The sequence below is a fragment of the Podarcis liolepis genome (assembly GCF_965112155.1).
Source record: "Podarcis liolepis genome assembly, chromosome: Z".
Classification (NCBI taxonomy): Eukaryota; Metazoa; Chordata; class Lepidosauria; order Squamata; family Lacertidae; genus Podarcis; species Podarcis liolepis.
Window position 1 is genome coordinate 46,247,422 of NC_139570.1, and position 72,089 is coordinate 46,319,510.

Sequence of the window (72,089 nt, forward strand, 5' to 3'; positions counted from 1 at the left end):
ATTAGGTGTGTTTTTACACACAAGCAAGAGGTCTTAAGCTTGGGACGCAGGTGGTGCTGTGGTTTAAACCACAGAGCCTATGACTTGACAATCAGAAGGTCAGCGGTTGGAATCCCTGCGACAGGGTGAGCTCCTGTTGCTTGGTCCCTGCTCCTGCCAACCTAGCAGTTCGAAAGCGTGTCAAAGTGCAAGTAGATAAATAGGTACCACTCCGGCAGGTAGGTAAACAGCATTTCCATGCGCTGCTCTGGTTCGCCAGAAGCGACTTAGTCATGCTGACCACATGACCCAGAAGCTGTATGCCGGCTCCCTTGGCCAGTAAAGCGAGATGAGCGCCGCAACAACAGTCGTCCGCGACTGGACCTAATGGTCAGGGTCCCTTTACCTTTACCTCAAGAGGTCTTAAAAGAGTTCATGGACATGTTGCAACCAGGCAAAAATGCTGAATGAAGGTACAAAGCAGGGCTGACTAGTGGTGCTTCCTGGAGAGAGGGAAGGTGGCCAGGGATGATGTGGGGCCTGTGGAGAACCCAGATAGTCAGACAGAGAAGACTGGAGGGCCACATTTGGTTCCCCAGGGCCTGAAGTTCCCCACCTCATCTACACTCATCTCTTTTCCTGTACTTGCTCCCTCTCTCTCTCCCTTCACAGCTCCTGACACCCCACCACTTCCTCCATTGTATGTGTTGATGCAATGAGGATAAAAATGGCATTGTTAAATGATACTGAGGCTTCTTTTAAATCCATATGCTAAGTGACATGGATGCATTCATGATCTGAAAGCCCCTTTTCAACCAGCATTTGCTGGTAGTGGGGGTTGCAGTGGTGATGGTGGAAATATAAAGCATTACAACTACAAGCTGTTCCAGCTAAGCTTCCCTAAACAGATAATTGGATCTGCATAATTGGCCGCTGCTGGGACTTAAATAATTCAGCGACATAGCAGCCCATTTGTAAGAGGCAGAGTGAGCCATTTACTGTGTCAACACATTGCTTGCTGTACCACTGCTATGGCCACAGACCCCAGAAACCTGCTCTGCCCCATCCCACCAGAGGAGGGCTCCAACGATTTGGAGGGCTATACAGACTATACTCCTGAACTGCTGAAATTTGCTAGAGAAGGAATTATCTTCTTATTCATCTGACATAAACAGCTCAGGAGTGCATACTTCAAGGACTGCCTGTCCCCATATGAACTGACCCAGACCCTGCGACCATCATCTTTGTGTGCCCCCCTCTGAAGGCAACAGGAGAACAGGCCTTTTCTGCAGTGGCTTCCTACTTGTGAGGTGTTCTATCCAGGGAGGCTGGCACCATCATTTTATACCTTTGGGTGCCAGGCAAAAACATTCTTCTTTTCCCATGCCTTTGACTGATTAAACAATCAATTGCCTTTTCAATGTGTTTGTGAGAGCAGGATTATTGAAGGTTTTAGTTTGCTTGTTTTGTTATTGTGTTGTGTATTTTGTGTTTCCATTTTGTATTGTTATGTTTAAACCACCCTGTGATCTTTGGATGAAGGGTGATATATAACTTTAATTAAGTAATAATAATAACAACAACAACAACAACAATTGTATACAACACTTCACAGATAAGGCCCTAGGGTCTGATAAATCAATAAAAATATAAAATCAACAGGTTCAAATAAAGGTAAAACATAATAACAAACATTTTCATCAGTCTTAACACACAATAGGAAAAGGCAGCATTTAATTATTCGTCATTTCTGTATAAATGCAACAACAACCACAACATCAATATAACACCTCAAACCTTGCTTGAAACAACAATAAAATCTTCTCAGTGGCAGCAGCTCCCATACTTTGGAACTCTTTCCCCAAAGAAACTGGACTGGCTCCCTCCTTGTCCTTCCTCTGGCAGGCCTTTGGAAACTATTTTTTTAAGGAAAACTTTATTATATGTATTTTGATAGATTTGTTTTTAGTTCTATTACATGTTCATTACTCTCTAATGATTTTTTTTTTAATGTTTTGAGCCTGTTGCATTTTATCCAAGTTGTCTTAATTTGTGTAAGCTGCCTTGCTTTCCGGTCTGGGGAAAAGGCAGGATATAAATAAATATAATAATAAATGCTGTGTGCAAAGGATTATGACTCAAGGCTGATGTTGATTTATTACCTGCCTTCACCAAAAGGTCTCAGGGCAGGTAAAAGCCATGTAGTAGAAACACAATATTAACATCGGTTAAAATATTTTACAAGCAAAATAATTGGGTGGGTTCTAAAATATATTATGTTTCAATGGTCAAAGGGAAGGATAAAGAGGCGGGTCTTTAGGATATGATGAAATCTATACAATGAAGGTTCCAGGCAGACCTTTGTGGAAAGGGAATTCCACAACTTGGGGGCTGCCACTGAGAAGGCCCTTTCCTAGGCCACCACCCTCTCAACGACCAGAGGTGGCAGAGGCCCCTTTACTGATCTCAACACTCAAGAGGGTTTAAAGGGAAGGAGGTGGTTGACAATATTGAGCTAGATAAACCAGTTGCAAGCAAAGTGTGTGCTCTTCTGCCGAGCTATGGTCTTTCTGCTCTATTTTAGAAATAGTAAGCCAGTTGCATTGCATAGCTTGTGGCTGTCACTCAAACATTCCCTGTGAGTACGGTCTTTGGAGCCAGACACACATTGACCTGGGATTTAGTTTCTCAACATCCTGCGCTACCATCCAGAAATCTTGTCAACTGGTGTTGACACACATACACACAGTTTTATCTGTTTGACTTTTTATCTCTGTGAAATTTCAGCTCCTTTGCTCATAGCCTAAGGCTGTTCACTGGGTAAAAGAAAACATACTTTCCGTCTTAAAAAACACACACACAAAATACAGTAAGATTATAAGAACAGAGAATGGAGGAAATCAAAAGGCAAAGAGGATGGATTTAGAGAGATCTTTTTGATCCCTAAGGTGCTTCTACAGGCCCATCATTAAGGGCTGAATCACACAACCTTGTACAGCATTTGATTTCTCTCAGCATTCAACATCTTGTAGCTGAATGTGTGACTTATAGATTCACTTATGACCTGCACCCCAGAATTCTAGATTACCTGATCATGTTTCTCTCCAGGTTATTGGAAAATATTGGGAATACTCCACCAGGTTGTATCCAGCTAAATTCTATTCAGAGTAGGACCCACTGAAATTAATAGATTTAAGTTAGTCACGCTCATTACTTTCAGCAGGTCTACTTTAACAAGCATTGGAAACAGCCCATTTTGTTCCTTATTTCCAGATCTTAGGTAAAGGTAAAGGGACCCCTGACCATTAGGTCCAGTCATGGCCAACTCTGGGGTTGTGGCACTCATCTCGCTTTATTGGCCGAGGGAGCCGGCGTACAGCTTCCGGGTCACGTAGCCAGCGTGACTAAGCTGCTTCTGGCGAACCAGACCAGCGCATGGAAACGCCGTTTACCTTCCCACCGGAGCGGTACCTATTTATCTACTTGCACTTTGATGTGCTTTCGAACTGCTAGGTTGGCAGGAGCAGGGACTGAACAACGGGAACTCACCCCATTGCGGGGATTCAAACCGCCAACCTTTCTACTAGCAGAACTAGCAAAAAACAAAAACCACTCACTTCTCAACTTGACCAGATCAAGGAGAAAGACTAGAATTAGAAAAAGATAATATGTAATATGGCTGGATAAGCATGAGAAAATGTGGCATTTAATTTTTTCAGAAAAAATATTTTATTCATTTTTATTTCACACATTCATATGTCACTCAATAATCAGAATCAGCTATAAGTTCCTTAATATATTTCTTTCCCACATACACACAAGAACCACTGTCATATTGCAGGGTCTCAAATTTCAGTGGCACCCTGTGCAATACCAGAATTTGGTACCCCTGACACCCACTTCTCACTCTCCATTCTAAATTATAGTTGTGGCGTCCCTCACGGCACCCCAAGGCTCGGTACCCAGTGCGACTGAACCAGTCACACTCCCCTAAATATGCATCTGCAAGCACTGTGTTGAAATGAAATGAATTTCAATAGGAACAAATGCAAGGTTCTACACGTAGGCAGGAATAACCAGATAGAATTGTAGAAATAAGAGTGACACTGAGAGGCATCTAGTCCAGCCCCCTCCAACGTAGTCTCCCATTCAATTTGAAACCATATTGGACCCTGCTCAGCTTTGCAAATGTGCTGTTGTTGTTGTTTAGTCGTGTCCAACTCTTCGTGACCCCATGGACCAGAGCGGACCAGGCACGCCTGTCTTCCACTGCCTCCCACAGTTTGGTCAAACTCATGTTCGTAGCTTCAAGAACACTGTTCAGCCATCTCATCCTCTGTCCTCCCCTTCTCCTTGCGCCCTCCATCTTTCCCAACATCAGGGTTTTTTCCAGGGAGTCTTCTATTCGCATGAGGTGGCTTCAGGATCTGTCCTTTCAGTGAGCACTCAAGGCTGATTTCCTTCAGAATGGATAGGTTTGATCTTCTTGCAGTCCATGAGACTCTCAAGAGTCTCTTCCAGCACCATAATTCAAAAGCATCAATTCTTCGGCGATCAGCCTTCTTTATGGTCCAGCTCTCACTTCCATACATCACTACTGGGAAAACCATAGCTTGAACTATACGGACCTTTGTTGGCAAGGTGATGTCTCTGCTTTTTAAGATGCTATCTAGGTTTGTCATTGCTTGCAAATATTGCTGTTCCAGTAGGACGCACAACTATAGGGTGGAGGACACCTGGCTTGACAGTAGTACATGTGAAAAGCATCTAGTATTGACTGGTGCTGCTTGGGAAGAGCAGGACTGGCCTGGGAAGAGACACAGAGACTAGAGAGGCCCAGAGGACTGCACTGGCCCATAGGCCTATGAGTCTCCATCCCTGAATTAAAGAATGGAAAGAGAGAGCCAAGCTTGACCCAAACTGGAAACATTGTATGTGAGGTACTGCTATGTACACATGACCTGTTAAAAGCATTTGTGGGCAAAGCAATTGTGTGGGTGCTGAGGGGGGCAATTTCACTTCCAAATTAGAGACCCATTTCCCTTCCTCTCTTCCCTTCTCATCTTCTAAGGCTACAGAGAAGAGACATAAGGAGGCTCTGGTGCAAAACTATCCTTTTCATCTCAGACAGTGATTCCACACAAAACAGCTTGGAAGTATACTAAATTGAATTCAGTAAGAGTAAATCTAAATCTGGGGTGCTGTTCATCATTTACTAGTTTGAGGAAGGTGCCGTGATGCTTCCTAGCAGCTCTTAGGTGCCATGACGCTCCCTAGCAACCTTCCCTAACCTGGTGTCCTCCAGATATTTTGCATTACAGCTCCCATTGTCTCTGACCATTAACCATGCTGGCTGGGGCTTAAACATGAATGCCTACGTAGTCAGCATTCTGTTCCCACAGCAGCCAACCAGATACCTCTGGGGAACCCACAAGCAGGCCATGAGTGCAGTAGCACTCTCCCACTCAAGATCCCTACAACCTGGTATTCAGAGGCATACTAATACAGGAAGCAGTATACAGCCATCCAGCCTTATCCTTCTCAATGTATTTAATCCCGCTTTGAAGCCACTCAAGCCAGCTCCCATCTCTACACCTTGTAGCAAATGCTTAACTATGACCTGTGGGAGTTGCAGTTCATCTCAGAAAGTTAGGGCACCAGGTTAGAGAAGGATGCTCTGTTGAAATTATTGTAACAGTTCCCCATTCCTCTGTGTGGTGTCTGCAGTGCTGTTTTACATTCGAATCACAGCTCGATTTCCTGCTTTCTACCCCACCCTGTCATTCCGTAATCCCAACTCCATATTATTTTCTGAGAAGGCCAACCAGGTTGTGTCTGCAATTTTTCTCTGACCAAACAGAAACTGTTCACTTCCAGATGTTTAATATGGATGGAAGGGAATTAAAGGCTTTGGAATCCCAAGAAAACAAAGTGATTGCCAAGCTGGGTACTTAGTCACATTTCCTGGTTTACCTTGTGGGCTTTGAATCTGAGAGAGGGAAAGAAAAATTATGCAAGCATCTGTTTCCAAGGGGGAAAGTCCTGTCAAATCTCTTGTGCTGGAAATAGTCTTGAAAGGAGAGAGGACCCTGAAGTATTATCAAATGCATTTACATACATCTCTCTCTCTCTCTCTCTCTCTCTCTCTCTCTCTTTCTCTGACAATAGAGCAACATCTCTGAATCTAATGATTTTTCATATCTCATGATACAATTCCACCCACCCACCCAAATGTTCCTTTCCACTCTTCACCGTGCCCATAAATGTATTGTTCTATCCTGGTTATGTGCTGGAGCCAAGCATGGCATAACAGAACCTCATTAGATCTTATGAGACTTGGAGCTCATCTGAAGCCTATTGTCCTCCTTAGGAATATAGAAAACAGAAACTTACCCTGTTTCAACTCAGTCCGTTGGTCCATCTAGCTCAACATTATCAACAATGATGGCCAGCAGGGCTTCTGCTTCTGCTGCAGCCATGGCGGCTGATTTCCTATGATCAGGATAGGCTGACAGACAGGAGGGGGGCAACTAGGACTGAGATGTCCCCTGAAACTCCCTGAGACAATTCAGGGGGACTTGAGAACCCGTGGTCACCGTGGATCCCAATCCTGCCGCTGCTGAAGCAAGAAGGCTCCGAAGTGGGCTGGAAGAGAATGGCACTGGGTCTTCAAGCTCTCTGCCCGTGAGCCAGCCTCCATATCTGCCATGGCAGGTGCAGATTCCCTTCTCAGTTTGGCTAACTGGAACTAAGTTAAAGATGTGGAGAAGAAGCTGCTGACAAATTTGGCTTCTGGAACCAAGGTTGGTGATGAAGTTGAGAATTGGAAGAGGAGAAGGGTAGCTCTCTATGTTTTTAAGGTTCCTTGTTTTTGTGGTTACCCTCCGGCCTTACTGGAATAAATGCTTACAAAAGAGGACCCTAGAGTTTAAACTAACCTTAGCTTGATATAACTGGCTGTATTTAAATAAAAGAGAAACTTGTGAAGTGAAGGAGGAAGGGGAGAGACTTTGTTTATTTTTCTCTTCGTGTAATTGAGTTTGGAATGCTAGAATTCTGCACTCCCAGAGACAGAATAAATTTGGAACTGTGTTGGAAAGGTGTGTGTGAAACTGTTAAAGCAAGGGGAGAGGAAAAGGGACACTGTTTATACATACATATATATATATATATATATATATATATATATATATATATATATATATATATATATATGCAGGTTTTGGTGTCTTCGGGTGTCTTCCCGTGTAAGAGTTGGGGTGTCTAGGCGACGTTTCGACGAGGTCTCACTCGTCATCTTCAGGCTGGTGCTTTCGGCTTCTTGTTACTGGAACAGAGCAGGATCTCAGTGTTTGAGTTCCTATAAATACTGTTGAGGGGGTGGGCAGAGAGGAAGTTCCCAGGTTAGTGTGCCTTTTCTTCTTTTGTTCCTTAATTACTTGAGGGATATCTTGAGTGATTACTTGAGTGATATTCTGAGTACCACTTAGGTGGGTCATTAGGTGTGGATTAGTTGCTAAAGCTTTCGTGTCTTGACCTCTTGAGCTTGTGAAGAGTTTTTCTGAGAAGATGGCTGTACTGCATTTAGTTGTGCTCTGGCTTGGCTTCGTGTATAGGGGCGAGCTGTGGTTTTGTGCCCTGTGCCAGCCAGATCTGTGTAGGGATTGCAGGGGGGTGCAGCAGATCTGGCTGGCACAGGGCACAAAACCACAGCTCGCCCCTATACACGAAGCCAAGCCAGAGCACAACTAAATGCAGTACAGCCATCTTCTCAGAAAAACTCTTCACAAGCTCAAGAGGTCAAGACACGAAAGCTTTAGCAACTAATCCACACCTAATGACCCACCTAAGTGGTACTCAGAATATCACTCAAGTAATCACTCAAGATATCCCTCAAGTAATTAAGGAACAAAAGAAGAAAAGGCACACTAACCTGGGAACTTCCTCTCTGCCCACCCCCTCAACAGTATTTATAGGAACTCAAACACTGAGATCCTGCTCTGTTCCAGTAACAAGAAGCCGAAAGCACCAGCCTGAAGATGACGAGTGAGACCTCGTCGAAACGTCGCCTAGACACCCCAACTCTTACACGGGAAGACACCCGAAGACACCAAAACCTGCATTCCTGTACCCGTGAAAATCTACGAAAGCATATATATATATATATATATATATATATATTATCAAGAGATATTACCCACCCTCTCCCAGACTGGGGGGGGGGGGGACAGAAACTGGAAATAAAGACCACAGGTTGAGTTGTTGGAGATGATAGCATATATATTTTTTAAAAGAAACAAGAGAGACTTGTAATTCTGTTTGGAAACATGGTGGATGCAAATCTGGCAGAGCAATGGCAGAGGGGAGGGACCTTCTTAGTATTTAAAAGTCTTTGAGGAATGATGGTCTTCCTTGCCAATGGACTTTGTGGGCTGGTCTCTGCGACAATGTTTGTTAGAATGCACAAAGAGAGCCCTTCTTGTTTAGAGTTAATGCCAGACAGCTGTCCTTGAGAAAGAACCTTACAACAGATAATAGAGTGTAAATGTTGTGGAGACAACTTGAATTGCAAAATAATATGGCGCTAGACAGGAGATGGACACTGGCTGTGAGGAGTGTAGACTGGAAAAGTGAAGATGGGCAACTACTGAAAAGTTAAAGATGGTGGAGATGATAGATACAGATGGAAGCACATGTAAGATGAAAAGAAAGAAAAAATTAATATAGAAATAATAAGTCATGATTTAAAGTGGATAGGCAGGGGTATGTATAATCTCTTGTCTTCTAAGGGAATATGATATTGTTATGTAAATATACGAGCGGGAATTGATAAATCAACAGCTGGTGGATAAGGAGTAAGGAAAAAATTAATTTGTAAATTGAATATAAGGAATGAAAGGTGAATTAGAGAGAAATATGTAATATCAAGCAGCAACAAGGAAAAGTAGGGATGCATCTAGGATGATTTATTAATTGATTGATATGCTGTTTTTGTTTTAAACTTTTTATATATGCAAATGTTTTAACAGTTTTTATATAGTTAACTTTTATATATTCATTATAAATCACTTTTGGGTGCTTCATGGGAAGCATAAAGGACATTATTTCTTATTTATTTTTTGTTGCTTTTTACCAAGTGTCTCTAAAAATGCTAATGGTTCTCATGTATTATGTGTAATGCCATACACATTTCTGTACATATAATATTATATGTATTATTTTATGTGTGGTGCACTCCAGGTTTCCTCAAATAACCAGGACATAAACAGGTTCATAAAACAATGCATAAAGCTGTATAAAACCACTTAGGTTAATTCTTATAAAATCATGTTGCAGAAATATGGGGCGTTATTCATTTCATACATATTATAAGCATGATATGTATTCCTGGCATATAATTTTGCATATAATTATTAAGCTTTTTTTTAAAAAAAAAAAAGTGAGAATGGGCAAGCAGTTCAGTCATGAGCAGGTGCTCAGTGCAAGATGCAGTCCAGTACAGGCTCAGAACTGCCAGATTACATGCATAAATCCATATAAAATGCACTCCACCTGCACCCTTCTGCAGGAACAGCTGATACAGAGGTAGAAAAGCCATAACTCTGTGGTAGAGCATTTTCTTTGCATGCAAAAAGGTCCAGGTTCAATCCTTGACGTCTTCCTGTAGGGCTGGTAATGTCCCCTGTCTAAAATCCTGCAGAGTCATCACCAGCCAATGTAGACAATACCAGGAGAGATGAACCAATTATCTGACTCGATCAAATAAAGAAAAAACAGCCAAAATCAGCTGTTGGAAAACAAACCATAAAATTCAGAGGAACAGATAAAACCTATAGCCAGTTTGCAGGTACAAGGGCCAAGCAAATAAATTTTAAAAAGTATTCATCATAAAGTAGAATCACAGTTGGCTCTCTCCTCTGGGAAAGCATCCCACTATGATTAATTAGATTAATGTGCAAATCAGATGGTAATTAACCTTCAGATCTCTCTCCAAATTTTGAGACATGTGTCCAATCCACACCATACATTTGAACCACTATTATACCACTTTAGCAGTCATGGAGAAACCCAGTAACTGCAATTTGTTGAAGGGGCTGACCTTTCAGAGCTACAGTTCGCAGCACCTACAGTTCCCAGAATACCCTTTCCTGGACCACCACCCTCCCAAATTCTGTGAGTGGTAGAACTCACAAGAGGTCCCCTCTACTGATCTTAACTTGAGATCTTAACTGTATGGAAGGAAGCATCCTTGGTCCCTAAGTTGTCTTGAGAGCACTTTGAATTGGGTGTGGAAATGAGCTGGTGATCAGTACAGCTGTTTCAAAATGGATTCTAAAGGGAACCCCAGCAAAGTAATCCAGCTGCTGCATTTTGGACCAGTTGAAAATTCTGAGTCTTATTCAAAGGCATCCCCATGTAGAGTTGTATCACGGTAATCCAGTTAGCAGAGCATGGAGCACCATCACCTAGTTATCACTGTTCAAAGCGGGTCATAACTGGTGAACCAGCCATATATGGAAATGGACACTTCTAACCGCTGAGGTCACCTGAGTCTCCAGTGACAATGTAGGGTCTCAAGCTACAAACCTGCTTCTTCCAGCGGAGTGCATCCAGAACAGGCTATTTCTCCACCTCTTGGACACAACACCTCTGTCTTATCAGGATTCAGCTTCCTTGGCTGGCCCTCAAATTTTCCACTGTACAGTACAATCACATATTACATGCAATTAACTTGCATGATTTCAACCTTGCACAGTTGAAAGCTTTGACCAGATTCTATATAGATTTTGTTCTTTTGAGCGGGACTAGGTCTCTTTAAATTGCCACACAGCAAGTCCAACCAAATTTACCAATCACCTGTCCTTTTCCTTGTCTTCTTAACATCACTTTCAAGGTCAGCCCTTTCAGACTCCCCTCTTCACTGCCCTTAATTTAAAAACAGCAGCACATTGGGGAAGGGGAGGGTAACACCTCTTTACTGCTGTTCCAGAGCTCTTTAAATTGTACAATGTAAATCTTGGCAGAGCTAACCAAGAAAGCAAAAGGAAAACAATACAAAGTAGCTGGGGTTTTTTTAATAATAATAATTATGCTCCCAAATGTTCTGCGGAAAAATTTTCATAATTTACCCAACCAAGCCCTCACTCTTAAGAACTTTTGGAGGTTTCTACGGAGGGAAAGGAAAAATATATATTCAAGACTCTTTAAAATAGAACCAAAATCCACTTTGGCCTTTATGTGTCAGCTCTATACCAAAGTTATGGTTTCCTTTCAGGGACAAACTACATATGACACTCAGCTACTCGTGGTTTCTCACTCGCTGGATCATCACCTTGTCGTGGTGAGTGGGCTTGCACATTCCTATGACCCTTGTGAGCGAAGCCGCCGGGAGTCTCGTACTCCAAGCAGGGTCACCCAAGGCTGTAAGGTCAGAAGGGAGGAGCTAGACAAAGATTGCACACGTACAAATGTGCAGAGCGGGGAAAATTGCGCTGAAATGCTGATACATTTTCATATATAAATTTTCACAAACTGATGCAGAAATATGGAGATCTGAACTTAAGACTGGAAAAATGAGAAACTGGGAGAATCCGGAATTGTTAAAGTCACTCACATATTCTCCAATTGCCACGAAACCGCCAGGACCTTCACCAAAACACTTAAGCCACCACAGCTTCTCACTTTGTCATGAAGAGTCCCGAATTCCCAACGGCAACCTCAACAAAACTCAAATCTTTCTCCACCTTTTCATTCATTTCTCCTTCCACCTCCTGGCCAGGGAAAGAGAAAATGACACTCAGAGCCCCAACATCAGAAAAGGTAGGAACGATTGCTAGGTGGGACTGCCATGTTAAGAGGCAGCCCATCTTTGTCTTACCAGCTGTAGGGAAGACATAGAGTTGTGGAAGGGCCATTGAGCTCATGCTCTGCTTGTGAGCTTCCCAGAGGCATCCGATTGGCCATTGGGATACTAGACTAGATGGGCCTGTTGCCTGATACAGCAGGCTTCTTTTTATGTTCCTGTACAAATCATGAGCTTATGGCGCATGTAACCTGTGTGACACAGCACCATGGCAACTAAATGGAACTTTATATGCTTTACTTTTGTTTACTTGCACATTTATATCCCGTCTTTCAATGAGAATAACTATAAAATATATAGATATAGCTACAGATAGACATCATAACAAAGTTAATATATGCATATGATACTATTTTATTCTCTTGCTAATTATCTTGTTTCAAATGTGCATTTTATATTTGACTTCCCATAGTAATTATTTCTTTTGAAAAGTTTGAGATAATTTTGGTTAACCTTGCTGCATTAAATGTGCATTCTGCAGCTGACCTTCTTTGTAATGTTTCGTTTCAAATTCTTTAAAATAATAATACAGTTCCCTGTTAATTACTTTGCTTTGAATGTGTACTTTAGTAATGTTTTATTACAGATTGCTTCACTTGATGTTTTAATGTAAGTTGTAAACTGCTTCGAGATTCCAGCCCCCCCCCCCCCGAATATAAAGCGGTATAGAAAGAAAACCAACAACAACGTTCAAAGCAAGCCCACCAATAAAACAAGCACAGGTAAAACCAGCATTGCCAACACACGTGCCCCAACTTATGCATCATAAATGCTTATACAGTGGTACCTCGGGTTAAGTACTTAATTCATTCCGGAGGTCCGTACTTAACCTGAAACTATTCTTAACCTGAAGCACCACTTCAGCTAATGGGGCCTCCTGCTGCCGCGTCGCCAGAGCACGATTTCTGTTCTCATCCTGAAGCAAAGTTCTTAACCTGAAGCACTATTTCTGGGTTAGTGGGGTCTGTAACCTGAAGCGTAGGTAACCTGAAGCGTAGGTAACCTGAAGCGTAGGTAACCCGAGGTACCACTGTATTTAGTAAATATACCGGTAACCATTTAGAAGATCTGCAACCTATTAAAAAAATTAACCGAATTGCAGGATTCTGGTCAGGTGAGGTTAAGTGATGAGGAAAGCTTAAATCCTTTCCCTCTTCTCTCCTAGGTATAGCTGCGGTCTGTGGCCATGCAGCAAATAATTAGAAGTAGATTCTCCCTCCATGCTAACTTTGGGTATGTGAATCCACATAACTTTGGGTATGTGAACCTGAACGGTGCACTCTGGCCCTGCTGTACAGCATTTGTGAAGGTGTACGTGCCAAACCTAAGGAAGAAGATAGAGGAAGAAGTTGAGGTGAAACTAGGTTAAAAAGCCTGGCGACCTGCCAACACCTATTGTACGTGTGAGTCTGGTACGTCCTTTGCAGGGATAAACCAAATGAGGCTTCATGTTCCAAAACAGTTTGTGCATGGCAATTCACCTCCAGTCTAGAATGGAAGTGGCACCCCAGCAACAGCAGCAGGGGGCAGGGGGAGAGGAAGATGCTATATATATATATATATATATATTTGCTTTCGTAGATTTTCACGGGTACAGGAATGCAGGTTTTGGTGTCTTCGGGTGTCTTCCCGTGTAAGAGTTGGGGTGTCTAGGCGACGTTTCGACGAGGTCTCACTCGTCATCTTCAGGCTGGTGCTTTCGGCTTCTTGTTACTGGAACAGAGCAGGATCTCAGTGTTTGAGTTCCTATAAATACTGTTGAGGGGGTGTGGTGTATAGCCTCCAACGTTCTGGGCAGAGAGGAAGTTCCCAGGTTAGTGTGCCTTTTCTTCTTTTGTTCCTTAATTACTTGAGGGATATCTTGAGTGATTTCTTGAGTGATATTCTGAGTACCACTTAGGTGGGTCATTAAGTGTGGATTAGTTGCTAAAGCTTTCGTGTCTTGACCTCTTGAGCTTGTGAAGAGTTTTTCTGAGAAGATGGCTGTACTGCACTTAGTTGTGCTCTGGCTTGGCTTCGTGTATAGGGGCGAGCTGTGGTTTTGTGCCCTGTGCCAGCCAGATCTGTGTAGGGATTGCAGGGGGGTGCAGCATCCGGAGGTGCCACTATGGTTTGGCTACTGGATGGTGTCTGTAATTTATCTGTGGAGAGGGTCTGGGTTTGGGTCTGGTGTGGTTGATTGGTGATGGCGTTCTGTGTGCCTCTGGTTCTGGTGTCGGTTTTTGTGGGGAGGGCTAATTTCCAGATGTCTGGCAGGCAGGACGTGTCGTCACGCTTGTTCATGTTGTGAGGGTGTTTCTCTATCTCGATGGCTTCCATGATTATTCTCTTGTGGTGATGTTCCATGTTAAAGAGCAATTTGGAATCTGCAAAATTAATTTCGTGTCCTGTTTCTTTCATGTGTTGGAAAAGAGAGGAAGTTTTTTCTTCTTTTTTGACGGCATTCTTGTGTTCTGCGATACGTGCATTTATTCGTCTGTTTGTTTGTCCAATGTACGTGGCTGGGCAGACTTTGCAGGGTATTTCATAGACCCCTTGGTTTTCCAACTGGATTTTATCTTTGGGGTTTCTGAGGATATTGGCTATTTTTTGGTTGGTGCAAAAGGCTGTTTTGATATTGTGTTTATGGAGGATTTTGCTAATTTTATCTGTAGTGCCCTTGATATAAGGAAGGAGGGCCATGCCATTGTTTTCTTCTGTGTCTTGGTTTTTGGGGGGTGTTTCTTTTTGGATTAGCTTCGTAACCCTGTTTTGCTGGTATCCATTGGCGATTAACACATTTGAGAGATTCTGTAACTCAGTTGTCAAGTGGTCTTTGTCAGCCAGGCCTTGACAGCCATTCAAAACAAATACAATCCCCCCGAATACATCCTGGACCTGACCAACCACTGCCTAACCAACACGTACTTCATCCACAATGGACAAAGATACAAACAGATAGAAGGAGCACCTATGGGATCACCCCTCTCACCGGTCATCGCAAATTTGTACATGGAACACTTTGAAACCAATGCTTTAGACAAGTCAGAACACAAACCCAAACTTTGGCTCAGATATGTTGACGACACCTTTGTAATTTGGCCACACGGGAAAGAAAAACTAGATAGCTTCCTCACACATCTCAACAGCCTACACCCCAAAATACAATTCACTATGGAAATAGAAGCCAACAACCAACTTCCCTTCCTTGACGTCCTAATCTACAAAAAACCTGATGGCTCCCTAGGACACACTATCTACCGGAAAAAAACACACACCAACCGCTACTTACATGCACAATCACACCACCACCCTGCACAAATAAACTCCGTAGCCAAGACTCTCATCTCCAGAACCAAACGCCTGGCTGACAAAGACCACTTGACAACTGAGTTACAGAATCTCTCAAATGTGTTAATCGCCAATGGATACCAGCAAAACAGGGTTACGAAGCTAATCCAAAAAGAAACACCCCCCAAAAACCAAGACACAGAAGAAAACAATGGCATGGCCCTCCTTCCTTATATCAAGGGCACTACAGATAAAATTAGCAAAATCCTCCATAAACACAATATCAAAACAGCCTTTTGCACCAACCAAAAAATAGCCAATATCCTCAGAAACCCCAAAGATAAAATCCAGTTGGAAAACCAAGGGGTCTATGAAATACCCTGCAAAGTCTGCCCAGCCACGTACATTGGACAAACAAACAGACGAATAAATGCACGTATCGCAGAACACAAGAATGCCGTCAAAAAAGAAGAAAAAACTTCCTCTCTTTTCCAACACATGAAAGAAACAGGACACGAAATTAATTTTGCAGATTCCAAATTGCTCTTTAACATGGAACATCACCACAAGAGAATAATCATGGAAGCCATCGAGATAGAGAAACACCCTCACAACATGAACAAGCGTGACGACACGTCCCGCCTGCCAGACATCTGGAAATTAGCCCTCCCCACAAAAACCGACACCAGAACCAGAGGCACACAGAACGCCATCACCAATCAACCACACCAGACCCAAACCCAGACCCTCTCCACAGATAAATTACAGACACCATCCAGTAGCCAAACCATAGTGGCACCTCCGGATGCTGCACCCCCCTGCAATCCCTACACAGATCTGGCTGGCACAGGGCACAAAACCACAGCTCGCCCCTATACACGAAGCCAAGCCAGAGCACAACTAAGTGCAGTACAGCCATCTTCTCAGAAAAACTCTTCACAAGCTCAAGAGGTCAAGACACGAAAGCTTTAGCAACTAATCCACACTTAATGACCCACCTAAGTGGTACTCAGAATATCACTCAAGAAATCACTCAAGATATCCCTCAAGTAATTAAGGAACAAAAGAAGAAAAGGCACACTAACCTGGGAACTTCCTCTCTGCCCAGAACGTTGGAGGCTATACACCACACCCCCTCAACAGTATTTATAGGAACTCAAACACTGAGATCCTGCTCTGTTCCAGTAACAAGAAGCCGAAAGCACCAGCCTGAAGATGACGAGTGAGACCTCGTCGAAACGTCGCCTAGACACCCCAACTCTTACACGGGAAGACACCCGAAGACACCAAAACCTGCATTCCTGTACCCGTGAAAATCTACGAAAGCATATATATATATATATATATATATATATATATATATATATATATATATATATGAGAAGTAACTCTTCTCACGGTCCTTCTTTGGATCAGAAAGTGGGTGCAGCTGTCAAGGACATAGGGGGTGGGATAAATGCTTAGTTAGAACAACACACACATACTTTTTGCCACCTTGGCCATCCGGCAACCACCCAAATCATACCCTAGACCTTGCTTGTGTCTGATGCAGGAAAATGGAAGGCCTCTTTCATAGAAGCGAGGAAACTTTTAAGAAGTTGAGAAGACGGATTTCTGAATGGGACTGATAGAAATAAATAACAAATATATTCCACATCTCCCTTCCTTCCTCTCCACCCCATGCCACCCCAATCCATTGCCCCAATCTGACGACTGAGCCTGAGTCCCCTGTCAGTGTCCACAAAAGCGCTGAAAGTTCACCGCATTGAATACATTGTCCTCACCTTCCTGCCTATTCATTTGACAAGTGCTGTCAGAAGAGGTTTCCATCCGTTTCCGAGGTCTGTGTAACGGGTTCATTATAGAAGTCAATGTGACAGGTGTGGGAAACAGGACAAGCACCTTTTTTCTTAACTGCTGAACTTATGTGACAAGAAATCAATCTTCCTCAATGGGGAGGAATATCGTCACGCAGCCCCCAAAGTCCCTGGAGAAACAGAAGAGACCAGAATGCTTTAACGGGGGGAAAAACAAAACAAAAAAGTTTGGGTTAAGTTCAGTTTACTTCTGGCTGCAGCAGCCGCACACAGAAGGATCATGGGGTGGGGTGGGGTGGGGTGGGGACCTGCCTCCCCACACAGAGAATCTTCCTTTGTAAGAAGAGAGGAACAAAAGCAGAGTATGTTGCTGGATCTGGCCAAAGGCACATCTAGTCCAACATTCCGTTCTCTCCATGGCCAACCAGATGCCCCAATGGGAATCTTGGAAGCAGCACATGAGTGCAACTGCACTCTCTGCACATATAATTCCTAGCAAATGATATTCAGAGGCCTCTTACAGTGACTGATAGCTTTATTAATTTGTCTAACCCCCTTTTAAAGCCATCCAAGCTGGTGGCCAGCACTACTATGGATAGGCAAATCACATTTTTGCAAAGCACTATTCATAATGCAATGCATTTTTATGTCATTTTCACTAATATATACATTTATAGGCAGACTTTAACCCAGTATATGCATTTTTGTATATATGATTTTACTGGAAAATTCAGGAAAGTGTGAGGGGGGAAGCTTTACAATATCCATTCTGAGATAAGGTGACCAGAATTATGTACAATATTCCAAGGGTGGCCTTTCCATAAATTTGTAGAATGGAGGCACTACCCCAGGCTCTTAAATGGAGCTGAAGGTCTTTGTGCACTTCAAGGAGTGTTATCAGAGAACTCTTTTTCCCTGACTGGGCAGAGAAGGCACACTAGAAGTGGGAACAAGAGCTGCATGCCAGAACAGGGGAATAGGATGAGTTCACTAAATTCACTAAATAAACTTGTTTCTAAGAACTGTCTGCTTATTTCCTCCTCCATCCCTATCCATTTCCCTTTCATGTAGTTTTTCTTGCAAGCCTCTTGAAGTGTATTTGCTACCTCCTCGCATAAGGTGCCAGAGGATTCCCAAGGAGGTCTTTAGACCCATCAGCAAGTTAAAATACCAGCTAGAACGTAAGCCGGCAGGGAGCTTCACATTTCAGTAAGGCCATTGCAATCTACTGGACAGCCGTCCAATTGTTTATAACTAAAAATGACACTTTTTTATTGGGTCTAAGTAGCATCATAAAAACAATAAAATCAGCCCTGACATTTCTTCTCTCCCCCCACCTGTCTTAGCTTCTGACACCTTGACCTTCTGCATGCAGCAGCATGCTGCATGTTTCAAAAGCAAGGACCATTAAAGCAGGAGAAATTTGCTTCTGGAAATATTATTGAGGACTCCTGTAAAAGCTCATCAGGTAAGAGTATAGGAAGTTGCCTTATTTTGAGCCAGTCCATCTAGACCAGCATTACCTGCACTTACTGGCAGTGGTTCTCTGTTCAGGTAGGGGTCTCTCTCAAGCCTACCTAGAGATGGCAGGTCTGAACCAGAGGTCTTCTGCATGCAAAGCAGATGTTCTATCACTGAGCTTTGGCACTTCCCCAAAGACTGCTCTGAAACATGATTTATGCTTGAGGATAAATCTTTTGTGTATAAAGGGATGGGATAAGAAGTGTCTCCTAGTCAAACCTAGTTTGCAAATTAGTCTGGATCTGGCATACTATAATTTGCAATCATAGACTTTATAGAGGCTATGTTGTAGCGTACATAAATAGTTTCTTCCACTCTTTTGGCAGGTCTTGGCCTATAATGCCTAGCAAAAAGGCTTCTGGTCTTTTAACAAAGGTTATCCTAAACATTTTTTTCATTTCATTATAAATCATTTCCCAATAGCTTTTGGTTACTTTACAGTTCCACCACATGTGATAAAATGTGCCTTCTTTCTCTTTATACTTCCAACACTTATTGGAACTTTTCTATACATTTTTGCCAATTTAACTGAAGTAATATACCCTCGATATATCATTTTCATATAATTTTCTTTCAAAATTACCGTATACAATCAGTAAATTTTAAATTCCCATTCTATAATTTTCCCCAATCTTCCATTTTTATATTATGTCCTAAATCTTGTGCCCATTTAATCATTGCACATTTAACCTCTTCATCTTTGGTTTCCCACTCTTAACAGTAAACTGTACATCTTCTTCAATGTTTTAGTGTTATCATCTATAATTTCTCTTTGAAATCTGGATAAAGTATAACTGAATCCTTTCTTATTATCTTCTTTAAATCTCTCATTTAATTGATAATACTGCAGCCACTCATTTACATGTTCTCAAATCTCTTTGAGCGCTTTCAATTTTAATTTCCCTTCTTCTGTTTCTATTAAAATATCTCTATATGTAAACCATTTTTCTTTCCTATTTATTGATTTTATTGATATTGCTTCCAGTGGTGACAACCACCATGGAGTTTTTTGTTCCAATAAATCTTTATATCTTTCCCAAACTTTTAAAAGTGATCTCCTAATTATATGGTTATAAAATCCTTTATGTACTTTTCCTTTATCATACCACAAATACACATGCCATCCAAATCTGTTATAATGTCCTTCAAATCTAACATATCCATATTGTCTAATTTGATTCAGTCCCAGATCCAAGTGACACATGCAGCTTCATAGTATAGTTTAAGATCCAGAAGGGCGAAGCCTCCTCTGTCTCTGATATCTGTAAGTAATTTGTATTTTATTCTTGGCTTCTTCCCTTTCCATATAAATTTTGAAATATCTTTTTGCCATTTTTTGAAACATGCTAGGTCACTTATTACTGGCACTCACTGAAACAAAAATAACATTTTTGGCAATGTGTTCATCTTAATTGCTACAATTCTCCCTAATAATGATAGGTTAATTCTTCCCCATATTTCTAAATTCCTTTTTTTTTATTCCAATTTTTTTCATAATTGTCTTTAAAGATATTGATATTCTTGGTTGTAAGCCAGATTCCTAAGTATTTAACTTTTTTATGAATTTCTATTTCTATACTCTGATGTAATTCTTTTTTATCCATTTCTGATAAAAAATTTACTAACATCTGTGTCTTCTTTTTATTTAATTTGAAGCCTGCCACTTGCCCAAATTCCTGTATTTTTTCTAAGACTTTCGGAAGAATTCTTAGGATCTTCCACTGTAATTACAAGGTCATCAGCATATGCTTTTAATTTATATGTCTTTTTCCCTACCATAATTTCTCTGATACTTTCATCTGCCCTAATATTTCTCGCCAGGACTTCTTGAACCAAAATGAATAATAAAGGTGATAAAGGACACCCCTGTCTTGTTCCTTTCTGTATCTTACATTCATCTGTTACCACCTGATTTACAATTAATTTTGCTTTTTGATCCGAATATATTGCTTGAATTCCTTTCCTAAGGTTTTCTCCAAAGCCCATATCTTCCAGCACTTTTTTTCATAAATTCCCAAGAGGCATTATCGAAGGCTTTTTCAGCATCTATAAACATCAATGCTGCCTGTTTTTCATTTCTTACTTCCAAGTATTCTATTACATCCAGAACCAGCGCTTTCAAACAGGAAAACATAATAAGCTGCTTTATAAGAATTGAAACTGTTGGCCTATCTAGCTAAGCATTGTTGACAATGACTGGTGGCAGCTCTCCAATTCTGGAATCAAATCTTAGAAAAATTCCTAGTTAAACTGTAACTTGTGAGCTGTGCAACACAGGGTAAAGCGAATTTACAGATTAAAAAAATGGAACATGAAACCACATCCCTAGCTGGATCGGCTTGTTTCTGTTCCATATGAGTTCCAAATGTGCTCCATTGAAGAACCATTTGGTCCCTTTTTTAAATGCACCCACTCACCCCACACAAATCATACAAATACATTTTTATATCCTGTGAACACTTGCCCCAAAGTATGCATTTTTGTAAGTTTATTAATACATTTCTCTGTGCGTGTTTTTCTGAACTGAAATTGCATCACAAAATTTGGGTGTGTATCATCCAATTGATATGTGTGTGTGTTCCAGTCCACATGTGAGTCTGTGACCAGTGGATTTAAGTTAGTTCACTTCAAAATAATCTATATTTCATTAGGTATTTAGTTTTGTTTATAAATTATTCCTTATAAAATACTGATACTCTTATAAAATTCCTGATACTCTCATCTCTTCAGTGCCTCATCCATGGCTAGGGATGTTGGCCCACGTACTAAGTCTGAGTCACAGCTCAGACTCCAATTCTAATCTAAACTATATGTCTGTAACTACATTTTAAGCCTGCCTCAAGACAGCTACTGTGAAACTCTGTAATTTTTTCTTTACTCATAAGAAGACTGTTTTGTGTGATTTATTGTTTTAAAAGGGAGAAAGGGGGAAATAAATCCAGTCTGTGTTAAAGCATCCTGGATTACTTAAACAAAAGGCTAAAACTAGCTTATCACCAGCTTCCTTATTTTTGCTGCAAGGGGTGTACTCTGCTAAACTCAGAAACGTAAGGAAGGATAACATCTAACTAATATATCCTCTCCTAGTTTCTGTACATATCTTTACAATACGATAGCCATCGTCAAATATCCGAAGGGCTGTCTCTTGGAAGATGGAGCAAGCTAGTTTTCTGCTGCTCCGGAGGGGAGAACATGAACAGATGGATTCAAATTGCCAAGGAAAAACCCAAAAAAATAAAAATTCCAACTAAACATTAGAAATAACTTTCTGACTGTAAGAGCTGTTTGACAGTAGAACAAACTACCTCAGAAGTTAGTGGGTTCTCTTACAGTGGATGTTTTTAAGTAGATGTTGGATGGTCATCTGTCATGGATGATTTAGGTATGATTCCTGTGCTACAGAGGTTGCAACTAGATTACCCTTGGGATAATCCTCTACAGCTCTACAGTTCTACAGTTCTATTATTCTAACAATAAAAACATATACAAAGCAATTTATAATATAAAAAATGATTAAAAGAATTTCAAATTTTGAAATGATTTCAAATGCAATAGAAATACATAATGGGATAAAAACACCAACTTAAAAGACTTAAAATGCTGACCAAATGGGTTTCTTCTCCACCCCTTTCCCTAGTCATTTCTGATTGACAACATCTGTGAATTAACAACCATGACCATTTATTGCAAGACCATAATGATTATTGTCTGTTACAGGATTACGGACTTTTGGGTTTCTCAGTGGGGTTGGGGGCTGCTGGATTAAGGCCCTGGCACAAGGGGAAATAGTTAGAGACCCACCGAACACCCCCATGTTACCCTCTTTCAATGCTTTTACAAAAGGAAAAATATGGTGTTGATCTTATCAATATTTGCACGCTGTGCATCCAGCTGTTGTAAGAGAAAAAAAAGAAAGAACACACACACACAGAATGCATGCACACACACACACACACACAGGAGCACAGCAAAAACAAACTAACAAAAAAATAGGTAAAATCAGCACACAGCACAGGATCTAAAACAATTTAAACCCAACAAAGCACCCAGGAATGGGGAATTTGGGGAAAGAAAATTGAAACGCTAGACAGATTGTGATTAAAAGGCCCCCCAAAGCTTTCATCTTCATTTAGGTTTTACTTAGACCCATAGAAATTAATTACCACGATTAAGAGCTTATCCACACTTACACTTTGCCCCAGAGCTTTCCCCATGAAAACCCGCAATCTGCAGAAAACCCAATTTGCCATTTGCTCCAACTGAGCGCTAAAGAGCAAGTTTGCACAGGGGAAAGCTCTGGAGGCAAAAGAAGGGGGAAAAGCACTTGGGCATGGACCTTTAAGTTGTGGATAAGTCCTCACTTAGACCCATTATTTTCTATGGGTCTTCTCCAAGTAGAAGCTTGCTAAATACAACCCTGAATGTTTGCATCTTATTTTCATTTTTGAACACATTACTTGGTTGGAGACCCACACTACAAATTTCAGAGTTCAAATTTTGAAGGATGGTTGTTTTTTTTGGAAAGTGGGAATTGGGTTAGTTCAATTTAAATGTGATGTGAGTTGTATCCCCACCCCCATTCCCTAGTAACCACCTCTGGCTTAGGTCCTTAGATGTTGGAGTATTGAGATTCCACCTATAGAGCTCCAACGCAGCCTATAGTTTGGCCCTGAGCGAACAGCTATTGAGTAGCTGACAAGATGATTTTGCGGCATATAAAAACCTGCAGAGCCAGGACAGATCTGTAAGTACTGGGAGTTCTTTCCCTTGCAAATGAAGAAAAATACATACGCCATGTAAATTATGGCCGCTTACTACCCTCCGGTAATGTATATATTTAAAGACGCAACTCATACGTGTGTAAAGATGACCTAGGCTGCCTGAAATGCAGGAGGAGACAAATCAGATAGATGCCTTTAGAGTAACCAGTTAATTTTCTTTCCTCCTCCTCCTCCTCCCCCTCCCCCCTCTCTCTCTTGGCAGTTTGAAAATATTGATGCTCTTTGCCTGAGCGATGGTGATAAATACGTTAAGGTTTCATTATTGGGAAGCCACTTGCAACATCATGGAACTATGGTGTCTAATACAGAATTCATGAGTCGTTCACTGCCTCTCGCATTAAACCACTTAGCACAGGTCACTTCAGCAAAGCTCATATATTTGCATTCTAACCAGGAGGCTGTCAGAGAAGCTGCATTTCAGAATACGCTCCCAAGATTTAAAGCAGCTTTCAGGTGCAAATCACACAGTTATTTTTGACATTGCAAAGTTACCATGAAGTGACTTCTACCCTCCTTCTTCTCTCTTCCTTGTTCTGAAGAGTCTCCGTCTTCCCCACCCCTTCCCTGGGTGAACTTTATTTTATTTTATGAAATTGAATTTATATACTGCTTCATCTTAAAAATGTTTATTATTTTATTTACTGCATTTATATCTTACCTTTCACTCCAAAGTACTCAAAGGTCCTCCTCCTCCTGATTTAATCTCCACAACAACCCTGTGAGGTAGGTAAGGCTGAGAAAACACAGTGACTGGCCCAGGGACACCCAGTGAACTTCATGGCCTAGTAGGGATTCAAACCCTGGTCTCCTAGGACCTAATCCAACTCACTAGCCACTATGCCAAACTGGCTCTCAAAAAAAGTAGTTTACATAGGGTTGTATCCAACTAAGTTCTACACGAGTAGTCTCATTGAAATCAATGGATCTAATTTAGTGATGGCCATTGTTTTCAAGGATCTGCTCTGAGCAGGGCTAGCACTGGATTGAACCCATCAATTATGAAATATCCATTAAAATCTTGGATGAAAGTTGGAAGTTAAAAGAAAATTGGTTTCTTGGGGGGAAAATATTGTTATAGGTTTGTGGGTGCCAAAGGCCTGGGTTCAGTAAACATAAGAATTTAATGTGTGTGTGTGTGTGTGTGTGTGTGTGTGTGTGTGTGTGTGTTAGAACTGGAAAATCACTAGGCTCATGTGTTTAAGATAGATGCATGTGTGTATTTGACCTGTGCACCAGAGGCATCTATTCCTTTAATTAGCCAGTGTGAAAGACTAATTAAGTTAGGCAAACTTCCACATGACCCGGAAGTGTCTCCGGACAGCGCTGGCTCCCGGCCTCTTAAGTGAGGTGGGCGCACAACCCTAGAGTCGGACACGACTGGCCCGTACGGGCAGTGGTACCTTTACCTTTACCTTTACAGCAATGAAAGTTCTTTTAAAGGTTGGAATGCACCAGCACCATGCAGGATTGGACCCTCCTGTTGAGTGAAAGAATCCAATTCTCCAAGGTGCTGCTCCTTCATGAGTGGCTTTCCTGCACACAAGGAAAACTGCTTGCGAAGGAGCAGCACCATGCAGGGTCAGATACTTCAAGGGGCAGGAAGAACTGGGAGGAGGAGAGGCATGGTTCATGGTAGGAAGAAGCAGAGAGCTGGTGGGAAGATAGCTTCTGTCAGGCCTGCGGAATTCTCTCCCTCCCCTCCCGATGGTTCCCCAACAGCACCGGCCCCTACGGAAGCCTCCCATTGCCAAACGTTGCTGCATGCATTTATCTTGTACCCTCAACAACCGTCGTATCCTAGGGGATGGAGGATCTTCTACACTGTCTATTGAAGTGTTCACTGGCTGCTCTCTCCCTTCCTTTAATTCTCCTAACTCAGCATAGCTTGGCTGTTCACCCGTCTCTGTCTCATTATCTCCCTCATAGCTTGGCTACAATTCAATACTGTCTCCTTCCTTCCTGTCAGCTACAGGAGAAGTGGGTGGGGGTCAGATCCCCACCATGGCTCTACCTATTCATTCCAATCCCTGACAGCTTTCTACCTTCTCCAGTGAAGATGCAGCTGCCTGGTAGAGCTCTCCTTTTTGGAGTTTCTCAACCTTCTCCTCAGAGATACAGGTGGTGCTGTGGGTTAAACCACAGAGCCTAGGACTTGCTGATCAGAAGGTCAGCGGTTCAAATCCCCGCGATGGGGTGAGCTCCCGTTGCTCGGTCCCTGCTCCTACCAACCTAGCAGTTCAAAAGCACATCAAAGTGCAAGTATATAAATAGTTACTGCTTCAGCGGGAAGGTAAACGGCGTTTCCGTGCGCTGCTCTGGTTCACCAGAAGCGGCTTAGTCATGCTGGCCACATGACCCGGAAGCTGTACACTGGCTCCCTCAGCCAATAAAGCGAGATGAGCGCCGCAACCCCAGAGTCGGCCACGACTGGACCTAATGGTCAGGGATCCCTTTACCTTTACCTAACCTTCTCCTCAGTCAAAGTTGCCTCTTGTTTCTGCCTAATGCCCTGACTCCCGACAGCTCTGGATGTCTCTGCCCCATCAACCCAACCTGTGGTAATCCAGGGGTGTCTCAATTCAAATGAGACAGCCCTCGATTACTCCAAATGGGCCCAGTTTGGCTTGGAATTTGAACCTCAAATGAACCCACTGCGCAGCCCTGGTGCTTGTGCAGGCATAATAGAGGAGTCTTGCCCGTTATAATTTGCTAGGAATATTACAAAAGTATTGTGGAAGGAGAAAACCAGAAGAATTTAGATGTAGCAGAAACTACCATGAAGTTGCGGGTGGGATTCTCTTGATCTAGGCTGGGTTTCATGTCCTGCATAAATACTAGGGTCATTCCCTGCTGTAGCAGAGTGAGATAATCATCCCAGGCAGCAGCTGGCACTGGCCATTTGTCTTGAGTCATCTTGGACATCAGAGATATATACACACCTATCATGCATCCCCAAAACTGTCCTACTATCCCAGGGCACACTGGAAGAGGCTATTCCATTGCCAATGCTGAAGCCTAGTCAGCTTCTGTACATGGAAGGGAAGAGATGCCAGCTTCTCCTTTGCCTCAAGGAGCCAAATGTCTTCGGTCAACCACAATGGGTAGAATGTGAAACATGACTGTGTAAAGTCCTATGAGCAATCCAACGAGCTTCCAAATCTGCTAATGTTGACATGGTTCTGTCCCATCCCAGAAAAGAGGCAACACAAGGAAGGAGCAAATCATGGTCATGTAGCCCCCAAAACATATACTATTGTGGGTGATTTTGGGTTTGCCTGCAGACTATCAGACTAGAGATTATAATACAAAATCATAAGAAGAGACCAGATTAGACCAGATGCCTACCCAATACAACACACTGTTGCCTACAGTGGCCATTAAGATGTCTAACAATTAGGGCATGAAGGCTGTTGTTTCCTGGAAATAGTATTCAAAGGTATGGGTGCTTCTGATCCTGGAGGTAGAATGTAGCCATCAAGATGAACAGCAGTAGCCATTGATATCCTCCATGAATCTGTCTAATGCCCTTTAAAACTTACACCTAATTTGGAACACAGGAATATATTTAGGGTTGCCATATTTTGAAGAGCAAAAAAAGAGGACATATTTGCCGACTTCTACTTTTAGCTATGGATCGCCATGGTGACTCTATCCATGAAAAAGAGGACTTGTCCTAGAAAAAGGGGACATGTGGCAACCCAGAACATTGGATCCATCTTGATCAGTATTGTCTAAATTGACTAGCAGTGGCTATCCAAGCAGGAGACTCTCCATTTCCTATCTACCTGGAGACACCAGGGACTGAACCTGGGAGCCAGTTCTTTTCTCAGGCAGCTGATGATAGAAGTTAGAACAAGTCTCACAGGAGAAGACTTGATGTAATTACCCTCCTTCCTTGCCAATGTCAGTGATGGTTTTCATGATCCATAAATGATAGGTGATAAGATAGCCAAATATATTAAGGGTTTTCAGATGGACAAGGAACAAGCATGTTTTCTGCTGCTCCAGAAGGGAGGTACTAAAGCATCTGGTTCAAATGTCAAGAAAGGAGATTCGAAGTAAACATTAGAAATAACTTTCTGACAATAAGAGCTGTTTTGACATTTGGAACAGATTACCTTGGAAGGTGGTGGGTTCTACTTCCATGGATGTTCTTAGTTTGGATGGCCATCTGCCAGGGATTCTCAGTTGTGATTCCTGCATTGCAGAGGGTTGGACTACATGGCCCTTGGTGTCCCTTCCAACTCTATGATACGAGGGCTTAGGGCCCTTGTATTTACGGGACCGCCTCTCCTGGTATGCCCCACAGAGGACCATAGTTTAGAGGTCCTAGGCCCTAAGGAAGTCAGAATATCCTCCACCAGGGCCAAGGCCTTCTCAGTGATGGCTCCGACCTGGTGGGATGCTCTGTCCCATGAGACCAGGGCCCTTCAGGATTTAACCTCCTTCCGTCGGTCCTGTAAAACAGAGCTATTCTGCCTGGCCTTTAATTTGAATTCAGCCTGATCTTTTATTTCCCTTCTCTTCCCTCCCGCTCCCCTTTTATGAAGATTACCTGCTCTGAGACCCCACACCTAATTCTCCCCTGGCCTCCTCACTGGCCCAAGTAGGTCTAATTCAGCCAGCTAGCCCTGGTGATTATCTAATGTTTATTAGATGGATTTCCCCTAAATTGATTTCTGAACTTTGAATTTTATTGTTATTCATGTTTTTATACTGTGTTTTATGCTGCTTTTACAATTAAGTGTTTTAAATTTGTTGTTAGCCACCCTGAGCCTGGTTTTTGAACCAGGAAGGGCGGGGTATAAATAAAAAATTATTATTTATTTATTATGAGGAGGAGGAGGAGGAGGAAGGAGCAACCCATCCCTCATCCCTCAAACAGGAGACTTGATGCCCTAACACTCGGCTGTTAGTTCTTAAATTAATGGCTGAGACAATCTCTATTGATCTTCTTAATCTGTTTGAATAATGAAGGTCCAGTTATCCCACCTGATCCTTAACGTTGAGATAATGTGTAGAAAAATCTTGTCAATTCCAGCACTGCAGGAGTGTTTTCCGCGACACAAATTGCTGCACCACAGCTTCCCAGCTTCCCGCAATCATCTTGCCAAAGGGATTTTGTATTCTCTGTTCTTTCATTTTTTCCCTCCCCGTTTTAATGAGAGGTTCCCCACCTTCCTCTCCTCCATTGTATTCAGGTATTGTAAATAATTGATCTTCAAGATTAAAGGCGCGGCTGTTCGAGCTGCTGAAGTTGGCTCTCAATACGTCTGGAATAAATCGAAGCCCACGAAGAGGACCCAGCGTGAAGCCTCTTCCATGGGGCCACTAAACCATCAATGAGGATTGGACATTTGTTTGAATACATTGTTTGCGTTTGTTATCATTTCCCCAGGAAAACTAATTAAGGAACTAATTGATTGTTTTGTTGCGCTGCTAATTAACTCCATATGGTGCACGTCTCCATGGAGATACAGTAAGAGTTATTGAAACTTTAGTGATTTAATGTGTCACTGCTGGGTTAAGGGACAAGTCTGTAAAGCTAACCATCCTTAGAGGGACAAGCTTTGGGGGAAGTTTTAACTTCCCTCTCTGTTTTTTTTGCAGCGGATAGGAGTTTTTTTTCCAACAGTAGTCAGCATTCTCAAACAAGGAGACTTCTTCAGGGCTCCCTCATTCTGATCTTTACCCAGTTTTCCAGATTATGGGAGCATCTTTCCAAAGTAAATTTGATCACTAGGGATCCTCCACTGATTCATTTTAATAAGATAGAATTGAATTTTATACAAATCATTGTGAGCAAATCACTGGCCTCAGCTTTCAACTCATTGTGTACATTTTGTGCCTCTCCCCTCTCCACATTCCATCTCAATATTAAGATCATAAAATAAGAGCCCTGGTGGATCACACTAAGGACCCATATAGTCCAGTATCCTGTTTGCAGAGTGGCAACCCAGTGCCCACGAAATACCCACAAGAAGGCTCTGAGTGCAACACCAACTCTCACCACCCATGATTCATAGCAAAGGCTCTGACAGTGGGACTAGAACATAACCATCATGCTTACTAGCTGTGGACAGGTTTGCCCTCCCAAAATTTGTCTGAAGCTATTTTAAAGCTGCCTGTCTGATCATCACTGTAATAAACAAAAATCTGCCCTTATTCCCTTATGGGGGACACAAGAGCCCTTTTAGAGTCCTTTGTAGGTTCTCCATCGGTCAGAGAAAATAACAGAGGCCAAGCAGAGAATATTGAGAAGCAAAGCAGCTAGTAAGCCTGATCTTTATTGGACGGTTGCAACAGGGTGCTCCCCTCTCACGCAGGAAAGGAGGAGAACCCAGAACCAAGGTGTGCCTGCCCTTATATAGACATTTTAAATTCCCTCCCTGGAGTCCAAGACCACCCCCAGAAACAGCATACATACATCACAGAAGGAGTGTAATCCAAGACCACCACCCGCAAACATAATACCTACATCACAGAAAAGGTGGTCTACAACAGAAATTTGAATGTTGTTGTTTTTCCTGTCTGCCAGGTTATCTGATAATGCCTTATCTGATTGCCTTTCCTGGTAGTCTGGCCATTCCTTTGAGATGGTAATTACTTAATTCCTGAGACAATGGGAAGGTTCCCTCACCCCCTCCCTCCTCGCAGACAAACACTTGGTCAGCTTGGGAGTCAAAATGGTTTCAGGACTGTTTTCCCGTGCTGCTTCAGACATGTGATTTATTTATTTATTTATTTATTTATTTATTTATTTATTTATGTGTTTGCTTGGTACATTTATGAACATTTATTATATATCTAAGACCTTATTTTTTTTTTTTATTTCATCACTATATATGGTGGCCATGAGTTCCATAGCGTATCTACATGTTATGTGAAGAAGTCCTTCCATTTGCTGATTCTGAGCCTCCCACCCTTCAGCCCTGCTAGGTGATCTCATTTTCTAGTATTAGAGAAGGGGAGGAAAACATTTCTCTTTCCACTTTTCTCCACATCACAATTCAGGACACAGAGAAAGGCTGTCCGGCTTATGGGCTCTCCAGATGCATCTGATTGGCTATTGTTGGAAACAGGATGCTGGACTAGCTAATCTGATTCACCAGGGCTCTCTCCACCTTGCTAATGTGCACTGATTAAACACTGCATTGCAATAAAGCAGTATTTTAAAATACATGTATATATATTATTAAAGATTTTCTTTGATGTGAATGTATGTCAGGGAAACTGCGCCCTTGACTCCTACTCCCATCAGCCTCCGAGTCATGCTCCTGCAATCAGATTCTTCTTCTTAGGGGATGAAATCAAGGACTTCTCCCTTGGATTGTGAGAATAAGACAGGAGAAATCAATCAGAATACAGAAACACTCCAGAGCTCAGACGGATCAGTACTTTTTCCTCCTGGGGGTACTCAAGGGTACGAAGTACTGGCACCTTTTATTTCCTAGAAGAACGGCGCTGGTTAAAAGTGTGGCACTTAACTGTAAGAACTTCACGGTAAGTACCAGCAGCAGATTTCTAGAAGAAAAACACTGGAAGGATCATTTTGCTCAAGCAAGTCTGAGCTTGAAAAGGAAGCCATTTCTGCTCCTTCCTACCCCCCCCCCAAAAAAAAACCCCAGGACCTAGGTGAACAGTGTCAGTCCCAAAGGTTTTTAACTGTGAAGACTGCCACTTGCAGTTTGATGAATCACCACAAAAGGGCAGCCTCACATAAATGTGTCCGCAATTCCTGGCACTGCCTGAACCTTGAGGGACCATTCTCAATTTGCCTCTCCCCACCTGCAGTTAGGCAGGTGTTCACTTCAGAGGTGGTCTTTTTAGTCTTTTTAGTCATAGTGGGGTGCTGTTCCAGAGGGCAGCACCGACTCTGGTGTCACTTAGCAGCAGATGAATACCTTTTAAATTTTGTCTCAACCTGGTATCTGCAAGCTGGCTATAGGTTTTATCATCTGTTTTGCTGAATTTTATGGTTGGTTTTCCAAATACTGATTTTGACTGCTTTTCTTTATTTGATTGTTGTTTCTAACCCCCACAACGGGGTGAGCTCCCGTTGTTCGGTCCCTGCTCCTGCCAACCTAGCAGTTCAAAAGCACGTCAAAGTGCAAGTAGATAAAGAGGTACCGCTCTGGCAGGAAGGTAAACGGCGTTTCCGTGTGCTGCTCTGGTTCGCCAGAAGAGGCTTAGTCATGCTGGCCACATGACCCGGAAGCTGTACGCCGGTTCCCTCAGCCAATAAAGTGAGATGAGCACTGCAACCCCAGAGTAGCTGCATCTTGTTTCACGTATTGTTTCAGGAAGCACTAATCAAGTGGTTTTGCATTAAAATACAAACCAAACCAAATTCCTTTCCATTCCCTATTTGCCACCAATCTAGTTTGTGCTCAGAGTAGCTCATAATGGATAAGTAGATAAGTAAGTAAGCACATGAAGCTGTGAGAGAGGAAATATCTGCTTGATCTTCAGCTATTAACAGTACTGGGCCCTTACTGCATAAGCAGAAAGAGGCCATTTTGCCATGTCCAATTCACAATGAAGCACTGACGTATTTTACACTCAGGCCTGCTGATTGCTTCCCTCCTCCCCTTCCCCCTCTTTTGTTTTCAACCTTCAGATCGTTGATTTAATCCAGCAATGATATTATCTGAATTCTGAAGGACCCCTGGATAGCCACTGAAGCCCCAATCAGCTCCCCTCTCCCCTAGAAAGCAAGAGGCGATATTAACCTGTCAATTTGCTTCCTCCTATCATTTAGAACAATTTTGGATGAATTACGAGCAATAGAAAATCGCTTTAGGTGTTCATTAGCCAGGAGGCAGAAATGATGATAAATGTTACAGGGAGAGATTCTTCTTAGGTTGCTTTTTTTTGTTTTGTTTTGTTTTAAAAGCACATGTTACAAGGCCTAAACACTGAACCAGCCCCACAGAATGGACTCGGCTTCATCAACAGCTACATGCCCACCCAGATATGTAACTCGGAGCAAGGCTTTCAGCACAACGGCCCTTCTTTTTGGGAGCAGCATCTCCAGTGAAATACGACAGGGGCCCACTATAATATTATTATTATTTATTTTATTAAAGATTTTCTTAATTTACAAAAGTGTGTGCAATGTCTCTCTCTCGTATTTTTCCCCCCATGTAACATTTTTACAAATCACTTTCATTTGTGTACTTTCCAGGAACAATGGAAGGCATTCCCCCCCCCTCCCCCAAATGGGTGAAAAGTCTCTGCCTCAGATTTCAGGTGTTGTTTTGAAACATATCCTGCCTCGCAGGGGGTTGGACTAAATGACCGTTGGGGTGCCCTCCAACTCTACAATTCTGTGATGTCCTTAGTTGAATTGGGGTACTGTTTGAAAAATAACTTTTAGCCGCGGAGTGGGGGGGGGTCGTTGTTTGTCCTCTTGAGACTTGTAAAACATAATGAGGGACTTTATGGCTACATTTTCACTCTTTCCATACACACAGTGGCAGGAGCCCCATGAGCTAGCCAGCGCCTTAGAACCAAGGGGAATTCATTTTTTGGACAAAAACAAGAGTATGAGAGAAGCAGTTGAGCTGGCCTCTTGCCTGTGATCAGCTCAACCAGCAACTAGGAAAATGGTCTGAGTAATGGTGGGGTTGATAAGATGCTTTAGGCCTCCAAACTGTGGTTGATAGCTCACGGGGCTTTGGAGAGATCTGGGGCCTTGAGGGATCTGGGCAGAGACAAGAGGGTGCGGCGGCAGCGGGAGGCCCCATTAGCTAAAGTGGTACCTCAGGTTAAGAACAGTTTCAGGTCAAGAACAGACCTCTAGAACAAATTAAGTTCTTAACCCGAGGTACCGCTGTACTAAGCACTGGGGTGCTTTGTTGTGCTTTCAGTGGCACTACACAAGTTGTGATGGCCCAATGCAGATGACTTCAAAAGAGGATTAGACAAATCCATGGAGAACAAGACTATCAATGGCTAAAAACCACACTGGCTATATTCTACCTCCATTGATGCAGGCAATACCAGTTGCTGAGTACCAGTGGCTGAGAATCACATGTGGGGAGAGTGCTGTTGTGCCCCGGTTCTGCCTTTGGGCTTCCTACTGGGTCATCTGGTTGGCCACTGTGTGAACTGGTGAGAATCTGGCTCCTTCAGGAGGGAGATCTGTATACAAATTCAATATAAAAAAAGGAAGTAAACAGCATTTTGCACTAGCTGGGCTTTCCTTCTTCTTCATGTGCATGTTGCTTTTTCTGTGATAAGACACACAAACATGCACACACACACAATTTGCAAAACACAATAGTACATTCAAAGCAACATAAAAATAAGTCAATAAAGCAGCAGTACATTAAACAAAGCTAAAAAGAGCAACGATAAAAGCCATGCCAAGGGACACAAGACCCTTTACGAGTGCTCCAAGACTCCAGCAGTTAAAAACAATTTGCAGAGGAGCAATTAAAAACCTGGGTGGAATGGAAATATCTTCACTTGGAGGCTAAAAAAAGAAAAATTAACTAAAATATTGAATGGGAGTGTGGTAGGGGGGAACTTGATGACTGGCCTTGAGCAAGTCGGTCTGCCTCTATCTCGTTATGCCAGTCTTGTTGCTTGTTTCTCAGTTTCTCAGTTCCTTTTTCAGATTAATGAACACTTTTAAAATAAAAAACCTGAAGGTGGGATCAGGGCCGGTCCACCCACAAGACTGAGGCAGCTGCCTCAGGCAGCAGAAACCCATGGGGTGGCACCTCCATCAGTTCCCCACCCAGCCCTGCCACCACCACTGGAGAAGTGAGGAGAAGCGACAGCAGTAGCTTCTGGCATGATCTCACAGAGCTCTAGAAGACCTCACAAGAGTTCCCTGAGATCTCACCTGAAGCTGCAGGTTCTCCTCACTTTTCCACAGCAAGGTCTTCCCATCTTCCCATTCCACTTTGGATGGCCAAACAGGATGGGCTGCCCTAGGGAGAGAGGGAAGGAGGGAGGGGGGTAGGACCACAGGGACACAGGAAGCCACCTTATAACTGGTCTATCTAGCTTGTTTATGCTTACTGGCAGTGGCTCTCCAGTGTCAAGCCCTACCCAGAGGTTGAACCTGGGAGCTTCTGCATGCAAGGCTGTTGCTCTGCCACTGACCTACAGCCCTACTCCTAGATGCCATAGTCCTTCCCTAACTGAATAAAGCCTATAGTTGTAACACAAAGTAAATGCGGTTATAATAAGTCATGTAGCTGCCTTGGGAACATAGGATGCTACATCATACTGAGTCAGACCACTGTGGTCCATTTGCTCAGTATTGTCCACAACAATGGACAGCAGCTCTCCAGGGTCTTGGGTTAAGCTCCTTCCCAGCCCTACCAGGAGATGTTGGAGACTGGGCCCCTGCCACCTGCCTTATGCATGCAGGACAGATGCTCAACCACAGCGCTATAGTAACAGAATCATAGAATCAGAGAGCTGGAAGGGACCACAATGGTCATCTAGACCAACCTCCTGTGATGCAGGAATCTTCTGCCCAACTCTCGACTCTGAGATTACGAGTCTCATGTTCTACCAACGGAGCTATCCCTTTACAGCCTCTGGGCCATGCTATGGGCACTAAAGTGCAGCAGTTGTTTCTCTGTTATCCATCTATGAAATGCAAACACTTGCAACATACCTCTGGCAGCAGTTGTGAGGCTGTTCAGAAGAAGAAGAAGAAGAAGAAGAGTTTGGATTTGATATCCCGCCTTTCACTCCCCTTCAGGAGTCTCAAAGCGGCTAACATTCTCCTTTCCCTTCCTCCCCCACAACAAACACTCTGTGAGGTGAGTGGGGCTGAGAGACTTCACAGAAGTGTGACTGGCCCAAGGTCACCCAGCAGCTGCATGTGGAGGAGCGGAGACACAAACCCGGTTTCCCAGATTACGTGACTACCGCTCTTAACCACTACACCACACAGTTCAGAATGAAACTTTGTAGATTCAGGGGTTTGTAGGTTCTCCAACTTTAAACTGCTGCCAAATATCCCCATCACCAGAAGTAAAGTGGATTTGGGTACAAGTAGATAATTTCTTCTTCTCAAATTCTGAATTTGTACTGGGGTGGGTCACGGAATCTGTGCTTTGAATGTTGAACAGACAGAGTTAGATTTGAAAATGATGCACACACGCGCGCGCACACACACACACACACACACAGCAGCTACATCTTAGTGTTAATTCATACTGATGCCAGCTGGCTTGAGCGTATCAAAAACTCATGCTGAGAACTCCTTAACTAATAATTACTCCATTGCAGGACTGAGAAATCTGTTATTAACCTGAGGGCAAAGAGCATTTTGTTAATCAGCCACAGTTCACACACACACACACACACACACACACACACACCACATTTAAGAATGCTTGAAATGATTGCTGGACTTAATCGTAGGGATGATGGAAAACTGCCAGACTTGATATTTCTCTACTGGAATAAAATCAGCCAGCTCCAATGTGGGGGTTGTAGGTCATAACACATCTAACACATAGCACTACTTTGCAGTGACTGAACTTTCTCTGCCAGAGTGATCCATTCATTTTGTCGCTCTCCATCCAGAGGAGGGAAGCTCAGGCTTGGGGACCAAATGTGACCCTCTAGACCTGTCTAACTGGCCCTTAGGACTGTCCCCAAGCCAGAAACCCTCTTCTTAAGCCACACTTCTTGCTAGTCCTGCTTCACATCCCAATGGCTTTTGCCTGCCTGGGCTGTGTCCTTGAACTCCAGTAAAGCATCTTCCATTCCTTGATAGAGGACAGAGAGGAGTGTGTAGATGTGTGTAGAAACTAGCCTACGGCATCATGGTAAAATTTACATTCATTGCTCCACCAACTTTTTCCTCTGGCTTTACCCACCAGCGACATGTGATTCAAAATGGTGTCCAATGATTTCTTTACAAGGTAGCACATGACTTGAAGTTCATTGGACAGTTCTTACCCATAGAGTCCATTGAATCACCAGTAACCCATGTTCTTACAGGACTGGCATGGGAAATCTACAACCTGTGAGTCAAAATTGACACACCATGGGTTCAGATTTGGACCAACGGGTGGTTTTCACCCAAAACACATCCATCTGACCAACACCTGATGTTATATGCACTGAGAAGACACTGGCAAGGGAAAGCAGACTTTGGTTCTATGGATGGTAAAGCTGCAATCTGATGAATTGGGTGAGCAAGTGAAGTCACCATATGAAGACTCTTTTCGCAGCCAATACCCTTTGAATCAGCTGCACTAGCAAGTTCCCCATTTCCCGAAACCATGGCACCTGTGGTGTCATGTGTGGGACAGGTAGAGACACATCTGCCAGTGCAAAGGGAATATTTCAGCTGTGTCACCTATCAGCTGTTGGGTAGTAGAGTTGAAGTGTGACAGTTTGGTTCCAGTGATAACTCAATGGTTCAGGTGACACCTGCCAAAAGTAAGCTTTAGCTCTACCACCTATCAGTCTCAGGAGCTTTAAAGCACCATGCATGACTCTCTGCAAGAGCTATGTGGTGCTTTGAAGTCCTGACTGTGTGACTTCAAAGCACCCAAACCACATGACGAGGTCACATTGACAGGTAACTAGCCCTCCCCACCTATCAAATGTGGCCTTCAAAGCCAGGATATAGTAAGAATCCAGCCTGTGGAATCAAAAAGATTCCCCCCACAACCTCCCCATTAACAGGAGATGCAGATTCTGTCAAACACTCCGTCCCGCCCCCTGCCTTGAATGTTTGACATAATTCATCTGCTTTTACATGCACAGGCTGTTTAATAAGTTATAAGCAATTCTGTATCAGTATTGAATTTGATATTGTTTTTATTCGTGAGGCGTTTATGTTTTCATAGTTAATCTCTTAGAATGCTTCATGGGAAGTGATTCATAAATGAAATAAACAAATCACTTTGCTGCTCCCACTTTTCAATGGGGGCAAATTTCTCTTTCTCTCTCTCTCTCCCCCTCTCCCACACCTTTGGGATAAGACAAAGAGAGGGAGACTGGCAGCCATGGGAGCCCAGTGCCCAGTGGATGAGTGTGATCAGGCAGGTATTTTGTTGTTTTAGTTGCACTTTTCTGGGACTGAGTAGGATGTGGGAGGAATCCCCTTTTGGCCCCAGGGAGTCCTCTTTTTCACCTGCTCACTACTATAGGGTTCATTTGAACACCTTGTTGCATTTCTTTTTGGTATCTTTGGTTCAGTCACATACGAAAATTTCAGAACCTAATTGGCAAGCCCCCCGAGGCCTTATGAGATATGGGGCACATTTGAGTTACCTTGCACAGGCTTCAGCTTGCAGGGGATTGAAAGGGTGTCCTTTAGGCCTAGTGGGCAGACCTTGGCGAATGTTGGACAGGTTGGGTTCACTCAGCAAGGAGGGAACATTTCCTCCCAGTTCTTGGCTGGGGAGTAACAGAATGAGGCGGTTTACACACCTGGGTAATTTGAATGATACTTCCCGCATAGATGTTAATTCAATCCCACCTGCTTATACTTACACAATTTGGTTATTAATTGTCAGATCTTCTATGCTTAGATCAATAAAAATGAACTTACTCCCATTACTTGACCCTTAAGCAGACCCTGCAAGTGCCCCTATTTTCCAGGGGCAGTCCTGGATTTAAAGAAGCCGTCCTAGTTTCTGATTTGATCCCAGAATGTCCCACTTTCCCTTAGGATATCCCTATTTTCACCAGAGAAATGTTGGAGGGTATGGTAAAGGTAAAGGGACCCCTGACCATTAGGTCCAGTCATGGCCAACTCTGGGGTTGCGACGCTCATTTCGCTGTCCCTTTTTTATTGGAGAAATGTTGGACAGTATGGAGTTAAGATAAGTAACTATACAACCTCTATATAACAATGTTTTATTGTGTTTTTATATATGTTGGAAGCCACCCAGAGTGGCTGGGGCAACCCAGTCAGATGGGTAAAATTTAAATAATAAAAATTATTATTATTATTATTATTATTATTATTATTATTATTATTATTGGAGCGTCTAATATTATTATTATAATAATAGGAGCGTCTCCACCCCCATCGTTCAGCCTGGACACTGAGATCCAGCGCCGAGGGCCTTCTGGCAGTTCCCCCATTGCGAGAAGTGAGGCTACAGGGAACCAGACAGAGGGCCTTCTCGGTAGTGGTGCCCGCCCTGTGGAAAGCCCTCCCATCAGATGTCAAAGAGATAAATAATTACCTGACATTCAGAAGACATCTTAAGGCAGCCCTGTTCAGGGAGGTTTTTAATATGTAACGCTGTACTGTTTTTAACACTGATCGGGAGCCGCCCAGAATGGCTGGGGAAACTCAGCCAGATGGGCGGGGTATAAATAATAAATAATAAATTATTATTATTATTATTATTATTATTATTATTATTATTATTATTATTATTATTAGGTATGCTTGAGTCTTCTTCCAGGATGTGTTGGGAACTTTTGAACATGCAGGCAGAGCTTATGGGAACAATCCCACCACCCATTGCAGGTGTGAAGAGTCCTTGTTTCGAGAATTTTCAGATGTTGCCCAGTATGGGCATTCACTGAGAAATATAGGTCAAGGAACATAGGCCTAAATCTGTCAGCATGAAATTCTGGAGACATGCAGAAGAAACTGCAGCAGTTGGGGCTCTTCTCCTGTATTCCTTCCTTATTGAAATTCTCTCCCTCTCTTCTCATCCACCGTTGGCATTACCGGATTATTGAGTCTTATATTCATCTGTTTCTAAAAAGATTAAACTGTCCTCCGGAAAAGGCCACCGCGCCCCAGAGGAGGAACCAATCCTGTTTCGACTTGCTTTCTCTTCTCCTTCCCTCCCCACTCCAAGAAAAGACCCACGTGTGTTCTGGGGAAACTTTTGCAGGTTGATAAGCCCCAGTAGCTCTGCTTGCAGAGCGCAGGAGGATGTGAGTGATAAACACTGGAAATGTTCTGTTCTCTGTGGGCACAGTCAGGAGGGCTGCAAGGTTTACCGTGTGATAGGTAAAGGTTAAGGTACCCCTGATCGTTAGGTCAAGTCGCAGACGACTCTGGGGTTGCACGCTCATCTCGCTCTATAGGCCGAGGGAGCCGGCATTTGTCTGCAGACAACTTCCAGGTCATGTGGCCAGCATGACTAAGCCACTTCTGGCAAACCAGAGCAGCGCACGGAAACGCCGTTTACCTTTCCGCTGGAGCGGTACCTACTTATCTACTTGCACTTTGATGTGCTTTCAAACTACTAGGTTGGCAGGAGCTGGGACCAAAAAATGGGGGGGTCAAAGAGTGTCAGTTGGTCCAAGGAGTGAAAAATGTACCTATTTTCATCTGAGAAATGTTGGGGGGTATGCACCTCTCAGGCTTCTCTTCTCCAGGCTAAATATTGGCAACAATGGCTTATCATAAAACTTGGGTTCCGGACTCTTAATCTTCTTGGTTGTCACTCTCTGCACAGGTTTCAACTTGTCACTCTCTGCACAGGTTTCAACTTGTCAATATCCTTTTCATACTGTGATTCCCAGAACTGGATACAGTACCCTAGGTGGGTCAGACCAGTGCAGAATAGACCACTATTACGTATTACTTCCCTTGATCCACATGCTATATGTCACTCAAGCTCCAAAATGCTGGGAAGTAACAACTGTTAAGAGCCATGCTGATAAGGCTCATCAAATTTCTTTGGTCCATAGGAACATTTGGGGTTTTGAGTTTTGACTAACACTGGATACACCACCGTTGAAGACAGGTACAAGCTGTCTCTGAACATGTACAAGCATTTGTGTGAGAGAGTGTACACTTGTTGATATGTACTCAGCTATTGTATACACCAACTGTACACTCATTGAATCTTACATGTCAATAACTGTACATGTACACTACTCAGCTATCTGCATACATTACTACACAGATTATAGGCTGAATAAATGTACAGTGGTACCTCGGGTTACATACGCTTCAGGTTACATATGATTCAGGTTACAGACTCCACTAACCCAGAAATAGTACCTCGGGTTAAGAACTTTGCTTCAGGATGAGAACAGAAATCGTGCTTTGGCGGCGTGGCAGCAGCGGGAGACCCCATTAGCTAAAGTGGTGCTTCAGGTTAAGAACAGTTTCAGGTTAAGAAAAGACCTCCAGAATTTATTAAGTTCTTAACCCGAGATACCACTGTAATAGAATCATAGAACTGAAGAGTTGGGGCTCTATTTAGAATAAGAACTTCCTCCTCTGAAGTCCATTGGTGCATATGTGCTGCTGCAATTGGTAACACACCACACCAAAGGTATTTTGATAACAACACAGTTGCATCTAGTGGAGGATGGTGTCCATTGGGACTGGTGGAGCAAAAGGCAGGGAGGCCAACAGTAGGTGGCACCAGACCCAAGAACAGACAGAACCAACTCATTCAAATTTTGCAACTATCCTCTTCCTCGCTGCTGAGACAACCCTGAAACTGAGAAGGAAGCTGCAGTGTGGCACATTCCATTTCACTGCCTGGGGCAACACGGGAACGTGCCACACTGCTGCACTGCCACTGTCTACCTTACATGGGTTGTGTAGTGGTGCATGCAAAGCAATGGCAGCATTGGGTTCCAATGAGATCTCTCAATATCTCCCCGAAATCTCATGAGATCTCACCAGATGCTACTGCTGCCAATGGTGCTGCTTTTCCACTAGCAGCGGAGGCAGTGGGGCAGACAGGGTATCTGCAGAGGTGCTGCCTCTTGGGCTTTTGACACCTGAAGTGACTGCCTCATCCTGCCTCATGGACCCAGTCGGGCTCTGGGCTGGTTGTAAGGAAGGCAGGCAGACAGGTGAGGGCAGAGCGATGCTGGTAGGACAGTACTCGGTTTGCCTTAATAGGTCAACCTCCACTGGTTCCCACCATAGCTGTCAACTTTCAGATTTGAAAATAGGGGATCAGCAGCCTCACCTGTCCCGGGGACAGTCTACGGGATATCTAACAATCCGGGAAAGCAGCGGGAAGCTGCGGAAAACGGTGCTGGAATAAGGGAATTTCCCACAAAAAAAGGGAAGGTTGACAGCTATGGTTCCCACAGTGATCACTTTTGGGGGGTATTCTAACTATACACTTGGGTATTGCTTAGTGATTGGACAGGCACAAGAGAACTGAAAGACGCTCCTTGCTCTGTGTCTTCAGAATGGGGCAGGCCATGCATTTTTAAATAGGTCAATTGACAAAGAATTCACAAATCAGAGCTGTTTCCAACTCCCCTTTTCCATGCTCTGCTTTCCCAGCCCGCAGTAGCTTTGCTTGCAAGCAAAGCACTGGCTGCAGAGTCCCCAACAGCAGGTTGCCTTTGTGACTTATTACACTGTCATAACTGTAAATATTACAGCCATATGGATTTTCAATAGCCAAACACCATGCTGCTATTAATATCAAATGCAATAAGATATTTTGTGTGTTTGGATGATTGCAGGCAGAAATTGAGGAAGGGGTGGGTGGGCAGAGAAACCTCCTGATGGCATTGTCTCTTTATTTGCTTGCGACTTCCCACCAGGTAGGATATTACAATGGAATTGGGGCGGATGAGGGATGGGATTCATAATAAATAATGGAACTAATGAAGTTACTAGCCTTTCCTCTTCAGAAGATGTTTGGGAACGGCTTGCTATGAGCCTCATGCTATTTTGAGAAAAGGGATTGCTCACTGCAAATCACTTTGAGGTGATCTAAATATAGGTCATATTGTTGATGTTGTTTTCTGTTTCCCATCCCACCCCAGAAGTTAATTTGACATATGAACTCTGTCAGTTGACCAGGCAGGATTCTGTAAAATATTTAGCATTTCCCATTGAAAGGCTGCAACAATCTGAGCAGCTTTTAATGAGTGTTTTTGCTTGGGTGCACAACTGTTCTGATAGGGGGACTGAATGGGGACAGGGCAGGGGTGGGGAATGTAAATCTTACCTTTGCAGGGCAGGCTCACACCCTTCACACAAACATCCTTCCAGATGCGCCGGAAGCATAATCAGAGTCTAAGGGCACATCTCAGCCAGGCAAAAACACTCCAGGGTGCAAAAGAGGGTCAGTGAGGGAGGTAGTGTGAGTAAGGGTAAGATTTCCAAGGGGCAGATAGACCTTGATGGCTACATTGGCCCCAAGGCCTGAGGTTCCCTTCCCCTGCAGTAGAACATTAACCCTGTTCAGTCAACAGGGCTATCTTAAGCATATGCGGCGTCGGGGTGCAAAGATCGGCCCGGTGTGCCCCTGTTAGGATATTTCCGTTCCACCTTAAAAGGGAGCAGGCTTTGTGAGTCACAGAGTCTGCGTATTTCCTGTTCACAGGATGTTTCTGTTGTGTCCATGCTTTCGTTTTCTCTTGCTGTGCCTGAGACACCAAAGCAGGCAATCATGTTTTCTTTGTTCTGACCAATGCTGAATAAAATTGTAAATAATGCTCTCCTGCGTGCATCTTTCGCTGTGCATTATCTGCTGATAGAGCGTGTAAGAGCTCTGGAATGTGGGAAGCTATTTCTGGGGCTCGTGTCGCTAATTGAATGATACTGCGTGTCTACGGGAGATCGATGGATCGTCCGGAATTGACGTGGGGCTTTGATGGCTGATGTCTCCCTGGCAGTATCCTAACAGCCCCCCCCCCCCAGGTTGCCCAGTCCCAGGTGCACAGGAGGGCGGAGCCGGCTAGCCACCTCAGCGTCTCGCTGGCTCGGTCGCCCCTGAACTCCCGGCGCAGAGCTGCCCACAGCAGAAGAGCCCGTCCCGGTGCTCTGACCAACGGGTGGGCAATTCTCTGGACTCAACTCTCAGGTCCTGGACTCTCAGCCTGGCGCCCCTGAGAGCCCGGTGCCCGGATGCCCTGCACCCCTAGCACCTATGGGTAAGACGGCCCTGTCAGTCAACCTGATCCCTCAGATGGTGGGGGGAGGTTGGAATGAGCAGACTAGTTCTGCCTCGAGACTGAGGAATCTGTCCATTTCAGCTTTGCATTTAGGAAAAGAAGATAAGTCTTGCCAGGTCATACTGAAGGCCATATTTGTGGGATATTATTGTGGCCAAACCAACAATCTATGCTTTGCCAGACAGGCCCATGAAGGGGCTGAGGCTCACAAGAGCTTTCCTGTAAATTTGCTAGAGAAAACTCTGTGAGGTCACTTCCTTTGTATGTCTTGGCAGGAAGTTGTAACACTGCATACTTCCTTCCTGGCTTGGACAGCCTCAACTTTCTTCATCATGCTTCGAAGCTGACAAAGCATTCTCAGACATGCATACATGGTCAGCTAAGAACACCATTTTAGAACTTTAATTTTGTACTTTTGTAGCATAGTACTTTTAAACCTGCCTTCATTTTGTTCCTGTAAGCTTCTGTTTCTAGAACCAGATTATGTAAATAAATACTTATTTCTTCATAAAACAATGTTTTATAATTATTGTGATTATTGTTTTTAAGGGGGAGAAAAGGGTTAATATCAGCAGGCGGGGGGGAATTCAGTTAGCCTTAAAGCATCCTGCATTATTGTTTCTATAATTATTATTATTATTATTATTATTATTATTATTATTATTATTATTATTATTTATTATTATTATTATTTATACCCCGCCCATCTGGCTGGGCCTCCCCAGCCACTCTGGGTGGCTTCCAAAAGAATATTAAAATACTATAATACATCAAACATTAAAAGCTTCCCTAAAGAGGGCTTCCTTCAGATGTCTTCTAAAAGTCTGGTAGTTGTTGTTCTCTTTGACATCTGGTGGGAGGGTGTTCCACAGGGAAGGCGCCACTACCGAGAAGGCCCTCTGCCTGGTTCCCTGTAACTTGGCTTCTCGCAGTGAGGGAACCGCCAGAAGGCCCTCGGTGCTGGACCTCAGTGTCCGGGTAGAACGATGGGGGTGGAGACGCTCCTTCAGATATACTGAACCAAGGCTGTTTAGGGTTTAAAGGTCAGCACCAACACTTTGAATTGTGCTTGGAAATGTACTGGGAGCCAATGTAGGTCTTTCAAGACCGGTGTTATGTGGTCTCTGCGGCCGCTCCCAGTCACCAGTCTAGCTGCCGAATTCTGGATTAGTTGTAGTTTCCGGGTCACCTTCAAAGGTAGCCCCTTCGTCTTAGCTTCGAAGTTTTAGCTGCAAGGGATGGTCCTCTGCTGATCTCACAAATGTGAGCATGGAAGGATAATAACTAAACAAGATATTCTCTCTCATTTTCTAGATCTATGCCTGCATTTCTTGTCCAGATTCTGTTCTCACAGTGACAGTTCATTATGTTCTGTTCATTAATGTGTAACCCCGAAATTCTGAATCCCCTCCAAACTGATGCCAAAGTTTTGTGCTTGGTTGTGACATTTTGAACACCTGAGGCAGGTGAAAAGCCTGGGAACAGACTCTGTTCACTCCCCAGATGCTCCCCCGGACTCAGGCATGGGCACAACCCACTTTCGGGGGTTAACCAAACCAAGTTGAGTCCCTGGATTCCTTTAATGGAATACCCTTCACATAGGGATGGCAAGACCATTCTCCCATCCCTATCACATGAACCAGTGCCTATCCACAACCTTACAAATTGTGACGAATTGCTACACGGCAAGCGAAACCCAAATGGCTACAGCCCATCAGCCAAGTGGGGGAAATTCCTGCCATGCCCCTGTCCCAACGACAGATGACACACGACGGCATAGCAAGGTCAAGTGCAAAATGCCCTAAAATTAGGGAGAGGTGGGCGGGTGTTCCGATGCACGAGCTGAAAGAGGAAGCTCTGGGACAGAGCTCTGGCAAGCTCTAGGTCCCTCGATCCATTTAGACTGCACCCCATTGGCCAGATTAAACCTAGCAATGAGGGAACTACCAATTGGGTGTTTTCGTTATCCAATAGACCCACCCACAACCAGAAGGTCAGTCTTCAAGTCTCACCGCAACATGTGCTGAGAAGGGAAATATTTGAAGTCAGACCTCAGACCATGGCATTAGAATACTTTACAGTAATAATTGCACCTAGGGGGTTATATTGCCCCACCCATTGAAATGACATTGTTTTTGTATGCATTGCTGTGTTCTGGTTTGCATATTGGTTCGAGCTGTATGAATTAAGTACGTAGTTTCTCATTAAAATGCAAATAAAGAAAGATTTTCTCCTTCATTCCCAGTATGTGGTGGGTTTGTTTTTTCCCCCTTTTCCTTTTTCTGATTGTATCTTCCCTGGAATTACTGTCATCTGTTGCATTGCGGTGTGATCCAGATAGCGAATTCCTAGAGGGGCAGGGTGGGGAGATGTGTTGTTATTCTTTGCCTACAAAGCAACACACATGCCCTCGAGCTCAGTGCTCTAATAGTACATCACTGTCTTGTAACAAGAGCGACATGAATGCCTTTGGGGGGAAAGGGAAGCCCTGTTGGCAAATATTTGTTTACATTCAGAAAAGCAAATTTGTATTTAACTATATTTGCAAGCTCGTCATATTCCATTTTGGAGATAATATGAACTGCCGCAGCATGAAAGCTGGGTTATCAAAAGGGAGGTTAAGAGGAAGCCTGATTGCAGTGCATAAGTACCTATAGAGAAAGAGAGGGAATGGCAGAGTGGAGGGTTCTTTAATCTAGCAGAGAAAGGCAGATCTTTTTTTAAAAAAACAAAAACAAAACCTAAATAAATGGAAGTCAAAACCAGACAAGGTCAAATGAGAATGTACTAAGCTTATCTGTTTATTATTTTAGATACTCTTAGATATAAGGCTGCTTTCTTCTTTCAGGAAGAGGGTTTTGGAGTAGATGTAGGGTTTTGTTTCAGTCTTTTGGATGTTTGCTTTGGATGGTTTTACGACAAAGTATCCCTGACATTTGGAAAACAGAAAACACCCTTGCAGATTCGTATACAGATTGGCATGAAACACTCAGGAATACTAATGAGAAGCCACTAAAAACTGTAATTTTCCAAATTAGGTGGACATTATCCCCAGTTTTTTAATGTTCTCATAACCATTTCCCAGATTTTTGTTCAGAGTCTGGCAATCCTGCTGTCTTCCTTCAGCTGGTGGCTGCCATTTTTATTTTCCAACAATGCCCCCTTGCAATGCAGTGTTATTCCAAGCTGCTAAGAAACATCACCATTCCCACCACCCGTTCCAAAAATAAAGCCTCTTGGAATGACGCTACATCATTCTAGGACAGGTCTGGGGAACCTTAGTCCTAGGGGATGAATGTGGCTCCACATCTCTCTGCCTGGGCCTTGTAACTCTCCCCTAGAACACATGTCTCACTAGCCCTGCTTTGCCCCACAAAGGATTTGCACGGCTGAGTTATATCCTTTAGCTCTGATAATGCCTCTGGCTTGCCTGGATGGAGGATGGAGAGAGGGGTGTGCAAAGAAACTATCTTTCTACACAAAGGTAGAATTCACTCTTTTCCCCCTTTAATGTGCCCACTTTTGCCTCTGCCCCAATCTGGTATTGGTATGTGGCTTTCCTTTCAGAAGGACACATAGCCCACAGGCTGAAAAGGGTTACCCATCCCAGTTCTGGGGCTTATTTAGGTGCGGCTGATGGTGACCACCAACCCTTTTTACCTTGAGGAGGATTGGTGAGATTGTGTGTGCTTCCCACCCCTGAAATTCACTTGACCCCTCCAGAAATAGCTGTTGCTTTGAAGGAGATGCACATTTGAAAGTTGTCATGGAAAGTTTAGAGGATACTCCCATCACATACCCCCTAACATGTCCCGGAGGAAAACCAGGATGTGAGACTTTCAGGATCACACTGACCTGCACAAGAGCATGGCGCCCCAAAACATGCATCTTTCGGGGCCACGATCTCACACAGGATCACAGACCCCCAAAACGGGATGTCCCAATTAAATCAGGACAATTGAGGGGTATGCTACCAGGAAGCTAGACAAGACCATTATTAGCTCACTTAAACAAGGACATCACAATGGCTGGGAACTCCTGACTCCATCCAGATACAGTCGTACCTTGGTTGTTGAACTTGATCCGTTCCAGGAGTTCGTTTGACTCCCAAAACGGTTCGAAAACCAAGGCGCGGCTTCCGATCGGCTGCAGGAGCTTCCTGCACTCAATTGAAAGCTGCGTCAGACATTCGGCTTCTGAAAAATGTTTGCAAACCGGAACACTCACTTCTGGGTTTGTGGCGTTCGGGAGCCAAAACGTCTGAGTACCAAGGCGTTCAACAACAAGGTAAGACTGTACACTTTAATCCAGTACCACCTAGTGACTGAACTATATAATGACCATACATGAAGAGGTCAGGGGCTGCTGGGTGTGTAAGCTCCTCTGTGTGGTGAAATACTGGACCTTCAGTGCCCTGAATTAACTCCACCCCATAGGCTGGCAACTGGATTCTCATAGACATAGACATGAAAAAGTAGAAGAGGACTTCTTCTTCCAGGTAAGCATTGCTTAAGCAAAAGGGTTTTCCTGGCCTCTGGTATGTTCCTGTACGCTTGGTTATTCTTCTGCCCTGGCTTGCTCCCCATCAGGCCTCATGGCTTGTTCTCCAGTGCTGACTTCCTCTTCTGTCTCCCAGACCACTTGCCTGTTCCTTGAACCAGTTTCTTGGTTTTTACCTACAGTCCAGAGCCGTGTTAAAAACTCAGATATATAAACTGGGGCTAAATGGCTCCTTAAACCAAGGTTACAGTTGCCAAAATGGGGTAAGTGAAGACAAGCGACAACAATTAACTATAACGTCATTCACTGCTCCTGCTCAGGCTGCACAGACAAAGCATTCTGGTTCCTGAAATTCATTCTGATTTTGCAGATAAAATATGACTGATAGAATTCAACAGGATGTGGTATTAGTGTGTGAAAACAGTTAAGATCCAGTGATCCCCGGGCATGCATCTTCTGGTGATGTCAGGCACCATCCTGGCACCCAGACACCTTCATTTGGTCGCAAGTGGTCAGGTGCAAAATGTGCCTGAACCTGGATAATTTCGAACACCGGAGAATCCTGACTTACTACAAGGCTCTGGATTTATGGCTCACTTTCGACTGATGCCCATAGCCCAGCCCCGAAAGGCCCAGTATCTGCCTTGTTTCCTTGGCAACACAGATGCATCTCCTTTTCTTAAGAATGTAAGAACATCCCTGCGGGATCATGACAAAGGCCTATCTAGTGTGGTACTCTGTTCTCGCAGTGGCCAACCAGATGTCTCTATCAACAAAGGGCATGAGCTTAGTGGCCCTCTCCCCACTTGTGATTCCCAGGATGTCACTGTCTTTGAAAGCAGAGATAGAACACAGCCGTTGTGTCTAGTAGCCACTGACTGCTTTATCCTCCATGAATATTGTCAAAGGCTACTTGAAAGCCACCCAAGTTGGTACTCATCACTACATCTTGTGGGAATGAGTTTCACAGTTTGACTATGAACTGTATAAGGAAATCCTGAACCTTCCAAGATGATGATGATGATGATATTTTATTTAAACCCTGCCCTCCCCAGCCAAGACCAGGCTCAGGGCAGCTAACACTAAAAACAATTGACTGAAATACAATTTAAAAACAAGATTAAAATACAACATTAAAATGCAGCCACATTACAGTAGGAGCTCAAATCAAAAACTTTTCTGAGGATGAAAACGTCAAATCTTCACCAAGGCCAGCTATCCAGACTGGTCCTACGTGGGCCAGAAAAAAGCCAAGGAAGTCCCCAAATAGGAGTTCCACCACAGAAGGAGAAAGGGAAAAGGAATAGGGGGAGGGGATCAATTTGATTCCAAGCCAAAGGCCAGGCGGAACAACTCTGTCTTACAGGCCCTGCAGAAAGAAATCAGATCCTGCAGAGCCCTGGTCTCATGAGATAGAGCGTTCCACCAGGCCGGAGCCAGTGTTGAGAAGGCCCTGGCTCTGGTTGAGGCTAATCTGACTTCCTTAGGGCCCGGGACCACTAGGGTGTTGCTATTTATGGACCTTAAGGTCCTCCATGGGGCATACCAGGAGATTACAGCTTTACTGGGTGGTCTTAGGTTCTAGCATTGTGAGTGAAGGAGAAAAACTTTTTTTCTACCCACTTTCTCCATGCCATGCATGACTTTATAGACTTCTATCATGTTGCCCTTTCTTCCTAAACTAAAAAAGTCCCGGTTGTTGTAAATTTTGATCAAAGGGGAATTTTTCCAGCCTCTCAAACATTTTGGTTGCCCTTTGCAACTCCTCACTATCTACCAAATCTGTACACAATGGACTATACCCAACTAAGACCTGTGGAAAATACTGGACATAAATCAGTCATGTCCATCCATTTTAATGTGTCTACTCTGAGTCAGACTAACAAAGGATGCAACCCACCTTTCTAGCGTGGTTGCTCCATGGATTTGTAAAATGGCACTGATGCTGAGCTCCTTGTGAGTGCCGGTGAGTGAAAAACATTTCTGAAATGGCGGAGGGGTGTTTTTTCACGGGGTGAAGATGTGTGCAAAATGTGTCACTCCTCCCTGTTTCAGCTCAAAGGTATTATGCTGAACTCATCTCTGTGTTGCACTTCCTGGCTGAACAACCGTATGGTGGTTGGAGCATATGTCTCTTGTGAGGCAATTAGGAGAGCTACACCCACTTCCTCTACTTATCCCCGCTGTTCCCTTTTTGTCTAGGAAGGACACCCCGTGGGCTACATTTTTAGTTCAGCACCGCTTCTTTACATCCCACTTCAACTGTGCTGAGGGGGCTTTTCATTATGTGCCTACAAGGTTAATAAAAAGAGCTTTCTTTTGCATTCTTCAGGAATCCTGGACTTTAAAACGCTTTTATAAATGAAGTTCACTTCTGCTGTGAGGCTGGTTTATATTGTCCACCCACTTGTTCCCAGCAAGATCCATGCATTGTCTCTTGGAAGCCACAGATTTTCAAAGAAATAAATATACTTTCTGTAAAACAAACATGTTTTTGCTGGGTCACACTGGGTTTAGGTGCCTGAATTATAGAAGAGGGTCTGAATTTTAAGAAAGTGCTCGGATTCACTCACATTGCTAGATTACAGATAGGGATGAAATAAAAAAAAATGATTCTTTTCGCATTCATAGGTGAATGTAGCTAATTCACACTTCCTAAAACGATCTAGGATACTGGCATTCAAAATTCTTCTTTGAATTTTGCACTATGTGCCAAAATAAATGAATGCATATATTGGTGACAATAGCATACAGAAATGTGTTATATATGGGGAAATGCTTTGTAAAAATGTGTATAATAAGCAAAAATGTATACATATTACAAAATTAATCTTATTATTATTTATTACCTGCCCTTCACACTAATGTTTCAGGGTGGAATACAACATTAAAACACAACATTACAACTCAATATTAAAAGCAGTTTAAAATAACTTACTACCACAGAAATTAGGTGGGTCCTAAAAATATATACCTCAAGTGTCAAGAGCCGGGGCAAAGAGGTATGTCTTCAGCAATTGCCAGAAGCCTTTTAAGGGAGTTCCATGTCTATACAGTATAAGGAGAAATTTGCATGAAAACAGTGATGAATTTTCATGAGTTCTAAATATATATGTGGACATGTGGAGAGTAGAACTAGAGATTTGAAAAATTAAAAACTGAGAGAAACCAAAATTGACAGATTCACTCATCCCTAGGGAAGGGCAAATGAGCTGGTGTTTGTGTTCTATGTCAGTTTCACATGCATTCAGTTATGAGTACATTCAGTCCTGTTTTCTAAGGTTTTAAAAAAAGTACACAAAACATGCACACTTCCCCTAAAATACACAGTTACATATGTGGGTTTTATTAATGTTGATAAAGTTGTATGCAGATATATGTAAAATTCTGGAAGGTTTAATTGATATGTTTTAAAATGTGGGTGGAAGAAAAAAAATTCCTCCAGCCTTATATAATACATTTTCTATCATGCTTTTTGAGCACAGGTATATTTTTTCCTTCTTATTTATCTGATTGATTTCGGGGGGGGGGGGTTAAAAAATGTCCTGTGCCTCTTTTCTATTCAAATATGTTCCAAGGCAGCTCTTAAGAATAAAAGACATGGCAATATATGAAATAGCAGGCAGATAGCCATCAAACACGGCCTAAGATGAATAAAAATCATTTTTAAGAGCTTAAAAACTGAGAATAAATAAAAGCCAATATGAGCAGCAGCAACATCAACAACTGCTAAGACCTACTAAAAGCCATAGAGAGGCGGAACCTGATACAGGAATGCTAAAAGCATTCCTGCCCCTCTCATCCATCAGGGGATGGCATTCTGTAAATGAGATTGCACCATGGAAAAGTTCTTCTCCATGGTTGCCAGCAGTCTACTGTCACCTTATGTAGGTGGCTTCAGGAGGGCCTCTGAAACTGAATTTATCTTTTGGGCTATATCACCTAGGAATGACTGTACTTTCAGTCCAACCTAAGTGCCCCCAAGCAGCCTGCCTATTTTCAGTCCTAGATGTCAGCTTACAATTCTTCCACGTAAAATCCATTCCAAGCAGTGGTGTAGCATGGGGAAGCCACAGAGCCTGTTGCCCCAAGCACAAAAATTCCTAGAGGCACAACCCACACTACGCCACTGGGCCACAGCAGTCCCAAAGGTGCCACAAGACTGGGAGGGAGATGACTCCCTTCCCTGGCCCAGCAACACACAGAGCGTGAGGGGTGGCTGGCTGGCTGGGCAGGCAGCCAGGCCATCCCTGCTGGAATGGAGCTCTCCATCCCCTTTGGTGCCTCAAGTCTATGTCCTTTGTTCGCCACACACTTCTCATGCCGCAGCTGGTGCTGCTGCTGTGCACGCCAGGTCGCTGCTGCACCAGGCGGTCCCCTTGGCTCCCCTCTGCCCCCATTTCAAGATGGAGGAGTCAGGCGTCCATGGCACTTCAGTGCCCCTAGCCCAGGTCCCTGTATGGGAGAAGGCAGTCACAAGCATAGCAGGGTGCTGCCAAAGCACCAGCAAAGACCTTGGTGAGCCTTGGAGGGCCTTCTTTTTTGAATAATTTTGAAATAATTAAGAATTTCAGCATAACAATTTATCAAAGACGTATCATCCTCATTTACCCCCCCCCAATTTTTCCCTCCCCAAGAAAAACCCACCCTCCCACCCCTACCCGGACTTACCCGGCTCCTCTCTCTGGTTTTTCAACACATGTCATTCTCTGCATATTATAAAATTGTAAAGATCCTTAAATTATCTGTCTATATGTTACCAATAATAAATTTATGTTTGTTTATTCAAAACCTGCCAAGGAGTCCAGTTCATTTTGTTGTTTCTTTAAGTACTTTGTAAAAGGTTCCCATTCTTCTTTAAAGTCACAGTTGTCCTTATCACGGAGTTTGTGTGTCACTTTAGCCAGTTCCACATAGTCCATCAATTTCCCTTGCCCCAGTTCTCTTGTCGGGATTTCTTCATTCTTCCATCCTTGTGCTATTAAGACTCTTGCCACCGCTGTCGCATACATGAATATGTTCTTCAATTTCCTTGGCAGGTCTTTTCCTACAATCCCTAATGACATGCATGTAATTCCGATCATACATTGTATAGGTAGACACCACCTTGCACTTTGCCTCATGCAACAAAGTGACTTGGGCAGGCACTGCTTTTGGGGACATGCAGAACAGTGCTATTGCACTCATGTCCTGCTTGTCTATTTCCCATAGGTGTCTAGGTGGCTACTGTGAATTTAGGAAGGTAGCAAACTGCCTCATACTTAATGAGACAATTAGTCCATCTAACTGGCAGGAGCTCTCCAGGATTTTAGGCAGGGTTCTCTTCCAGCCCTGCCTGGGATGTCAGGGATTGAACTTACGACCTTCTGAATGCAAAGCAAGTGCTCTACCACTGAGCTACTGTCTTTCCTACTGAAGACAATGTTGGATTTGGTGGTACAACTGGGCTGTTTTACATTCTTAAACTCTCACCTGGAAATTACTGAACAGTGATTTTCCAATCAAAGGGTTAGGTGGACAATATTGTTCTTCTTGTTTTGAAATACATTCATTTTTTCTTATTTTTTGTGAGTTTTCAACAAATGTTAGGGCCCACTGAAATGAACGAACATGGATAACTTAGGGCCATTCATTTCAGTGGGTCTACTCTGAGTAAGTTGGATACAACCCAGAGTCTTTAATTGAAAAAATAATAATGAACTGATACTTTCAAAGAAGGTAGTGTTAGATTGACTCAGAATTGAACTTGCTTTTGATCTTATTGACCGCAGTGCAGCTTGTCGAGAATACTGCTTCTTCTTTCTTAACTACTTGGGAGCTCAGCGGTAGAGGATTTGCATTGGTTGCAGAAGGTCCCAGGTTCAATCACTGACATCTCCAGACAGGGCTGAGAAAGATCTGTCTGGAACTCTGGAGAACTGCTGCCAGTCAGTGTAGGCATTGCTGAGCTTGATAGATAGATGGCTTGACATAAGACAGTTTCTTATGTAAATAGTTTATATACTGCTTTTAGTATCACCTTCATCAAATACAGAAGGGCTGCGTGGTGAATTCAATGAGTCAATCCCGCAAGCCTTTTGTGAATCTTAAGCTTTGCAGAAAATGACATATTGTGGAAATTGCTGGTGATTTTTGCATCTGTCCAACATGGTATTCCCTTAGCTACTTCCTTGCCAACAAGGGCATAAATGCATCTTAGATTATAAACAGTGTCCTGATGCACTATTATAATAAAATCGCACCTGTTTTTGAACATAGCATCGCCTCTTCTAACAATGCTAAGAAAGCATTCGCCTAGCTGGGCTTTCACCTGCATTTAGGGCAGTCCTGACATCTTGTGAAAGCAAGCATGACTGTCTACCCAGTGGGGCTCAAAAGCCTCCTGTTTCTTCTGCCTGTTATGTTGGGCAAATGACCTTCCCCAATACTTTTGCAATTGTATTCAGCATTCCACACTGTTTCTACTCCCTTTTCTCCCCACCCCCCAGTCAAAAAGGGGGGAGTACACTGATCTGAACTGGGGCTTGTTGTGAATTGTGTGCTAAGGGTAAAATGTTTCTGATTAACAGAAACAACCGCCTTTCAATACGTCGCCTGAAATTCTTCCTACCTGTGTCACATTACCTATCTGTCTATCTATCCACATACACATGGCTGCTGTTCCAGATGCTGGATCTGCAGGTGATAATAAACTCTGCACTGACACGTCAACATCACAAAGAGGAAGAAGAATCAACAACAACGCAGTGCAATTTTTAAACACCAAATGAAAGAACGCGGCAGGAGCCAGTGCTGTGGGCAGGGATCTGCCCTGATAGGCAAGGTCACAAACAAATTATCTTTATGAAATGAAAACGCAGAAGCCACCAGGAAGTCCCATGCAAACAGACAAATAAAAGAAGCTTTGTAATCAACAAAAGAAAAAATCCCAACCCCCAAGATGGGTAGCCATCTTAGTCTATTGCAGCAAAAACAACAGTGTCTTGTGGCTGTTTAAAGGTAAAGGGACATCTGACAATTAGGTCCAGGTACGAACGACTCTGGGGTTGCGGCACTCATCTAGCTTTAGTGGCTAAGGGAGCCGGCGTTTGTCCACAGACAGCTTTCCGGGTCATGTGGCCAGCATGACTAAGCCACTTCTGGCAAACCAGAGCAGCACATGGAAACGCCGTTTATCTTCCCGCCGGAGCGGTACCTATTTATCTACTTGCACTTTGACATGCTTTCAAAACTTCTAGGTTGGCAGGAGCAGGGACCGAGCAATGGGAGCTCACCCTGCCGCGGAGATTTGAACTGCTGACCTTTCAATCTGCAAGACCAAGCGGCACAGTGGTTTAACACACAGCACCACCCACGTGGCTGTTTAAGGAGTAACAAATCTATTACGGCCTAGAAACTTGAAGGTTCGCAGGTGCACTTAGTGTTCCCAACCCTAACCCTGTGGAAAGCCATCTAATTAGACTTTAATTTGATTTTGACCTGTTTTTAGGAGGTAATTTAATTATTGCTTGATTTTATACTAATGTTATATATCTGATGTTAGCAGCCCTGAGCCCGACTTCGGCCAGGGAGGGTGGGATATAAATAAAAGTTTGTTGTTGTTGTTGTTGTTATCTAAAAATGGGGGCAGGGCCTGTAAACAGTGAGGTCAAAATGAAATGAAATGCAGAAAGCTACTGATGGTGGCAATTACCTTAATAAGAATGAATATTTACAATGAAACAATCACATATAGTGTGATAAATACCTGATGTGCCGATTTAGTCCCCAAGTGATGGCATGGATGTATTGCAATTAAATGGTTTCCCAATGCAGTCCCCATCTGAAGTTCCTTTGGTCCAGTACGACCACTTTAAAGTCAGTTGCTGAGTGTCCTGGGAGGCCTCTGGCTTTTTCTCTATTGCCATTTCAGATATCAGATTTATGTCAATTTATTATTTTGCATAAAGACTGGCCTGTTTGCCCTGCAGGAGCACCTTTTTGGCATTTGGTGATGGCACACACACACACATATAGGTATCAAATTGGAAGGTGAGCAGGTGAATGAATCTCTGAAGTTGAGGATGACATTATTAGGACATGTAATGGCGCTGGCAGAGCAGGGATGGGGCAGAGTCAGCAGCTGGATCTGCCAAAAAAAAAAGAGAGAGAAGCTTTGCTTCTGGTTGGGAAAAAGCAACACATCCTTGCACTGCTATTGACCTGTGCTTGGTGTTGCTTAGCAGCATTGAAAACTTGAGTCTCATAAGAGAAAAAATGTGTGGTATGTATGTATGTATAAATAAATAAATAATATGGCAGACAAAAGGCTCAGGGGATGTGGACACTGTTCCTATAACAAAAAGGCCTAGGAGAGGGAGGGAAGACCTTTCAGCCCCAGAGATAAAACATTCCAGCCATGCAAAAGCACTTGGGGAGTGAGGTGGGGATAGTGATCCCAAGGGGCCATGCCCTCCAACATTTCTCCGATGAAAATAGAGACATCCCATTCCATTATGAGAAGTTTACTATTTATACCCCACCCATCTGGCAGCGTTGCCTCAGCCACTCTGGGCAGCTTCCAACATATATAAAAACGTAACAAAGCATTAAACATTAAAAATAACTTCCTTATATAAGATTGCCTTCAGATGGCTCAGGAGTCTGATAACTCCATACCCTCCAACATTTCTCCGATGAAAATAGGGACAACCTAAGGAAAAGCGAGACATTCTGGGATCAAATCAGAAACCGGGATAGCTGCTCTAAATCAGGGGCATCCCTGGAAAACAGGAACACTTAGAGGGTCTGAGGGCTGAGTAGAGGGGCCTGAAGGACTGTAACCCTACTCTTCAACAGAAGAGATTGGTCACAGGAGACTCAAGAATAATGGCTGGGAAGGAGCTGCCAATGTGCCCTCAGCATCTGCTACCTGAGGCAATTGCTTCACTCTGCCTAATGGTGGGGCCAGTCTGATTGCTGTGCTTAAGCCTCAGGGCTTCTTTGAAAGATTTCACTAATGGCTGTTGAAAGCAGGATGTTGAACTAGATGGACCTTTGTTCCTTTCCAGAAGGGCTGTTCTTATGTTCTTCTGATTTTACTTAAACCAAGAGTGAGAAACCATATTTAGCCCAGGGGCCACATTCCTATATGGAAAACCTTCTTGGGCCGTACACAAATGGTACACTCTAGAGGTTTCTATACATACCTCTTTCCATCTGGGCAAGTAAGAGGCATTATCCCGGTTCAAGGGCACATTCCAGCCAGGCAAAAGCACTTGGGAGCAGATGGAACAGGGAAGGTGGGTGTTGTTAAGTTGTGGGTGAACATATCAGACGACACAGCGATTCTTCAGACAGCTCTTGTTTATTCACAGGCCAGAACAGAACTGAACTGAAGGGTTCAGTCAGCCTGCTTATATAGAGCTCCAGTACTACGTTACTGTAACAATTTTCTAAAACTATCCAATCACTGAACGTCACTTTCGATCCCTTATTTGCATAACTATCTACAGTATTCCCCTGCTGGCCCAGGGTGAGAACTTCAGTACATAACAGGTGTGGCCTGGAAAGAGGAGCTGTCTGGGGAGAATCTCAAGGGCTAGATAGGAAGGCCTGGGGGGGGGGCACATTTGTCCTGTGGGATTGAGCTTCCCCAGCCATAACTTAAATAAAGAGACTGGTAATGATTCTGGAATTTGGGTTGATTGTTTAGATTTCCCCTAAAGCTGAGAAGCTTTCCAATACTGCTGAAGGATACTTACAGAAATCCACATTACTTTTGTCAAATCCATTGCACCGCACGTCAAAAGCAGCTCATGCTTTTGTCAAACCACTCTTATCGATTTTAGCTGCAGAAAAAGAATATGTAAGAGCCTGCAGATGGGCGGGGGGAGGGGGGGTCACAGACAAAAAGATCGAGGCACCTTTTCCTCTCCATCACCATGGCAGTTCGCCAAAAGAGACAGCTGCTGTTCTGTGCCAAGCAATGCTGGAAACCAGAGGTCTGGATTCTGCTTTAAGCTGTGAGGCAAAAAGCAGGCTTCAGAGGAAGGTTGCTAGGACAGCAGAGGAGATGCCCGTCCAGGCAACTGATTTGAGGGGCGGCTCCAAATAGATGTCACCTGAGGGACAGCCAGGCAGCAGGTTTTAACTAGGTCTGTGCACACACCCTCTTCATTCTGATACAAGGTCCAATCCAGCACACTGGAGTGGCTCTGATTTGACACAGGATGATCCAGAGATGAGCTGTGTCATATCCAGGCCCTGAACCAATTCAGAGGCCTTGCACAGTGTTCAACTAGGGTTTAAAACTCTACCTAAGGATGTGGTTAGGAGGTGGTAGATTAGGAGACACGCACAGGCTTCATGCATCTCCTCCCTCCTCCTCACTGACAGACTGCCCACACTTTTGACAGCCCCATATCACTCTGGGTGGGCATGATACAGCCCAGTGCAATCCAGGACTGCATCAATGTGCTCCAGCCAAATCCCAGGTCAACCTGAATTGTCCCAAATTTGTTGAGAATTCAGGATTTGGCCAGAGCTGGTGAACAGCCCTGGTTCTATGGCATTTTGTGACTGATCCTGCTGTCCTCTCCTTAGTCCTGATCCAGAGGCAAGCTGGGTTCATGATATTTCCTCATGAGACAGGAAGAAATGTGCCATCAGCCAGGGCTGCCCCTTCTGCTGTGGACTTTGTCTCCAACCCATTGTTCTTCCTACCCCAAGGGCCTCATATACAATAATGTGCAGTGGGCAGCAAGAGGCTGTGACCAGTAAGTGTGTTTTGGGTTGCCCATCTCTGTATACTACCCGAGTGGAACATCTCCTAGAGCAAGAGTGGAAAACCTTAGACCAAAATGTGGTTCTCCAGCCCTCTCTGTGTGGCTTTAGGAATCCATGCTCCCTTCCAACTCTACCATTATATGAATATATTATTCACCCCAGGCCACATAGCCTCTTTCCATGCCACACCCCTTGCCAACCCCGCTTAAATTTGTCCTTGAACTCTAGAAACTAGACTGTTGTACAAAGGTAATATTTACATTCCTTGCTCTATCCACCTTTGCCTCTGGCCCCACCCACCATTGGCCTGTGGACCCCCGAACGTTGCCCAGAAGGAAATGTGGCCCTCGGTCTAAGAAACATTCACACACACACACCCTTTGTTCTAGAGTTAGTATTGTAGCATTGGGTGAGAATAAAACACTTTATTAGACTTCTGGCAGTTAAATTGTTCTCCAGCACAGTTCTCCAATAAAGTGCTCTTTACAGGAATGTTTTGAAAGCAACACTTGAACATGCAAGACAGAACAAGGGCAAGACAATGCATAGTACCTTAGCCAAGCACTAACAATGTGGAATAGCACCACCAAGTGTTTGGCAGTGCTAGTTATATAATTACAGTACAGGATCCCAGAATTTCCCACTAGGGTACATCTTCTTCTGGTTCATGTAATTTCTTGGATGTACTCCACTCCCAAGACTACTGGTTCTACAGTGGTGTGTAAGAGGCCTCAATTATTCAGCCTCCCCTTCTCGGCTGTGCTGTAGTTGGTGGGACATGATGAGGGCTAACTTGCAATCCACAGACATGCAGCTGGGCAGAAGGAGAGACTAGACCCTTCAAAAAATGGCAGCTGCTAGGTGATGCAAGGAGAGGAGGTTGGCAAGGAGGCGGCATCAAATAGAAAACAGCAATATAAAGAGAACTGAAAAGCCTCAAAACATTACTCATGGATATCTCTATGCCCAGTTTCATAAGAGCCTAAGGCAGCTACCCTAATCCAAAGGAAAAAAACTAATGGAGCAATGGTGCTCAGTAAAAAAGGAAGGAGGCGTGATGGGCCTGATTTATGAGCATCAGAAGCTGACTTTTGCTATATCAGAGTGTGTCCACTGTCTACACTGACCGGCAATGGCTCTCGAGGGTTTCAGGCAGAGGTCCCCCGCAGTCCTAACTGGAGATTCTAGGGACTGAACCTCGGAACTTCTGCATCAAAGTAAGTGCTCTTCCGTTAAGCTGCTTTAAGAGCATTTCATAAGAATGTGGGAACCTGTCTTATTCTGATTCTGACTCTCCCTCTCTCTCTCTCTCTCTCTCTCTCTCTCTCTCTCTCTCTCACACACACACACACACGCCCATTGAGTGCAGTAATACTACACTGACTGGCAGTGGCTCTCCAGAATTTCAAACAGGAGACATTCACAGCCCTACCTGGAGATCTTGGACCTTCTACATGGAAAGTAGGTTCTCTGCCACTGAAATACATTCCTTCCCCAAATATAGGGTGTGGGACATATACTGAGGTCCAGGTGTGAATATTGGCTCTAAATCTTTATTTGAGTGGAAAGATGCTGCTAATCAAATTTCATGCAGTGGAGAAATGATAGTGGGCTTTCTTCTTCTCTCTCGTGTGTGTGTGTGTGTAGACACACATACATACACAATTATAGTTCAGAAAGTAGGGCAGGTGAATCAAGCGGAAACAAAGAGGAAGGACATCTCTGTTGCAGCTGTCTGCCCCTATCATAGGCTAGAAGCACCCTGGGATGTTGCAAAAAGATGCAAGCATGCATGGTCTTTGTCACATGAAGCCACGCATGCCTTTTCCCTCAAGAGAGACCGCTTCAGAGGCATATAGTAGTAGTTAGTGGCAGACTGCCTCACATGCAGATTCAATCCCCAGCATTTCCAGGCAGCTACTGCCAGTCAGTGTAGAACAGAGGTGAGGACCCTCAGGCCTATAGGCCAAATGCAGCCCATACTCATCATCTCTCTGGGTTTTCAGACTCTTCAGGCTACTGAAACTCAACCACATCCCCTCTCATCAGGCCACAGCCCTCCTTGAGTGTTTATGCCCAGCTGAAAGGTGTCTTTGAACTGTGACAATGCTTCTTGCATGTCTAGATGGAGGATTAAAAGGGGTGTGTGAGCACACTAGCCTATTGAAGAAAGGCAGAAGTTGCATTTGTTGCTCCACACAATTTTGTCTCTGGCCCCACCAAGTTCACTGAGAGGTTGCTCAGAAGGGAGTGACTACTTGGAGTAAATAATATTTATGGGGTGAGAGTCCATGGCCAGCCCCCACCCACTACTCCCACACATCCCCCTTTTTTATTCACACCGGACTTTTTCTCTCTTTCTTCTTTTATTAAAGTAGCACTTCAGATACACTTCATGATCTGCTATACACAATCAATTATATCTTGCATGTAGAAGTTGAATGCCAGTGGGAAAGCTAGGCTAAAACTCCTTCCTGGCACACTAGCTTTCATTTTGCAGGGAATTATTTCCTGAGGTGTACTCAAAAATGCAAGGTCTTCCTTGAAGTAAGAAGCAGTGTATCCTTTGTTTTGTTTACTTGTTTCCCCCCCCCCCCCATTTATTTTAAATGCAGTGGTGCCTCGCAAGACAAAATTAATCCATTCCGCGAGTCTCTTCGTCTTGCGGTTTTTTCGTCTTGCGAAGCAGGGCTATTAGCGGCTTAGCGGCTATTAGCGGCTTAGCGACTATTAACGGCTTAGCGGCTTTAAGAAAAAGGAAACAAACTCGCAAGAACTCGCAAGACGTTTCGTCTTGCGAAGCAAGCCCATAGGGAAATTCGTCTTGCAAAGCGACTCAAAAAACGCAAAACCCTTTCGTCTAGCGAGTTTTTCGTCTTGCGAGGCATTCGTCTTGCGGGCCACCACTGTAATTCTCAACTGCCTTTCAGGGCAAAGAAAAAGGAAAGGAAAGGAAAGGAAAGGAAAGGAAAGGAAAGGAAAGGAAAGGAAAGACTTTCCTAAGGCAACTCACATAAAAATATTAATGCACAATTTCAATAATAAACCTTACTTTAAAACAGTAATTAGAAAAATCTCAGAGTCTGGCCATGTAGTTTGTACAATGAATTAAACCATTTAAGAGCACAATTGTAAACCAGCAGTAAAATAACCACTAACAATTTGAAGCAAGCTCCTTAAGTAAAAGACACCTCAAGTGAAAGTGTTTGAAACAGATGGGTGTTTAAGGCCTTTCTGGAGTCAGTACTGATGAGAATAGCTGCCTTTGCCCACCCTCAACAGTCAGCTCCTTGCAGCCCTCCCCATCAGAGTGTCTGAACTGTTCTATCCCAGTTGGTTGTTGTAAGAACTCTAACTTTAAGGAAGTGTCTCTGAACTTCCCACTTCCTTCTCCAGCTCCAATCCTTTTTCTTTGTGTGCTGTGCCTTTTAAGTTTTAAATCTGAGGGCATGTACTTCTGTATTACAGTGGTACCTCGGGTTAAGTACTTAATTCGTTCCAGAGGTCCATTCTTAACCTGAAACTGTTCTTAACCTGAAGCACAACTTTAGCTAACGGGGCCTCGTGCTGCCGCCGCGCCGCGGGAGCACGATTTCTGTTCTCATCCTGAAGCAAAGTTCTTAACCCGAGGTAATATTTCTGGGTTAGCAGAGTCTGTAACCTGAAGTGTATGTAACCTGAAGCGTACGTAACCTGAGGTATCACTGTACTGCAGATCTTTGCAAGAAGAGGAGTTTGGATTTGATATCCCGCTTTATCACTGCCCAGAAGGAGTCTCAAAGCGGCTAACATTCTCCTTTCCTTTCCTCCCCCACAACAAACACTCTGTGAGGTGAGTGGGGCTGAGAGACTTCAGAGAAGTATGACTGGCCCAAGGTCACCCAGCAGCTGCATGTGGAGGAGCGGGGAAGCGAACCCGGTTCACCAGATTACGAGTCCACCACTCTTAACCACTGCACCACACTGGATACTTTGCAAGCTGCTCTGGGGGCCTTTTTTGGCTAAAGAGCTGGGTAAGAGATGCTTTAAGTACCGTATTTATCGCCCTATAGGACGCACCGGCCCATAGGACGCACCTAGTTTTTTGGGGGGGAAATCAAGGGAATTTTTTTTATTCCCCCCCCCCCCAGGTTTGCGCAGCCATCCCCAAGCTAGAAGAGGGAGACGGAGGGCTCCGTCTCCCTCTTCTGCCTTCAGGGACAGCCTCCCTAGCCTCTGTGGGGCAGCGCACTGCGCTGCCCTGCAGAGGCTTTGCACAACCATCCCAAGCTAGAAGAGGGAGACGGAGCGCTCCGTCTCCCTCTTCTGCCTTCAGGGACAGCTTGCCCCACTGTCCCCCCAGCTTGTGGGGCTGGCGGGGGGGAGAAGCAAGCTTGCTTCTCTCCCCCCCCCCCCCCGCCAGCCTCCAGAACAGGTCGGGGAATAGCGGGGTGGCGGCGCTCCGCCACCCCCCTATCCCCCGAGCTTGTGGGGCTGGCGGGGGGGGGGAGAAGCAAGCTTGCTTCTCCCCCCTGCCAGCCTCCAGATCAGGTCGGGGAATAGCAGGGTGGCGGACTCCGCCACCCCCCTATCCCCCGAGCTTGTGGGGCTGGCAGGGGGGAGAAGCAAGCTTGCTTCTCCCCCCCCCCCGCCAGCCTCCAGATCAGGTCGGGGAATAGCAGGGTGGCGGCGCTGCGCCTCCCCGCTGTCCCTAGCTTTTGGGCTGCAGGCTGCTGCCCACAAGCCTTGCAAGCCCGCGGGACATCCTGCCGGGCTTGCAAGACTTGCGGATAGCTTCCTGAAGCCTGGAGAGCGAGAGGGGTCGGTGTGCACCGACCCCTCTCACTCTCCAGGCTTCAGCGAAAGCCTGCATTCGCCCCATAGGACGCACACACATTTCCCCTTCATTTTTGGAGGGGAAAAAGTGCGTCCTATAGGGCGAAAAATACGGTAATGAATATATCCAGGGTGGGGTGGGTGTGGGTGTGCACATGGTGAGAACATCCTGCTTCAGGGGTCAGCAACCTTTTTCAGCTGTGGGCCGGTCCACTGTCCCTCAGACCATGTGGTGGGCCAGAATATATATTTTTTGGGGGAAATGAACGTATTCCTATGCCCCAGAGATGCATTTGAAATAAAAGGACACATTCTACTCATGTAAAAACACGCTGATTCCCGGACTGTCCATGGGCCAGATTGAGAAGGCGATTGGGCCGCATCCGGCCCCCAGGCCTTAGGTTGCCTACCCCTGTCCTATCTCTATTGCCTATTTCTAATTGATCTTATGGGTGGACAAGTGATCAAGTCCTCTGGTGCTGCTCTTAAGGCCCATAACTAGTTCAGACAGAATGGACCCTTTTAATAACCTGGCCCCAAACTATTTAGGGTAGTAAAGGGTTTAGGGATGAATTAATCAGCCTGTATCCAGTCCATGCTAGTTTCTCATATCTTCAAGACCATTCTGTCCATAATTCGGCAGATCTAATTATTAAATAATTAAAAAGCTTTGCTTCTACACATTTTGAACACATTCTTCCTCTGCAATACATGTAATTGCATTTGCCTTTAAAATGCACATTTTTCTCCTTAAAAAATATGCATTTTTGTATGGATGTTTAAAACTGATACTGCATCACAAAAGAAGTACATAATCTGACAAATAAGACATCCCAAGCAGCATTAAGTCTGGAACCTGTAAATTAGGTTGGTTCATTCTAAAATGTGGACCACATGAATTTCTTCTACATCACTAATCTGGAGGTTGGCTGGTTTTTAATCCTGAGACTAAATGGACATTTGCTCTGATCCCTCAGGGCTCTTCCTATGTTTATATTTTGCTCTAGACAAACACAATTCCCCTATTTCTTCTTCTTCTTCTTCTTCTTCTTTGCTAATCTTCAACATTCATTTTTAGCTGCTTTCAAAAAAAAAAAATCCCTGCTGACGTTTTCTCTGTGGTGTTGCACAATTTGGGGGTGACCCTTCCCCCAAGGTAAAATGAACACCTTAAAGGACTAATGAAGACATTTAAACAAAGCTGACCTCTTCTGCATAATTCCTGAGGAGTTTGAGGAAGGTAGAATCTCCCCTGGTAGATTTATTCCGCTTCAGGCATGCAACTTTAATCCTTCATTTGACAGGTGTTGATATGGAGAGAATGCAAATTCCTGTTGTGATTATCCTCCTGGTGCATGAAGATGAGGACAACTGTGCTCTGCTCTTTATGACAGAATAGAAATGCACAGGAAATGTGATGCTGGTATGGGTTTTACAGCCGCGGACACTACACTCCTCAGCTTGCTGGAGCTTTACCCTAGATGGTGTTGGATTACAACTCCATACCCTCCAACATTCCTCAGATGAAAATAGGGACATTCTATTCTACATCAGTGTCTGTCTGCCTCCGTCCCTCTGTGTGTACCTCCTCAGAGGCTGGGGCAGGTGTTAAGTTGTGGGTGAACATATCAGACAACACAGTGATTCTTCAGACAGCTCTTGTTTATTCACAGGCCAGAACTGAACTGAACTGAAGGGTTCAGCCAGCCTGCTTATATAGAGCTCCACTACAACGCAACTGTAACCACTTTCTGTAACTATCCAATCACTGAACGTCACTTTCAATCCCCTATTTGCATAGGTGGACCTGAGTGAAAACTATCTACAGTATCCCCCTGCTGGCCCAGGTTGAGAACTTCAGTACATAACACCAGGGATGCAGGTGCAGTGGCTAAAAGAAGCAAGCCAGAGCCAAGCGACCATAATGACCACCTGTGACCCCTTAGTGCTCCTCACAGCTATGGCAGCGGCCTCACAGACTCACTGACTGAGAGGTGGGAAAACGGTGAAAAATGTAGAGCTGCCTCTGAAGATCATTCAGAAACTGGTGCAATATTTGGCAGCCAGGTTTCTCACTGGGGCAAAACAACTTGAGCAATTACACCAATCCTGGCCTGACTGCACTGGCTGCCAATTAATTTCTGGGCTCAATTTAAAGTGCTGGTTTTGACATATAAAGCCTTAAACAGCTCAGGACCACAGTACCTCAAGGACTGCCTCGCTCCATATGAACCTATCCAGACTCTTCAATCATCCTCTGAGGCCCTACTTCATGGGCCTCCTCCACAAAAGGTCCAGAGGTTGGCTTCCCGTTGGAATGCTCTCCCCAGGGACGTTTGGCACTTTCATTATATACTTTTAGGTGCCAGGCAAGAATGTTCTTGTTACACCAGGCTTTGGGCTAACACCCTATATCTTTTTTAATGTGTTTGTGGGGGAGGGAGGGTTATTGTTCTGTTTTGTTTTTGTTTTTATTATATTTTTGTGTTTTTATCTTGTGCTTTTATGCTATGAACCACCCGGAGATCTACGGATGAAGGGTGGTATAAGAATTAAATATTATCATCATCATGATCTAAAAATTGTCGGTTGTTTTTAAAAAACAAACTTTACTTACGTAAAATATTTTTACCCTGCTCTTCAGCCAAAAGAGTTCTTAGGACAGTTCACAAATCAAGGAAACAAGAAATAAAACCACAAATATAGTTATATCTCAAAATATATAAATATATATCTATCCTCTGAAGGTGCCCTGCACAAAAACCCCTGGATGTATCTGCCCACAATTTGACATGCTCAGGGGCGCGGACTTATAAAAAATATTGGGGGGGGGGCCGGGAAAGCTCATGAATAATAAATAAGCTCATGAATATGCAGATAAAGTGGCGCCGCCTCCTCGTGAGCGAATAGGGGAGAGCGTGCTGCGCCTATTAATCAGCTCCAAAGGAAATTGGGTGGAGCTTTTGCTCGGGAGGGAGGGCAGGAGGCATGCAGCCCGACCCTGTGCATTTTGGGCTGGGGGAGGGGCGGCGGTGGCGCTCTGCTGGAGGGGCGCCCGAGATTATTGGGGGGGCGGAGCCCCCCAAACGAATTTTTGAGGGGGCTCGGGCCCCCTCAGGCCCCATGGAGTCGGCGCCTATGGACATGCTTGATCTACTCTGAAGGCGCTCCTGCATGTGAATTTCATATAAATTGACCTGAAAGGGGAAATGTCCCAACTGTTTGTAGGTTCCCCATTATAGTGTATGGGGAACCGAGAGGTTCCAGAGCACAGATTGAAGCAAAGAAAGTGCAGAGTGGCTCAGAAAATACTATTTTTAAAAAGAAGGAAACAGCATAGGTACAAGGCAAATCTTGGTACCCATGCACACCCCTAATATATACAGTCACCATGACTTATTGTAGTTGATAGACTTATCCTCCAAGGATTTGTCTAATCTTTTAAAGCCATCTAAGCCTTCTAAGCTGTTTAAACTGGTGGCCCTCAACTCCTGTAGTAACAAGTTCCATTTACATCAAAGGTGGGCAGCATTTTTCAGCCCAGCAGCTGAATTTCCTACCAAGGATTGCATGCACTAATGGTGGGTGGAGCCAAAGGGGCGCAATTGATGTGACCTTTACCCTTCTACAGCAGCTTACATTTCATCTACAGATAATAGGAGGTCCTCCACCACCACCACCACCACCACCTCTCTCCATTCTCCATCCAGGCAAAAAGCACTTGAGGGGGGCATGGAGCAGTGCAAGTTAGTGTTGCATAACCTAGGGAGACCAGGTGGAGGCCTTGAACTCAGTGGTGGATGATGACCACTGGGGCTGATAGGGCAGGAGGGAAGGAGGTCCACAGGAGATGCAGCCAGAACCAACACTAGGTGGAGTCTGACCCAATGAAAGGGAGAGCCAACTTCTTCTTGTTCCGGTCCCATCCTCCAGCCTGCTGAGTTCTACAAAGTTAGCACTGAAGCTGAAAGGCATCTCCAAGGGGAAAAAAATAGGTATGTGGAATAATGAGAAATACCTGGATGTGAAGATCTAGATTTGGGACAAGCACTTTTTGGTGAGAGAACTCCAGCAGAGACAATCACAAAGTATGCGGAAAAGCAAAGCATGGAATATAGGCTGTTGGACCTTTAAAATGTGCCTGTGTGAGTTCCAAAACTTCCATCTTCCCCCAGCATAGAAAAAGACCACACATTTGGTAAGTTTGCTTACAGACACTGCAAAGGTTGAGTTTGTGTGCTTTTCCATGCACCAGTCAGAAAAGTTGCACAGGCAGTAAAAACTGGCTTAGTTACTGCGATGAAAGTTCATAAATTATTGGTATGGGAACAAGAGTAGCTTGTTAAAGCCATGCGGTGTGAGATGCAGGAGCCAGTTTGGACTTCCTTACATGTTGAGCTTCTCTGGTAGACTGGGAGAGAACAATAGGCCTGATTACCTAGCTCCTCCCAAGGTGAGGTAAGCCAGGCAGGACAGCTTACTCTATAGTCTTAACCCCTTCGTGTGTTAATTATAATTAAGCATGTTGGTTATATAAGGTTGGTTATCCCACACCCTAACCTAGTTATGAGTAACAAAGAAGAACAGGTGAGTCTGGCTGCAGACAGACCGAGCTGTTCTTGGCCTTAAGGACCAGCCTCCACTGCTTGAGATTCTTAAATATCTCCAGCAAATGAGACTTCACCCAAGGCACTGTCAAGCAACTATTTTCATTAGGCAGTTTCTCTTTCATCTGAAATCTGCTTCCCAGTAATTTCCACCCACTGGGCCTCTCATCCTGCAGTTTGGAGCAATAGAGGAATCCATCTTATTTTGACCAGAATATTCTGTAGATCAGATGTTTTGAAGAGAGATGTTTGCTTGCCATACATCCGGGTGGAAACCACTGAAATATCCAGGAAAATCCGGATGTATGGCAGCCCGTTTCGGTAGTGTAGATTTTAAAAAATCCCTAGTGGATCGAGGAATCCCAGAGACGCAGAATGAAGACATCGATTCTAAACTAACAAAAGAACTTGCCAGTTAGTTGGGTGTCCAAGAAGATGAACTCATAATGAACATTAAGATTTTCAGAATCAAGTCTAATAGAACAAAGTCAAACAAGGGACCAGGAGACTGTTTGGCCTTTTTCAACTCAAGATTGCTGAAGGATAAGATCTTGCAGAAAAGGAAACTGAGGATAGATGACAGAAACATAACAATCTTTAAAGAAATTCCAAAAAGACTCCTTAGATAAACACAAAATTACAAAACACTGACAGATGCATTAAAGATTAATGCAATAAGATATAAATGGGAATTCCCGGAGGGAATAGCCTTTACCTTTAAAGACAGAAGAAAGACCCACAGAAATCCAGAAGAAGTCGCGAAATTCTGGAGAAAATGCAAGAGAGAGCTGGGAGGAAAAGTTATGCAGGAGAGAGAAGAGTGGCAAAGCCCAGAAAGAGAGTAAAAGAACAGATATTGAAAAGAACAATTAGAAGTAATTTAATAGATCAACTTTAACTCCTTTTCTGTAAAATTAACCTTGATTTTATTTTTAAAAGTGTTATGAATAAAGTGTGATGAATCTTAACATTATTTTGTGGAATATTAATGGTTTAAATAACAAAACAAAAAGAAACAAAACTGAACATATCCTAAAAAAGAAGAACTAGGATGTTATCTGCCTCCAGGAAACGCACATAGCTAGAAAATATGGGAGAGTTTTAATTAACAAGAGATACGGGGTGGAATTTATAGCCTCAGATGTACCAGAAAAGGGATTGTAATATATATAAACCCAAAGATAGAATCTAAATTAATATTTAAAGATGACGATGGCGGGACATTGGGAGTGCAACTGACAAGAGGAAAACAAAAAATAATACTAGTGGGTGTCTACGCCCCAAATAGAAACAAATCAGAATATTTTAAATCACTGTAGCGGTCCTGTACTCTCTGCAAAAATTGGGTCTTGCTCCTCAATCCATCTTAAATTTGGGATTGGATCAAGCAAGATCCATGGTCAGGCAAAGAATTATGGACAGAGACGACAGGACTGCTTGAGGTCCCCTGATTACATAATTGCAGAACACGAGAGATATGTTGCTGTCCCGGCAGCATACCTCCATTTCCTTGTATCCAGAAATGAAAGAAGGGCCTTTACTCTCACCAGAAGTTCAGCTCTGCCCTTGCTGGTTCTGGAAGGATCTTTCGGAAAAGTCCCGTATGCCCAGAGACTTTGCACCAAATACCAAACATTATTAGAACCTAAGATGTCATGGTGGTTGTCTCCATTAGAGGTCATTGCAGTTAAAAAAATAAATATGAAAAGTAATTGGGCAACCTATAATCAATTATTAAAAGAAGAGCAAGGACATTTGGAATTAAAATTATTTGAGGAAATAAGGCATTACCTCACCGATTGGCTCCAGTATCACCAGTTAAATAATGTATTTAATACGGATAAAAAATTAGGTTTCAGAAAGAAGAATCCAAATTGCAAATTGTTCTATTAAAAACCAATAAGAAATTGTTATCTAAAATTTATGACTTACTACTAGAATGTGATTGGGAAGACAAACAAGCAAAAGATGTTATGATAAAATGGGCCCAGGACATCGGCCATGCAATTCAGATGGAACAGTGGGAGAGACTATGGAGGTCGAATATTAGATTTACCGCCTGTGCTACCATCAAGGAAAACCTATTGAAAATGTGTTATATGTGGTATATGACACCTTCTAAATTAGCTAAGATCTATAAATTAAAGTCTAATCTATGCTGGAAATGTAATAAAGCAGAAGGGACAAAGATGCACGCATGGTGGGGCTGTGAGAAAGTAAAGAATTTCTGGGGGTGTATTCACGAGGAATTAAAAAACATGTTTAAAATTTCAATAGAAAAGAAGCCGGAGGCGTATTTATTGGGGATTTTAGGAAAAGATATCCCACAGGATAAGAAAAGATTATTCTTATATGCCACAGCTGCAGACGGATTATTACTTGCTAGAAACTGGAAAGGGGATACTATCCCCACAAAGGAAGATTGGATAAGTAAATTATGTGAATTTATAGAATTAGCTAAACTAACGGCAGCCATAAGAAATCAGTCTAAGGAAGGAATGGCAATGTTTTGAGGAAAATATGAAAAAACACTGTTCTAAAGAAAACATATTGATATGCATAGAATAAGTATGTAAAGAGGAACTAATAAAATGATCAATATAAGGACACAATGTAAATAAGAGTATGCAATAAAGGATGTCAAGTTGTAATGGAGGGAAAGCACACGGGTGCAAATTATAGTTATTAGTATATATGAGTTCAGGTTTGGTAAAATATGGTTTATGAATTGTAACTATGTTTTTCATTTTCTTTCTGTTTGTGAACAATAAAATTAATAAAAAAGAGGGGGGAACAGTGTTATAACATCCATCACTTTTGGGATGCTCTTCAGTGAATTTTCTAGAGTTAGTACTATGTTATCTGCAAACGCTTTAAGTTTGTAATTCTGATGTCCAGTTTGAATCCCTGTAATTTCAGTGTCCTCTATAGTTTTCCTGTCAAGAACTTCAAGTATCAGGATAAATAACAATGGCGACAGTGGGAATCCCTGCCTTGTGCCTTTTTATGTTACTACATTCACTTGTTATGCCACCATTGACAATTACATTTGCCCTTTGTTCATGGTAAAACACTTTGATTCCATTAATGAATATGTTCACCCAATTTATATGCCACCCTTCCTGCCCAAAGGCACCCAGGACAACAAACACATAAATAATAATAAAAACATTCTAAAAGCATTCTAAAAACAGTTAAAAGTATTCTAAGTTAAAAGTATTCTCTCAACCAGTGATTTTCATATGGCCAAAAACAGTGTTTTTCAACCATCCCAGTGCCTGGGTAAATAGGAATATGTCAAAATTCCTCCTGAAAGTCAATAATGAGAGATGCAGATGCAGCTCAGAAGGGAGTGCATTCCACAAATGGGGATCTGCCATTAAAAAGGCCCTGTCACAGGTCAACACCAACTACATAGTTACGATATAGAAGCAATGCGGCCGCGAGCTGGTAGCTTGAAATCAAAACATAATGGGAATGTTGGGACTGTTCCGTGGGAAACAGAGGGACAGTCAATTCACAGTGCAGAGGGCACCGGAATTAGCTCAGAGTGTAATATGAGCTGTACAGGAAGTACAGGAGGAGTTTGTCTCTCGGCTGTTGGAGTTTGAAGAGAGCAGTCGTGTTTTCTGTAACGCTGCAAAGACAGAAATAAAGGCATGTAAATACGTTTCTGTCTATCTCTTTCCCCTGCCTGGGGGGCAGGAAAGAGGGGTGTGTTCTTCTCACGCTGAGAAGGACCGCCTATCACGACCTCTGCCTGGATCTTGCCAGGAAAGCAGACAGGGAGGTCAACAGGAGATCAAGCTGGGTGCCTGGAGAGTGGCCAGTTTCTCCTGATAAAGGCTTGATTCCCAACACATAGGACCCACCACAAACAGGGCTTTACCTGTCCATCATAGAAGTCTGGGTTGGTTTATACTGGGGAAGGCACTGTTTAAATTACCTGTGTCCCAAACCTTTCAAGGCTTTATATGGCATTACCAACACCCTGTGTTGGTCCCAGTCATTTACTGGCAGCCAGTCCAGTGCTTTCAGGACCAGAGACATACATGATCCCAATGGGGTGCCCCACTTACTAGCCTAGCAGCCACATTCCACACTAGCTGTAGCCTCCATACCATATCTAAGGGCAGCCCCACATACAGTGCATTAGAGTAATCCAGCAGATATAAATGTTCTCTTTTTCAGACTAAGCATACTCTGCTCTTTTGACCTTTCCTCATAGGAATCTGTCCAACTGCTAAATGACTATTAGGATGGTGATTGTAAGGGGGCTGAGTGGGGAGAGGATACCCACCCCCATTCTGAAGGC

General features: G+C 43.7%; 1 long non-coding RNA gene across 1 annotated transcript; it reads right to left on the bottom strand.

Annotated features, from left to right (window-relative positions):
- Positions 1-11,404: 11,404 nt before the first annotated feature.
- LOC310698670 lies at positions 11,405-34,344 on the bottom strand. Its single transcript, XR_014521682.1, has 4 exons — positions 34,266-34,344; positions 33,216-33,377; positions 16,897-17,099; positions 11,405-11,750 (listed from the first exon to the last, which is right to left on the bottom strand). It is a non-coding gene; the product is annotated as an uncharacterized lncRNA (long non-coding RNA).
- Positions 34,345-72,089: the final 37,745 nt, after the last annotated feature.